The 69,800-nt window shown below is 34.5% G+C and overlaps 8 protein-coding genes and 1 long non-coding RNA gene across 15 annotated transcripts; 6 read left to right on the top strand and 3 right to left on the bottom strand.

The window, feature by feature from the left end:
• Positions 1-3,006: 3,006 nt before the first annotated feature.
• Positions 3,007-5,207, top strand: LOC105959792 (uncharacterized). The gene is made up of 2 exons (XM_012983944.2): positions 3,007-4,407; positions 4,994-5,207. The coding sequence occupies exons 1-2, from the start codon at positions 3,222-3,224 to the stop codon at positions 5,029-5,031; spliced, it is 1,224 nt and encodes a 407-aa protein (XP_012839398.2). The 5' UTR covers positions 3,007-3,221; the 3' UTR covers positions 5,032-5,207.
• Positions 5,208-9,568: 4,361 nt separating this feature from the next.
• Positions 9,569-11,606, bottom strand: LOC105959793 (large ribosomal subunit protein eL24). The gene is made up of 5 exons (XM_012983945.2): positions 11,337-11,606; positions 10,576-10,651; positions 10,368-10,469; positions 10,110-10,258; positions 9,569-9,883 (listed from the first exon to the last, which is right to left on the bottom strand). Exons 1-5 carry the CDS (start codon positions 11,345-11,347, stop codon positions 9,733-9,735), a joined length of 489 nt encoding a protein of 162 aa, XP_012839399.1. The 5' UTR covers positions 11,348-11,606; the 3' UTR covers positions 9,569-9,732.
• A 2,096-nt stretch (positions 11,607-13,702) lies between these two features.
• TRZ1 (tRNAse Z1) lies at positions 13,703-16,731 on the top strand. The gene is made up of 8 exons (XM_088823528.1): positions 13,703-14,056; positions 14,186-14,348; positions 14,438-14,508; positions 14,605-14,700; positions 15,150-15,263; positions 15,953-16,021; positions 16,133-16,207; positions 16,464-16,731. Exons 1-8 carry the CDS (start codon positions 13,799-13,801, stop codon positions 16,536-16,538), a joined length of 921 nt encoding a protein of 306 aa, XP_088679654.1. The 5' UTR covers positions 13,703-13,798; the 3' UTR covers positions 16,539-16,731.
• A 3,615-nt stretch (positions 16,732-20,346) lies between these two features.
• On the top strand, positions 20,347-29,317 carry LOC105959795 (P-loop containing nucleoside triphosphate hydrolases superfamily protein). Of its 4 annotated transcripts, none has more exons than XM_012983950.2 (13): positions 20,347-21,492; positions 22,739-22,916; positions 23,745-23,848; positions 23,954-24,055; positions 24,660-24,729; positions 25,247-25,302; positions 26,656-26,706; positions 27,061-27,165; positions 27,297-27,341; positions 27,633-27,744; positions 28,052-28,231; positions 28,832-28,915; positions 29,003-29,317. In XM_012983950.2, the coding sequence occupies exons 1-13, from the start codon at positions 20,536-20,538 to the stop codon at positions 29,020-29,022; spliced, it is 2,064 nt and encodes a 687-aa protein (XP_012839404.2). In that variant the 5' UTR covers positions 20,347-20,535; the 3' UTR covers positions 29,023-29,317. The 4 variants fall into 4 exon arrangements, with proteins under 4 accessions (XP_012839404.2, XP_012839403.2, XP_088679653.1 ...); XM_012983949.2 differs by having other exon boundaries at positions 28,052-28,257; XM_088823527.1 differs by having other exon boundaries at positions 28,028-28,231.
• Positions 29,318-36,076: 6,759 nt separating this feature from the next.
• Positions 36,077-44,541, top strand: LOC105959796 (isochorismate synthase, chloroplastic). 4 transcript variants are annotated; one of them, XR_016033632.1, is made up of 19 exons: positions 36,077-36,309; positions 36,441-36,647; positions 37,835-38,088; positions 38,502-38,619; positions 38,694-38,810; positions 38,883-39,029; positions 39,284-39,358; positions 39,446-39,514; positions 39,935-40,053; positions 40,157-40,214; positions 40,379-40,489; positions 40,867-40,951; positions 41,051-41,148; positions 41,363-41,455; positions 41,574-41,645; positions 42,288-42,450; positions 43,716-43,759; positions 44,003-44,100; positions 44,227-44,541. XR_016033632.1 is itself a non-coding variant. In XM_088823522.1 (16 exons), the coding sequence occupies exons 1-15, from the start codon at positions 36,172-36,174 to the stop codon at positions 41,634-41,636; spliced, it is 1,752 nt and encodes a 583-aa protein (XP_088679648.1). In that variant the 5' UTR covers positions 36,077-36,171; the 3' UTR covers positions 41,637-41,645; positions 42,288-42,665. The 4 variants fall into 4 exon arrangements, 2 of the variants coding, with proteins under 2 accessions (XP_088679648.1, XP_088679649.1); XR_016033631.1 differs by having other exon boundaries at positions 44,003-44,541; XM_088823522.1 differs by lacking the exons at positions 43,716-43,759; positions 44,003-44,100; positions 44,227-44,541 and having other exon boundaries at positions 42,288-42,665.
• Positions 44,542-48,162: 3,621 nt separating this feature from the next.
• Positions 48,163-55,060, top strand: LOC105959696 (isochorismate synthase, chloroplastic). Its single transcript, XM_088823524.1, has 16 exons — positions 48,163-48,435; positions 48,579-48,776; positions 50,492-50,745; positions 51,936-52,053; positions 52,158-52,274; positions 52,346-52,492; positions 52,619-52,693; positions 52,791-52,859; positions 53,035-53,153; positions 53,257-53,314; positions 53,448-53,558; positions 53,780-53,864; positions 53,944-54,041; positions 54,450-54,542; positions 54,639-54,709; positions 54,847-55,060. The coding sequence occupies exons 1-15, from the start codon at positions 48,310-48,312 to the stop codon at positions 54,699-54,701; spliced, it is 1,731 nt and encodes a 576-aa protein (XP_088679650.1). The 5' UTR covers positions 48,163-48,309; the 3' UTR covers positions 54,702-54,709; positions 54,847-55,060.
• On the bottom strand, positions 48,836-49,876 carry LOC148767864 (uncharacterized). The gene is made up of 2 exons (XR_016033633.1): positions 49,774-49,876; positions 48,836-48,942 (listed from the first exon to the last, which is right to left on the bottom strand). It is a non-coding gene; the product is annotated as an uncharacterized LOC148767864 (long non-coding RNA).
• A 3,204-nt stretch (positions 55,061-58,264) lies between the features above and the next one.
• QKY (C2 calcium/lipid-binding plant phosphoribosyltransferase family protein) lies at positions 58,265-62,076 on the top strand. Its single transcript, XM_012983953.2, has one exon. The coding sequence runs from the start codon at positions 58,659-58,661 to the stop codon at positions 61,800-61,802; it is 3,144 nt and encodes a 1,047-aa protein (XP_012839407.2). The 5' UTR covers positions 58,265-58,658; the 3' UTR covers positions 61,803-62,076.
• A 662-nt stretch (positions 62,077-62,738) lies between these two features.
• Positions 62,739-65,095, bottom strand: HIR1 (SPFH/Band 7/PHB domain-containing membrane-associated protein family). The gene is made up of 6 exons (XM_088823530.1): positions 64,882-65,095; positions 64,169-64,360; positions 63,783-63,903; positions 63,592-63,683; positions 63,402-63,498; positions 62,739-63,314 (listed from the first exon to the last, which is right to left on the bottom strand). Exons 2-6 carry the CDS (start codon positions 64,355-64,357, stop codon positions 62,953-62,955), a joined length of 861 nt encoding a protein of 286 aa, XP_088679656.1. The 5' UTR covers positions 64,358-64,360; positions 64,882-65,095; the 3' UTR covers positions 62,739-62,952.
• Between the last annotated feature and the right edge of the window lie 4,705 nt (positions 65,096-69,800).

The raw sequence follows: 69,800 nt of genomic DNA, 5'->3' as shown, positions 1-69,800 counted from the left end.
CCCTTCAAATTGAGGTAACCCTGAGATCTTTACTCCTTGAGGTAATACCTCGTTGAGAATATCTATGGAGAAGGGACTACGTCTTGTTGGGAGAGGCATTCTCTCACCCATTTGATTATTTGGTTGAGAGAAAAGGTTTTGGCGAGACATTCGGCTGTTTACCTCGCCTTCTCCCTCATTAAAGAGAGGGATTCTCGGTGGTGATGCATTCCCCCGTAGGGGGGAGTGCCGACGTTGTTGTCTGGGCTGTGCCCCTCTGTGATTAGTAGATAGCTGCACTCGGGACCGTGGGTCCGACGTAGAGGAGGAAACACTTATTTGATTCTGGATTGGCGGTGGGGCCACTGGTGGTACTATGGGTGGAGCTTGTGCTGGTATCGCATTGGGAGCGTTTGCTCCCATCGTGGCGATATATTGAGTTACGGCCTCCGTGGCGGCGCGAGTAGAAGCTTCCGCTATCATACGTTGGAGCGCGTCCTCGGTTATTTGAACCGTTCGAGGAGCAGGGAGTGGTGGATCGGCGAGTGGTGGGTCCCGAGGAGGGATCACCTGAACCTCGCGAGGTGGATCTGCATCACGTGTAGGAGCTGGCTCCGTAGCACGTGGAGGAAGTTGTTCCGCGGCGCGTGGAGGAGGTGGTATGCCAGATCCTCCACGGACTGGGAGGTTATTTGCTGTGTCATTTTCTCTCCGAGCTGACGCCTCAGGAGGATCTTGTTGGCTACGTGATCTGGTTTGCATCGTTCCCACAGACGGCGCCAAAATGATGATGCTAAGATTTAGCTCACCTAGGATAATGCAGAAAACGAGCTGGGAGAGCAAAGCTGATCAGTAGCTAGTCAATTCGATGCTCCTGAGGTCCCTGCGAAAATAGCACACGTGAACTAAGCCGGGGGTTGATCCGGCGGAAACCCCTCCGACGCTCAAGTCAGATGTACGGATCGTAGAGATAGTGGAGAGAATAAAACTCGAGATTGATTGTGAATAATTAGAACCTACCTTTACAAATGAGTAAAACACTTATTTATATATCGGTTATTGGGTTGGGCTTACTTTGTTGGGCCCAAGCCTTATTTTTGAAGCTATTTGGGCTTTTGTGTAGTGAGCCTAATTAATAGATAAGTTTGGGGGCCCATTGGGCCGGCCCATTTAGGTATATCAAAACCAAAACGGAAAAAATATGAAGAATTGTTTGGCGATGGTGATGGTAATGTTGGTGATGATTTTCTCACTGGAGAATTAAGTTTTTTTCTTCAGCTTATTTAACTAAGTTGCGTAAGTAAGTTATGTAAATAAGTTTTCTAAGTTGTCTGCTTCATAGTAAAAATTATATGAAAATAAATGTTTTTTTCTAATTTTTTGCTCATTAATATAACTAAAGGTGAAATTCATTTTGCACCCAGGTATTATGCGTAATGTATCATTTACCCCCTGGTGTATAGAAAACATCAAACACCCTTCTATTTTTTACGGTCAATGTTAAAACGGTTAACGGTGTTAAATTTGGGTGTGCAATGACTCTTTTACCCGCTTCAATCCAATGAACTTAGAAGGTTATGGATACGATTTTAAGTAAAAATAAGGTGTATTTTTTTGTGGATTATTGACGAATTTTAGCGTTCGTTCAAATTAAGAGTTTTTTGTCATTTCACTATTTGATTTGGGGTTTTCAATTTTCTTTTTTTGGGGGTTTCGCGATATATATGAAAAGCTTTGATTTTAATTTGTAATTCTTTCAAATTAGTTATGGTTTCATTTCAATTTTAGGTTTTCTTTTAGATTTTAAGGATTTTCAATTTTCTTTATTTTTTTCGTTTTTATGTAGAAAAAAAATAGAAAAGGTTTGAAAATAGTTAAAAATGACTGAAGAAAGTGAGGGGAAAAAACTAGAAAGGATAAAAAATTGGTGAAAATGGTCAAAACTAAGCATATAAATATTTCGGGGTATTTTCGTATCAAAGGTTTGACTAACGAAATCAGGTAAAAAAACTAACTGCATGGGGATGTTTGATGTTTTCTATACATCAGGAGGGTAAATGATACATTTCGCATAGTATAGGGGTGCAAGATGAATTTCACCCTATAACTAATCTCTGCAAATAAGTTTGTTAAGTTGTCTGTGTAAGAGCAACTCCAATGGAGTAATTAAATGGGTTATCAAAACACTTAACCACCATTTTGATATTCCAAATTAAAAAATCCACTCCAATGGAGTTATCAAATAAGTTTTGTATTTTGATAATTCACATCTTGGGATGTAAAAGTACATCCCGGATAAATAATAACAAATGGAAGTTATTAATTTAACCACTAAAATGACCACTTAAAAAATGACACGTGGCAATTAAATATATAATTATTTTTTTATATTTAATTAACATTTTTTTGATTACCTATGGTTAGTGCAAAATAATTCAAAATAAAATATCAAATATCAAAATTAATATTTGATATCTCATTTTGATATTTTGGATTTGAGTTATTCTAAATTGTGTGTGTGCGTGGAATGCATTTATTCTTTGTTTTAGTTTTTGTTTTTTTTTTTTTTCAGCGTGTCTTAACTAAATTGTTGCTTATTAATATAAATAAGTTGTGCAAATCACTGTAACACCGTCACAATTACTGTTAATTTTATTTTAACTAAAATGTTGCTCATTGATATAACTAAATGGTGCAAATCACCGTTATGGTTACTGTTAATTTTTCTAAGCAATTCTTTACACAGACTTCAGATCTAGTATCAGGTCCAAAACAAGAAACGACACAAGAACTTTTAGTAAATAGCATAAAATCGTTTTTCTTTTAATACAATAAAGACTGTAGTTTGTGAAATACAGTATAACCTCAATAAATTAATACTTGATAAATTAATAATCTCACTTAAATAATAGTTTCTTCTGATCCCAACTCGATAAAGACCTACTAAATTATTAGTTTGATAATTTAATATTTCGCTAAGTTAATAGAATTTTACAACAGAGATTTTAGTGCACAATAAATATCAAAGATTATTTATATATTTTAAATTTAGCTTAATTTTATTTTAAATATACAAAGCCCAGCCCAAATCAAATATATACAGTTCTCTCTCTAAACCCTTCTCTCACCGCATAAGCCGCCGCTACCCACCGCCGCCGCCTCCACCGCCGCCGCTTCACCCCGCCTCACCTCGCAGCTCCCACCATAAACTCGCACCCACTACCCTGTTCTCTCTCCAACCAATGACTTTACTGGAGCTTATAACGAAAGCTTCGTCCTCAATCCCAACCCTACCCACCGACGATGAATCCAATTACCCGATTGTGCTCAACCCAGACCCAATTTTTCTGAAGCTCAAGCCCGAATCCGACGACCCGAACCCGGTCAAAAAGCTTACCGGATGGGAAATATCGCAAACGGATCAGGAGCTCATCAAACTAGGGCAAAAATTCAGCCAAACCCTCAGCAGGAAGCTCAAAAACCCAAAAACATTTGGTAAAGTTGAGTTCTTGCAAATGTTCACCGCCTACTTGGAGAACGTAGGTAACAAAATTGGGGTTTCAATTTCTTTCGACAGAACCGAAAAAGGGTACCCTTGTAAATTAGTCGGTTTGCTGGGCATTTTGATGAGCGGTGACGTCAAACCCTCGATTCAAGAAGCTTGCGTCGCTTTGGAAGTTTGGGATGTTTTGGAAACCATGATAATTAACAAATTCGTCGCCCATTCGCTCACCTCGAATTTAGTTTCTAATTTGATCGAAAAACGGATGTCGGATTTGATCGTGTTATGTGTGAAGCATTTGCCCGGTCTCCAAGCGTACGATTTAATGTGCGTATTGAAGTACTTTCTAGCCACGCCGATCGAAGGGTACAAAACCCTCGTTGCCGTGAGGGAGTATTGGACCAGCCAAGCGATGCTAGCGATCGAAAAGGCGATCGAGTCTAAGGGAGTAGGAGTTAGCTCGAAGGAGAAGAGGTTCGCAAAGGAAGCCGCGGTTTTAGTGATGGCGGCCCACGACGGGTTCTCGGTTTCCGAACTGTGCCTGCATTGCTTCTTCGCGTCGCCGAATGTCGACGAGGTGGTTTTATCGGCTTGCGTGGGGAAGTTGAGCGGTGAGGAGATGAAGGGTTTGATCGAGTACTTGGGTAAGTGGCTGAGGAAATACGAGAGGTTCCCGCAGATTGTGCCTTGCCCGAAGGCGTCTTTGCCTCCGTTGGTTTTGAAGGTGTGCGATTGGATTCCGAGTTTTGATTGTGTTGTGAAATGTCTCGGTGTTGTTCTGGACGTGCATTTTTCGTCTTTGGTTTTGAATTCGGAGTTTCGTGAGTTGACGGAGCTTCAAGGAGTTGCTGCCTCGTTGGCTAATGAGGCGAGGCTTTGTGGGAGTTTGGTGAATCTGACTGAACGGTTTAGAGTTGAGCATAAGGGTATGAATTAAAACTTTCTTGTCTTTTTTGGGTTCTTTTTTTTTTATGAATCGATTGAAATCTTGATATGTTTGTTACTACTTAAAAGTTACTGCTTTTTTCTTGAAATTTTTATGTGTTTTTCTATGAAGGGGATTGGGATTAAGTTATTTTTCGTAATGGATATCGGCTATGTATTTCGGTTTTTGTATGCGTACTATTTGGATTTTATGATTGCACTTGCGTATTATGTACTTTGGTCCAACTTTTGATAGTGTGTAAAAGCTATGGAAAACCATCATTGATTTATAAATTATATATTAATTACAATCTTGAAATAGGAGTTAGGTCTTTCTCGTGATTTAGTTCTAGTTCTATAGTTAGGTCAAAATGTTTTATTTTGGCCTATTTTGTTTTGGTGTATGATGAAATGTGAGAAGTGTTTGTCACGAAGAATTAGAATACGACCTGACTTTTAGTTTCGGAGTAATTTGAGGCTTGTCGTATATTTCTGTATCGATCTATCGTGTTCATTACAAGTTGTTATATCGTGTGTGTTAATTGGACTAGCTTTTTGATGAAGTGTATCTTGTGTGTTTTTTTGCAGCCAATGATCGTGAATCTTTAGCAAATTTTGCGATTTGAAGATTAGAACAGTTACTCTGCACAAGGGTTTTGAATTGAAGAGGAGATTTCAGTGGCTTCGTTTTCTGTATGCGGTATTTTACGCAAAATTTTGAAATATTTACTTGGCTTTATTTTTGTTTGCTCCGTGTTCGAACGAACTTTTGACATTATGAATGAAAAACGCACTTTGTTTAGATTCTGAGAGATCGTGATCTTCCAGAAAACAGTTATTCTTTTGGTTGAGTTTAAGGATTAATTAATATGTACTGATTTTGACTTGTTTGTGATGTGCATATATATATATATATATATATATATATATATAAGAGGCAAATTACGCCCACCCATAAGGTAAGATCAAATTACGAAAAAACTTCTCTGGGTAATTACAACCACCCTCCTCAACTATCTAGTGTCTTACACATTTATTTTTTAATAAAATACATAGTTGAAAGAGGTAGTTGTAATTATCCAAATAGGTAGGATTTTTTTAGTAATTTGACATTATCTTGGGTAAAATTCATTTTAATCCCTGAGCTTTGAAGTCAAAATCAAATTCATCCTCAGTTTTTCAATTTGTTTAATGTCATCCCTGAAACATTATTTCACCGCCGAAATCAATCAGTTTTCACTAAATGCCCACATTACCCCTTACAAAACCTGGGGGCCGGAACTGAAATGAAATTCAGCCGTAATTCCACTTTCATCCCTTGTACTTTGGCTCGACTGTACTTGAAAAAAATATCTCAATGTGGCCATCGCCGTTAGTTATCGGACGTTTTACCGACTGGCGTTGTGGACTATGTTTTCTCGTTGTCCTGAATTTATCTATTTATTTATTTTTTAATAATTATTTAAACTGGGAGAGTGACGTTTTTGTAAATATCAGAGCTTAGATCAAACGGTGTTAAGGTCAAATGTCTAACAACTAACAACAAGGAGGTAAATCGATACCGAACCAAAGTACAATGGGGAAGCAGAATTTACCCTTTAAATTATATTTAATAATATTTTCAAGATCTTAAAACGTATTTTCTCTCATTAATCCAAACAATATAAAAAAGGCGGCTGTTATATGCAAGCCCATTTTTTTATTAGTTCAAAACCACATAAAAGAGTTTATTAGTTCAAGCCCGTAAATTAATCAAATTTTATTACATCAAGACCAAAGATGACAAATATACCCTTATCCACAAATAATACTCAAATACAAATAAATCTTATTTTTAATTTGTTCAAGACCAAAAATCACAAAAAAGAAAAAAAAAAAAAAAAATATCACGACTGTCAACCAGTGAGACTTTCACCGCACCGGCGATGACCATCGACCCAGCCACAGCACCATTACCACCACCAACAAGTAAGTCCATTTTACTAAACTTTTGTTTGTAAATTCGAAAACATTAATCGAACATCGATGTTCTTTTTACTAAATTTTTATTTGTAAATTCGAAAACATTAATCGAATATCGATTCTTGATAAATATGTATGAATGAACATTAATCTATGCTTATTTCTTGTTGGGTTGCAATGATTTGGCCGATTTTGGAAAAAAAATTGATATTGAAATTGGTCTTTTTATTTTTTTTCGTTGGTTTCCGAAATCGGTATCCATACCGATTTTGTACACGAAAATCGGCGTCATAATACCGATTTTTGTTAACCAAATCGGCGACACAACGTCGACTTTACAAGTCAAAATCGGTGTTCTAATGTCGATTATTGAGTACAAAATCGATTTTCGAATACCGATAGTTTTTGAATTTTTTTTTTAAATAATACATTATATATTTGGTTAATTGATATTTTTTAAATATTTGAAACAAAAATGTTTATCACCATTCGGTGGCGTCTACCACGCCTTTAACCCAATCGAGTAGAGCTTTTCGTATCTCAAATATTTATTCCTTAGATAATTCACTTGAATAATCCTCCATCAATCCCCTAGGTTGATGCACGAAAGTATGAGAAAACGGTCTTAAAAAAACACAGATAATAAAATCGGTATTTAAAAACCGATTTTTGTAGTACAAGTCGGCATGACAATACCGATAATACAAAAACAAATCGGTGTTGTCATGCCGATTTTTACTAAAAAAAATCGGTTTTTAAGTACCGATTTTTATTAAAATAATCGGAATGTGGTTACCGACTTTAATAACAAAAATCGGTATTTGCAGACCGATTTTTTGTATCGTCGGATTTTTTTCCCAAAAAAAGAAACGACCCAAAAGCAAAAATAAAGGGTTAAAACATATTTCATTGTGTTTTCCACCCTCGTAAACCACCATATCATTGTTTTCTGGTTCCATCGTGAATGTTTGGTATGTATTTGATAATTGGGTAAATTACAAACACCCCCCTGAGGTATGGTCAAATTACAAAAATCCTCCTCTTGTTTGGATAATTACATCTACCCCCCTCAACTACGATTTTTTCTTACACCTCCACCCTTATTGTGCCAAATTCAACATAATCATCTAGATTTTGTGGAATGTGCTCTACTTTGTACTCGTTTTTTGTAAAAATACAGTTTTCGGTGCACCACAAACTGATATATACAAGCTAAAAATCACATATTATGATCATCTTGCTTCATAGTGTAGAGTTTGAATGGGATAAAACGGGTACACAAGTGATAATATTCCATATAATCTCGAAGTTTCCACTAAATTTGAGGAGTTGAGGGGGTGGTTGTAATTATCCAAACAAGAGGGGTGTTTTTGTAATTTGACCATACCTAGGGGTGTTTGTAATTTACCCTTAATAATTTTGGAGTGTAGGATTTCTTTGTGGGTTTGTGAAGAAAAAGGAGAAGAATGAGAGTTTTAAGTCGTGAAATAAGGAAGAGGGGTTTCTGGATTTATGTATTTTATTTGGTCTTGCACAAAGGAAATGATTTTTTTTTTTTAATGTTTTGTGTTTTTTATTTAATTTTAAATTTCATTAAGGGTAAATTAGTATTTTTATGTTAAAGGTCTTGAACTAATAAAAAAATGGGCTTGCATATAACCGCCGCCTATAAAAAAATTCACACAAATATTATTTTATTTTTCAAATTCTTGTTGCAAAGTATTTTTTCCAAATCTTTAAAAATCTACTATTTAAAATACAAGTAAAAATCTATTATTTAAATATTATTCTACTAAAGGATTTTTACAGAACTAAATAAAATCATTTTTTTATGTATAAGATATTGGTACCGTTAAATTTTGACTTGAAAATTTGTTTTTTTTGACAATCTTTAAAAACTCCTCAAATATTAAAAGATGCTCAGTACATCTTTGATATGCGGATTTTTTTTCGATATGAGAAAAATAAAATTAATGCGTACAACTTTACACGACGAAACTCCTTTTTCAATGTAATAATTTTCAGTGTCGGCAAAAACAAAACCAAAAAATAATTGTCAATTTACATCAAAAAAATTTGGCAACAAATTTGACATGAAAAAAAAACATAGAGATTATTTCGTAATATCCATTTATACATAATTATTTTTGGATTTTTGGAATGTTTTTTTCCCATAAGTTCTTGAAAATATTTTTAAATATAATTTTAGGTCGATATGTTTTGTAGAGAAAAAAGGGACCCTTGGGGCTGAATTTCATTTAAGTCCCCCAGATTTTAAGAGGGTAATGTAGGTATTTTTTTTTTGGAGGGGTGGGGGGGAATGAATTTTGACGGTGAAATTGTTTTCGAATGATGACATTGAACTCAATTAAAACCACATGAATGAATTTGATTTCGATTGTAAAACTCAGGGACTAAAATGAATTTTACCCCATTATCTTAAGATTTCGGCTGTAATTTGCCATATGTATATTTATACATCTTTGATTTCTAGTTGCTCTTCATAAAATACATCGTTAAGGTAAAGCTTTATAATTATAAAATCACCCACTCTTCATTAATCACTTTCTTCATTCATCACCAAATCAAAATCTTAAAGAAAATCTCACTTCCCACTCCAAGTACATGATATTAAACAAAAAGACAATCACTTTATGATTATAATTGTCCGAAATGTGAACTACGATAACCCATCTTGCGAAATGAATCAAATAATATTGAAACGATATGGAACTGATCCTTGCTTCAATAGGGACTTCTTAACAACCACCGATTGCAACCATTTTTTCCCGACGAAGAGGGCCAGAAGTCGCATTGGTGGCTGCAATGAAGTGTGGGCAGAGCTAAAGAACAATTCTTTTACACATCTTTTCAGCATCTTTTGCTTCAATTTTCGAGAAAATTTGTGTTTGTTTTGGAAGTAGAATAATTTTGGAATAGGAATATGAGGTGTTTAGTAACGGGATTTACTAGACGAAGAACTAAAGAAAATACGAAAACAGTTAATGAGATTAAATTTGTCATTTCAAGTGCATGGGGGAATGAAGTTTAACAAAACTGAAGGGGACTGAAACCTATTTTAAAAAGGGCAAAGGTATCTAATTGCAATTCCCCTAAAGATGCAATTTGCTAAGATACCCCAAATAATGTTTAAAGATGTGTAATGTGTTAAATAAAAGAGTTAGTTCTGAAAGCTACATCTAATCAAAGCAAAAGTCTCACAGTAATCACTTGAAACAAAGAACAATAGTGCCTCAACAACCAAATCAGTACAAAAAACATAATGGAATGAGACCAAAGTCGATTCCAATATATGCATGTTCGATATAAAATACGAGACAATAATATAAAAAAAAAACGAGAAATTAACGCTTGCCACCACCGCCTCCAATCTTGGGACCCTTTGGACCGGCACCCTTCGGCACGCTACTCTTTGAAGTCTTTTGCTTTGAGATCACTTCAGCCTTTTTAGCTTTCTTCTCATCCTTTGTCTTCTTGATTCTCTCCTTGATTTCACTGACATAGAACAAAACCAAAACACATCAATAAAGGGTTCACCTAAGGCCTCTGTTTGGTTATCAAGATAGGATTAGCCATGACAAGATCAAAATCCCAATAGCACCCAAGTTCAATTATTTAGTTAATCATGTGCTTAATCTACTCAACCAAACAAGGCCTAAACATTTTGATCTATAGTTAGCAAATTATGATTTAATTTGAAGATCTTGATTTATGCACGTACCGTAAAGCGGCTTCACGAGCAGCATCACGGACCTCTGGCTTTTCGGCTCTTCTCTTCTGAATAACTTCCAAAGTGGCACCGACAATGGACCTTGAGTATGGCTTCTTGGTAGCCCTGCGCCTCTTCTTCACTGCTTCAGCAGCAGCATCCTATTATTGGATGATCAAAGGCAAACAAAACAATCATTATTTGGGAAATGGGATCATAAAAAAGAATTTAGATAAATGAGAGCAAATTATTAAGATTTAAATTGTTAACCTTCTTGTGCTGTTTACGGTACATGGTAGTCCAGGTAAGCTTCGCCGGCCTCAGGCGGTTGTGGAAATACCTCTTACATTTGGAGTTAACGAAGAGGAAAACCTAAAAATACATAGAAAAATAAACATTCTTAGAAACATAGAGCAAAAAAATACTGTTAACAAAAACTGTGTCTTGATCCATTTTCGCCATTTTCGATAAAACATACCTGAGAGTCGGAGCGAATAAATCTGATGCCTCTTCCGGGGTAAATTTTGTGGCCGCTAAAACGGCAAAGCTCTGTCCTGATAACAAAAGATCAATACTCAGCAAATAATCATCGTTGCAATTGACATAAACAAGAAATGAAATTCAACTACCACCCTAAGTTCACTACCGGTAGAGGGTGAAATATATAAACAAGTCATTGAGTAAAACAAGTCAGGCCATTAAAAAAAAACCGATAATAGACGCAAATTGTTTGAAACAGAGTAAACACAGTTCTGATACTGACATTACAGCCTTCTCTAAAGATATCGAAGGTTTCTTCCTATACAGTAATGGAGGAAACAACACATTAACCTAGACCAAAACAAAAGGCTGAGGCAAACTCCTAATGAATCCACAAATTCTTTCAGAACACACATCAATTAAAAACAGCAAAAAGCCCCAAAACTATTCGTTTAAAATTAACAAGAACGCCATTTTCATTTCAAAGCCAAAATCATTAGAAATAACAATATAACAGCTCGTCAATTCCAAACTCCCAACCCCAAAAAAACAAATCTAAAAACAAAGAACAAAAAAATTGACCGATACAGCTATCGTAATTTAAAATGAACGCCTTAGTGAAAATGAATCACATAAACTCAGATAAACATCATCGGTGAATCGAATTAAATAAAAAAAATAATAATAATAAAGCAAATTCGTCGAAATCATAAACATTTGAGAAATGGATCTGAAGGAAAAAAAGAGTGCGGAACTTACTTGAGAACCATGGTGGATTGTTGTCGTCGTCTTCTTCTTCTTCTCCTCTTCGCCGCGGTTGCAGTTTACCCCCAAACCCTAATTCCCAACAATATCAGCAGAGTGTGGTTTAGCAGACACGTTTTTATAACCTTTTAATTAAGAGCCCATTGGATTTGCACTCAGTTTTTACTTTCACCCAATTAAACTAGCCCAGCCAAATAAGCCCAACAAGACCAAATTTTTTTTTTTTTTTTTTAAATAATAATAATCAACCAAATAATGTAAAAATTTTATTAAATAGTGGTCTGGCATTTTTTGATTCACATTTAAAATGGTTAAGTAATTATATTTTATATTTTGATTGTGTAATGATTGGGGTAATGATTTTATAAGTGTAACTAGCAATTGATCCCACTCCCATTGCAACAAAGAAGAAAATTTATATGAAAATTAAATTATATTATAAAAAAAAAGTACATTATCTTAAAATAATTAGGTGTGAAATTTAAATTATTAAAACATTGTTAATATTTCTACAAATATGAGCATACAAATCCCAACAACACACATAAATTAATCAAGTCATCTAACTTCCTTTTTTAGTTGTTATTTGTAAGAAATATTAACCACAAAATAAGATTAGGATTTTGGTAGCCGATTTGCAATAAAAGTTATTAGAGAAAAAATGATGGAAAATAAGAGATGTAATTAGTTTATTAAAATTTACGTAATTCAAAGTTGCACCAAAAGACGAAATCCCTCGCGCCCCAAGGCCCCTATCCCTTGACCCGACAAGGATTGATGAAGGAATGTAAATCATGGTAACTCAACGGCCCGTTAAAATAACGGACCCGGACCTGAACTTAATTTAATTAACACATGCTCATTTGCTCCAACCGCTAGACCATTCGTTCCTTACGGCACATCACATATATCTTTCAATTCATATCCAGTATTATGGAAATTTAAAATTCCTAGAGTTCGAGGAATTTATGACAACAAAATTTAAATTTGTAATAACAAACTCAGGAAAGTTTCGAAATAAATTTATTTTATTAAATATTTTTATTTTTATGTTTTATTTTGATACAATTTTTATTTAATCTTATATATAAAAGAAAGAAACGTTAGGGTAACCTAAGAAATTCTAATGTCATATTTATAAAAATAAATTAATTTATGTCTAAATATATTTTTTTATCTCTTATTTTGCAGCTATTTTTTTCTAATTATTTTAACATCAAATCTCGGCTAGCACAATCATAATCCACTACATCTATATTTTTTTTAATTATTATTATTATTATTATTTTCCAGCCTATTTTTCTAATAAAAAATATGCTTCATTTATTTAATGATTGACAATTGAGTTTTTATAATATGAGTTTGTATTATTAAATTCGTATAAATGTTGACGTTGTTATCTATATCACTAATTAATTTTATTATAATTATAATTATCATGTATTAAACTAATCATCATTCTCATAAAGAAAGAAACGCTAGGGTAACCTAAGAAACTCTAACGGCATATTTGTAAAAATAAATTAATTTATGTCTAAATATATATTTTTTATCTCCAATTTTGCATTTATTTTTTTCTAATTATCTTAACATCAAATCTCGGCTAGCACAATCATAATTACATCTATATTTTTTTTTAATTATTATTATTATTATTTTCTAGCCTATTTCTCTAATAAAATATGCTTCATTTATTTAATGATTGACAATTATTTTTTTATAAATTTTTTAATGACTTTGTATTATTAAATCCGTATAAATGTTGACGTTGCTATCGATATCACTAATAAATTTTATTATAATTGTAATTATCATGTATTAAACTAATCATCATTTTCATTTGAAATGCTATCCCGTGCATCGCACGGGGGAAAATGCTAGTAAATTATAAAAGGGACTTGCTTTTTACGGTTTGAAAATTGCTATTTACCGTTCAAAACACTAAATTAAACGCCCAAACCGGGCGGCTACACCTTAATTGAACGCCCAAGTCGGACGTTCTACCATGTATGTGCGAAAAAAAAAGCCCTACAAATCGATTTGTAGGGCTTTTTAACATGAAATTGGTTCGGTAATCGACCTACCCAATGCATATTACACATAAATGAGTCGAAATTACCTCAAAAATTCGAAGCCCAAACTTTCTTCAAGCTTGATTTCGAATTTTCGAATTTTTTTTTCTTTTTTACTATTTGCAGTTTGGAGGGTTTTGGGGTTTTTTGGGGAGGTTTTGGAATTTTAGATATAAATGGTTTTTTGTTATGAACGGTAAATACTAAATAGCAATTTTTAAAAAGTAAAAACCATTTCACTTTTAAAATCATCATATCCATGTGGATTTAAAATATAATTTTAAATTCTCACAGAGAAACCCCCATTTCTCTCTTCTGTTCTCTGATTGAACTCAAATTGTTCAAAATAATTAGAAAGAAAAAAAATCACAATCTCGGATTTCAATGGCGTCCAGTGATGAACGTGCTTACGAATCAACGAATTCGGAAATAGAGAAGCCGAAAGCGAAGAAGAAGAAGAAGAAAGCCAGTGAAGAAGAGTTGAGAATAGAAGGCTACTCAATCGACGGATTGTCAATCGCCGGGCACGAAACCTGCGTTATTTTGCCCACTCTCAACCTAGCTTTCGACATCGGCAAGTGCCCTCAACGCGCCGTCTCGCAGCAGTTTCTGTTCATCTCCCACGGCCACATGGACCATATTGTAATTTTCTCAATTGGAGAGGAAAAAAAAAAAGAAGCAATTCTTTTTTTTTTTGGCGTGAAATAAAGTTGCATACGAAGTGTTTGTATAAATGTGCAAACGAATTAATTTTTTTTTTCTGGTTTATAGGGAGGACTGCCTATGTATGTTGCTACACGGGGCTTATACCGAATGGCGCCTCCGACTATTTTTGTGCCGAAAGTGATCAAAGAAAATGTGGAGAAGATATTTGAAGCACACAGAGCAATGGATCAATCCGAGCTAAACCACACTCTTATCGGACTCGATGTAGGTAATGTAGACAACGAATAATTGCATTTTGTTCGTTTTTTTGGGAACTTTTTCTCGAAGGCTATAATTTAACTTTGTGATTTGTATTAGGTGAAGAGTTTTATTTAAGAAGAGATCTTAAAGTGAGAGCATTTAGAACTTATCATGTCATTCCGAGTCAGGTTTATCATCTCAAGCTGCTGCTTTTTGTTCGATAACATTTTTTCGGTAGTGCTTTTGTGTTTCGAGTAATGAATTTTTTTTATTTTTTTTTGTAGGGATATATAGTTTATTCGGTGAGGCAGAAACTTAAGCAGGAATATGTTGGCCTAACGGGAGCCGAGATAAAGAATCTGAAGCAATCAGGTGTGGAGGTACATTCGGATAGTTTTTGCAGTTGAATTTTATGAATTTCTGTGTAACATTGTTAATATTGTTCGGGAAAGAAATCGATGTGCATATTTGTAGTTTCGTACTAACGAAAAAAGAATGATCGTATAGTGTTTGTATCGTAAAATAGATCGCAAATCTCATGATATATTTGTTAGTTTTGACTAGGTTTTGCCAACCGCAGAAAATTTCGGAATATCTTGACATTGAACTTACTTTCATCATTTCATGTGTTTTAAATATCGAAAGAAGTTCTTGTTAAAATCATTGTTGAAAGACGATATACTCTATGGTTAATATATTTGAGAATGGACCATTCGGTTTGCAAATTTTTATTTCTTTTTTATGCACTCTATTGGGGCTACTATTTTTATATTAATTTGTGCTTTTCCGACTGGAGCAACTGATATCGTAAAGTTTATACTGCTGGCAGATTACAGATACATATACATCACCCGAAGTTGCTTTTACTGGAGATACTATGTCAGATTTCATTGTCGATCCGGAAAATGTTGATGCTTTGAAGGCAAAGATTCTCATAATGGAGGTATCAATTTTTTAACTACGACATACATTTTTTTCTTGTTTCATTCAAGACTCAGGGCCCCATGTTAAAGCTACTTTTTATTTTCGTAGTTGTAAATTATCCTCAAAAGCTGTTTTGTTTCTAGTCAAATTGTTCTGTAAATTACCATGTAGCAGCATTGACAATCAACTGAAGAGTAAGAAAGCAAAACGATAACTTTTTGTTAGGTATATTAGATAAATATATATAGTGAAATTGAAGGCAACCTTTTAGGTACCGTAGAAATTACCTACGATGTCACGAGTGCTTTGTTACTGTGATAAGCTTGAAGAAATTGTTAGCAAATGGGCATTTTTTATTTTATCGTAATAAATATACTGATTTTGCCATACATAGGTGGGTCTGTTCACTATAATACATATTTTACATCCTCACATGTTCTAAATAAAATTAGGAGTCGGAAATTAAAGAAAATCTTTAATATGAGGTTTATTAAATATATGGTATTTCAAAGTAAATAAACTCGTATACCGTTTATTTTATATATTTTTATCCGTCTACGAGGCATATTATAATTTTTTTATAATATACACATGTGATTGAATAAATTGCCATCGTGAAGGGGACAATATCTGAAAATTCAAAATGTATATACGTCGATTTATTATTTGGTAAAACAAGAATGTTTCTGTTTCTTCTCGATTTTGTAGAGCACCTTTGTTGAGGATTCAAGTAAGGTTGAGGATGCAAGAGAATACGGGCACACTCATTTATCTGAGGTCGATATTCAAACGCCTTTGTCGTTAAATTTTATTCCATTCCTATGTTATCTACTACTTTACCAAATACTGACAACAGTTTCATCTGTACATCGTTTATCGAATCACCAGATTATCGGTTATGCAGACATGTTTCAGAACAAAGCAATTCTTCTTATTCACTTTTCGGCCCGCTATCAATTAGATGTAAGAAAGCTTTCCTTCCCCACATTGTATCTCCATATTCGTGCGCTTATACATTATAATGTTCGATTTATCGTCGTGTGTGTATGCGATCTTGGCAGCTGATTGTTCGACGTGTTAATCCTAATAGTTTTCTGTTTATATATATATATATATATATATATATATATATATATATATATATATATATATATATATATATATATATATATATATATATATATATATATATATATATATATATATATATATATATCAGGTTATTGAGAAAGCTATTTCCGGTTTGCCGCCTCCATTGGCGGGACGAGTTTTTGCACTGACGAAAGGTTTTTGAAGTGCAGCTACAGCAAAGCAAGTTCGTTCACATTATTAGTGAAAATTTATTATCTGAAATAGATATTAGAATTAATTCTTTCTTTTTTGTTTTTTAAATTTCCATGAACTGGTTTTGAACAATTTTATCTCACATCATAAAAGTTGGAAGAATGATTTATTTGGTAGAGCAGAAAAGAACCGGTTACCCGTATCGCGTAAAGAATATGCTCGATAGAACAATGTTAGTCAATAATATTACCCTAATAATCTAAACATAAGTGATATTGCCGCATATATGGTTAGCTGCGGATTCATTTATTACCGAAAAGAAAAGTTGTTAGTTGTTGAATCCTTTATTACTACAAAGATAGTTGTGTTATTTAATTTTTTTATGTAATTAATTATTAATAATTAAAATTAATATTATTAGTATTAGATTGGCATTGGCATAGTATTAACATTAATATATTATTAATATAAACATTAACATTGATATTAGCATATTCGTAGTGCCACTAAAATTAACATTAACTATAGCATCATCTATTCGTTCATAGGGGTTCTCGATTTACATAATCCACGTATTTAATTCGTTGATTTTTTACATTAATCATTAATGTATATTGATCTTAGAATTGAATCCCTTGCATCGCACGTGCGAGGTACCGGTTACCACAATAATCTAAACATGATTTTATTATTTAACTTTTTATGTAAACTAATTATTACTAACCGAAATTAATTACAATTTTTTTTTGTTGTAAAAAACATTTTGGTTGCCTTGATTAATTATGATGGATTTTCAATGTCACAACACGTTCTGTGTCTACACGACTGCACGTATAATTTATATTTTTGTGCAATACTTTACAAATTATACGAGAGATGACGAGATTATACTATAAACCAAATGTAACAAACTCGAGATTAACATTAAAAGTATGAGAAGTTTATGTATAAGATCTAATTATAGATAAGTACAAATATGTTGTCGGAACCGGACCCGACCGGCTGGTCCGACCGGTTCAACCGGGACCCGTGATGGCGCGGTCCGGTTCGACACAAAGAACCGGAAAAGTAAAAAACCGGGGTCAGTTAATTTGGACCCGGAAAGGAGCCGGTTGAACCGCGAAAACCCGCCGATTAAACCGCGAAAACCGCCGGTTGAATCAGTTGAAAACCGGGTTAAACCGGATCCAATATCAAAACATAAAGGGAACAGATGAAACAGAGGGGGAATAATGTTTGGTTTTCCGATTTGCTACAAATTTAGTGAAAGATTTGATTATGTGTATTTAGTTGGGAAGTGGAAGCACCATTGTTGAATTGAATGAAAAAGAGGCAAAAGATGAAGAGACAGCACAAATAACTAAATTAGGGTTTGAGTTAGTAATTTATATTGGTTTTATTATTAAATAATCAATTATCATTTATATTGTAGAATTAATTTTCTTTGTGTTTCAAATATGATTATATAATTAATAAATAAAATAAATAATTAATTTTATGTTGATAGTTAAGGATCAAAATATGTTTTAATTTATATTAAGATAATCAATTTAAAATTATAAATAAATAATTTAAATTAAAAAATCCGGGTCGATCCCGGTTGAACCGGTCCAACCGTGACCGGAATATATAGCCGATTTCGTGTCCGGTCCGGTTCTGAACATTAACAATATAATTTACTCAAATTTTGATGGGAATTGCTTTTTGCGGTTTGAAAATTGCTATTTGCGGTTTCTAATAAAACCCCCCAAAAAAATACTTTATTTCACTAAAACCCCAAAATTTTCGAAAAAAATCCAAAAACCCCCCCAAAACGCGTAAAAGCCCAACTTGGGCGCCCATTCATGGAGTGCACGCCCAAGTTGGGCGTGCAAGCTGCAATTGGGCGCCCGAGTTGGGCGTCCAGTGCAATTTTTTTTTATTTTTTATTTTTTTTAATGTCCGAACGCCCAAGATGGGCGCCCAAGGCGTGTACGAAGCCCAACCTAGACCTGATCACCGGTTCGGTTAGAACCGGAACCGGAACCGGAACCGAACCGGGATCAACGGTTTTAGAACCGAACCGGAACCGGTTTGACCGGAACCGGAACCGGAACCGAAAAAACCGGTTCGGTTCCGGTTCCTCATTTTTGGAACCGGGAACCGACGGTTAGAACCGCGGTTCTAACCGTTTGAACCGGTTTTAAAAAAAAAAAAAATTTAATTTCCTATATCTCTCTCTCTCTCTCTCTCTCTCTCTCTCTCTCTCTCTCTCTCTCTCTCTCTCTCTCTCTCTATATATATATATATATATATATATATATATATATATATATATATATATATATAAATATATATACAGATATATATATATATATATGATATATCTATCTCTGTATGTATATATATATATATATATATATCTATATATATATATATCTACATATATATCTGGATGCATATATATATATATATATATATATATATATATATATATATATATATATATATATATATAAATAAGTATTAAGAAAAAAATTTACGTATTTAAAAAAACATTGAGTTTTTTAAATATACTTTCCACTTAAAAAAAAAAACTATTTTTAAAAGTGTTTTTTTTTAAGTTTTTTAAAGTATATATATATATATATATATATATATATATATATATAAAATAAAAAAGGACAAAATGCACTTCACCCCCTTAAAAAATCAACTTTTTGCACTTTCCCCCCTGAAAATATACAAAAGAGACACTGCCCCTTCAAAATCCAAAATAGTGAGCACATTGCCCCAGAATCAACTTTTGTCCATAATTTAATAATTCAAACTACCTAAAACATACAGTACACACAAATTCAAACATTATCAATTGAATAATTCAAACTAATTACCCACTAAAGCTTTAGTAAATGTTCGAAAAATAAATAAAGACAAATAATAATCATCAACAATCGATGGAGAAGAGCTAGTCTGATTCGCGAATCCAGTTTCGCGTAGAAATGGATAAAAATATTACCTTTAATGAATCTTTTGACCGGTCGATGAAGAAGAGATGGCCGCTGATTCGATTTGATTTTGAAAAGAAGAACCCTAAGTTGGCGGATTCAATTTGGAGAGATTGTCGCTGCTGGATTTGAGTTTTGGGTAAAAGAAAACTCTAGGTTTCCCTAATTCGATTTGAGGAGAAAGGCGTTGATAAAAAATGGAATATAAGTGGGAAAATAAAAATTAAAAAAATAAAAAATAAAAAATAAATATAAAATGACATTTAAATGTAAATGACGAAATTACCCTGCCGCATTATTGAAATCCGGCGAAATTCTGAACGGAATACATTTTCGGGGCAAACTGCTCCTAGTTTTATATTTTGAAGGGGGAAAGTCTCTTTTATATATTTTCAGGGGGGAAAGTGCAAAAAGTTGATTTTTTAAGGGGGTGAAGTGCATTTTGTCCAATAAAAAAAATTATTATGAAGAACCGGCGGTTTTACCGGTTCTAACCGGGAACCGAACTGGAACCGAACCGGAACCGGTTAGGAACCGAACCGCAAGGAACCGGATTTTTTCGGTTTGGTTCCGGTTCCTCCATCGGAACCGGAACCGGCGGTTTGGAACCGGAACCGGAACCGAACCGAACCGTGGTCAGGTCTAGCCCAACCCTTCTTCAAGCTTGATTTCGAATTTTCGATTTTTTTTTTTTTTTTTGCTATTTGCAGTTTTGGGGTTTTTTTTGATATTTTTAAAAGTTTTGGGGGTTCTGTTATAAACCGCGAATAGCAATTTTGTGACCGCAAATAGCATTTCCGATTTTGATAAATATTAAAAATAAATTTCAAAAAGTGGTACATGCATTATATTACAAATAAAACGGGGTCAAACTTTAATTATATAACTTTATGGGGAGGTATGTAAGAATAAATTATTTTCCTAAACGCCCCCGTCGTTCGATTGAAATTTGTTGTTCTTCGTCTCGCTTTGAAACCCCCGACTACCTCTGCAGATTCTTCGAGTTTTCAAGCTCAACACATGGAATATCCATGGCGGCCTAGGCCATCGTCGACTAGTAACTTCTGTCCAGTCTGCTCAAACCCTCACTTCCCATTCTGCCCTCCCCCTCATCCACAATACTTCAGACCTCCACCACCACCTCCCGATCAACTCTTCCACACTCCCCAACCACCGCCGCCGCCGCCGTCTTATGACCCGTTCCTCGACCACCAAGGCGTTTCCACTATTAATCCTTATCCACCGCCGCAGCCGGGTCAGATTCCGCCTCGGCTGTGGAACGGCAACCCTAATTTCAGCAACCATGGAAATCCGGTTCCCGTGTTCGATTACGACAACAATTGTCAGGTTGGTGCCAAGAGAATGCGGTTCAATAATGCGAACGAGGGTTACGCGAGTTCGGGGATGGCGGAAGAGGAGAGGAGATTGAAATTGATACGCGATCATGGAGCCATGAATCTAGGTTTCGGTAGGAGCTCCAATGGAGGATATTTGCCGTCGAATCATTCACATGAAATTAATTCACACAGGGAGCAAAGTTACGGAGAGCGGCAATTTGTGCACCAGCATGCTGTAAATAACACGAATTCGGAGTTGGGGAGATCACTTCACAATCAAATTGAGAATAATCATGGCTATGGGAACTTTAAACGGCATGGTAATCACGAAATTCTGGGTTATAATGCAACACAGAAACACACAGTGGAGCCAAAATCGGCCTATTACGGTTTACCCAATCAGGATCCTCAAAGGTTTAATGTTCAGCCACCACTCCCCACTTCCCCACCACCGCCACTTCCCGTGGAGCCACCAAGATTTCGTTTCGCAGAGTCTTTTGTTCCCTCCTTATTTCCAGTTGCTGTTGATTCTTCATCCTCTTTTCAGTCACCAAATAAAATGGTTTCTGAAGCAATGTCATCTGTTCCTACTCACTTCACAAGTAAAGCAAATGGATATTCAAGTGGTTATTATCGAGAGGTATGCTCTACTTATTTGCTATATATTTTTTTTATGCGTATCGAATTGGTTGCTGCATTGAAATGTATAAGTATTATTCTTATTGATAGGCTAGATTTCAGAATTGATTGGATGACGGTAAGTGTGTGTTTATGTATCTGTGTAGTGAAGACAGCTAAAGATTTTTCTAAGCACACTAATAAATTAAAGTTGTGCTAGTCATCCTTGGTACGAACAGTAAATAAGAGGAAACACTTTTGGCTTGCATATTCTTAACTAACTAAGATCAAATAAGCACAAGAAGTATTTTAATCAATGATTCGAACCAGGTTGATTTGACGTTAAAACATTAAACCTCACCTCCACTCCTCCAAAAAATATCTTCGATTATGCAAACGACTTGATTCAAGACTTTAATCTTTCCAAACTAGTTGAACCTGGTCATTTTGTTGAGTTTTGCTCAAGAACCCTTTTGAATCCTGTGTGCGTGTGCATTACCGGATGATACAAAAACATGGGTTTAGAGAGGGCTATTCATTCTGAAAAGCAATTAAGCAACTTCACCTTTTATCCAAACTTGGACCAAGACAGAACTTTGACTTGTTCAGTCATTTATTTTGATGAGATACAAATGCTGCAAGCAAGATCTATTTGCAGTTTGTATTATTTTGTTCACTGCTCTACTCTTTGTATTCCATAATTATGTACAATCCATTGCTGCGATATCATATTTTGGTAGTAATTTGACAAAAGTTTAATCACTGACGACGACCACAATTTTTGCTGTATGTTGATCAAATTAAACCCCGCATTTAGATTATGTATGTCGAATGAGCGACTTATGCATGCTTTTGCTCTGTGTGTGTGTGACTATGTAGAGCTTTTCCGAGTGAGCATTCAAACCTTTATTCTGGCAATTTTAGCAGCCGTCAATATGAATTTTACTGAGGTGAAATGAAAAACAGTCCCTTTGAGAAGTTCGATGATTTTTGAGAGAAAATGTTTGTCTTTTCTGGTCATGTAATAAACTGGAGTGATTCCCTTATGTCTAATTTAACAGATAGGAGTGGGAAGTTTGATGTTGTGGAATGTGATATGTATTTTTACTTTCTTGAGTTAGTAGCTGCAAATATGTCATTCCGATTGTCTGCATTTTCTTGGCTTCAAGTATTAAATCAGTTATTCCTACACTGCATTTAACATGATTACCTTTTTTATTTGGAGAGTACTTCGAATTTCTTAAGGATTCTGATAATTTGATTTTCAGGAAACTCAAGCCGTAAAGATGGCTTCATCCAAAACATTTAATGGAGTAAGTGAAGAGTTGCCTCCTAGGCATCTCTCATTCGATAAGCCAAAAGTTATTGATGCCTCTCACATCTTAAAGCATCCACATCGTGCTAACCGCCCAGATCATATTGTCGTAGTTCTGAGAGGACTTCCAGGTTGTTATTATTCGATAAAATACTGAATCATCGAATTTTATGTATTATTAATTTATTATCTCATCACTCAGCAACATCTCTTTGTTGGCCAGAAATCTCCGTCTTTCTCTATCCTATTCAGTACACCTGGTTCTTGAGTATGCATGAAAAATAACCTTAGAACATTCTGAAATATTTGATTTATTCATTTTTCCATGTGCTGAAGTTTTACTTTCTTTTGAAATTTAATTGGCCATTTAGGATAGACAGGTTTAAAGTTCATGATGATATCATCACGGTGGTCTCATATATATATGAGCTGTGACAATGTCATCAGAAAATTTGGAAAGTGCATTGTCAGACTCTCAATGTGTTATATCTGGTAAAAGAATGGAGGATGGTGTCTGCCTGAGGTTAATATCTCAGGTTAACAAGTATCAGTTTTAGTTAATTTTGCTTAAGTATGCACTATAGGAGTTGGTGCCTAAGTAATACATCTCAGACAGACTTCTTGGCAGATTTATTTGATGAGGCAGACGTAGTATTGTTCAGTACTGAGAGATATTTAAATTCATTATGCAAAAGGGATAACTTTGTCCCTTCATGAATAACTTAATGAATGGGAAAATTATGAATCCTGTTCCCAGTTCCACGACACTGAGTCATATATGCTTGCTTCCTGTTAGTGTGATTACCCTGTTTATGTAAAGTTGGTTTATGTATACTGTCCAAATAATATTTGAACTCTTTAATGCAAGAATGAAGATTTAAGGTGTTATAACAGATGTTTAATTCTTAAGACACTTATTACGTTGATTATTTACGTGGAACATCGCCTTGCTCTTTCAGGGAGTGGTAAGAGCTACTTGGCAAAAATTTTGCGCGACATTGAGATTGAAAATGGTGGCACTGCTCCACGTATTCATTCTATGGATGAATATTTCATGACTGAGGTGAGAAGATGTTTTATTTCCTTTTGTATTTGTTATGACTTCCCTCATTCAATTGGGAAAGATTTGCATGAATCAAATGTAAACACTGTCTTTACTAATTTACAGGTTGAGGAGAGTGAGAGTTCAAGATCTTCTGGTTCAGTTAGAGGGAAAAAACCTCTTATGAAGAAGGTCATGGAGTACTGTTACGAACCTGAGATGGAAGAGGTGACTAAAACCATTTCTCTGTTGCATATCTTAGTTTATGATATCCCCGGTGCATAATTAGATAGCTTTCTATTTAAGGGTGAGGAAGATGACTTTTTTTTCCCTTCAGTACTAAAAGCAACGTTTCTAAGAATGATATATCTTAGTAAAATACTTTCTTGCGGGGAGTGGTTCTGTTTTAGTTCCAATATTTTCACGGAAATTAATGGTAAGGTCGGGAATATATATTGTGTGCAAATATATGGGGATTGTGATGGTATGTTTCAGAATGGTTCAGAGGGAGAATCCTAACGGTAGATATCTTGTCTTCTTTGGTTCGTTGTGTCACATCATTATTTTATTTAATTATTTATTAGTTTTAATAGAATAATAGTCAAATGACGTAAATTTATATTTATTGATAATTGTGTAAGATATATATGGATTAATGTATACTACTGTGTGTGCGTGCGCATATATATCTGTATACTATTCATAATAACGATCAGGATTTGTTTTCTTATGTTTTCGAAATATATGATTTTTATCGGTTCATTTTTCTTCCTTTATTTCAGTATTCATTTATGTTTATTGGTTCTACACTGATATGATTTTTATCTTTCAGGCTTACCGGTCAAGCATGTTGAAGGCATTTAAAAAGACCCTTGATGAAGGGGCCTTCCCCTTTGTAATTGGTATGATTCTTCTATGGAGGAAACACGGTTAAAATTTGAAATATCAATTTTATTGTTTTTGTCTTTTGAAAGCCTGACTGTCACTTCCAAAACATTGTTTGGCTAATGAAATTATTGGTGTCATCAATTTCCTTGAGATGCAATTATGTGCTTTTGTTTAGGCTATTTCTAACGAACTGTTATTCAAGCTTCTTTATTCACAGAAGTCATCTTGACATTTCTTATGTTGCTAGTTGTAGCTCTGACATGGTGGCATATGCCAGATTAGCTTGTACGCCTATGCACAAGCTAGTGTCATTTCTCTTGGAAATTATTTTCGAATCTTCTTAGATGGTCTAAAAGGCTAATTCTCTAATAAATATAGAGTCTAAATTACACAGAGATGTAGTCACAAGATGTAGTATCATTATAAATTAAGTGGTGCGGTGCATTTGCACTGCCTTCAGTTTAACTAACTACAGATGCAGTTTATTTGGAAATTGACCCATTTCTTGCTGGTATTTGTTCCTCGTCTTAGTGGATGACCGCAATCTGCGGGTAGAGGATTTTGCTCAGTTTTGGGCAATTGCAAAGGTATACCCTCAATTCTCTCTTTAAGGCGGCCAATTGGTTTGTAACGTGTTCTCTTTTCGAGATGCTTTAGAGGTCTTTGGTTTTTTGTCTTACTTGTAGATTTTCAGACTGCAGAAGAGGTGGGTTGTTTTACCTGTTTGCAGCATTTTTACATACAAAGCCAAATCAAAATAGCGTATCATACGTATGATAGAAGTAAACAGTGAATTTGGTCCATCATACCATTATAATTATTTTGTTTGAGGTGTTTAATGCTTCACGGTTTTCTAATTGCTTTCTGATTATATTTTTTGAAATTTAATGAACCTTTCAAAATCCATTCTCTTATAGATTCTGTATTTAACATTTTCATGGTCAATTTCTATGACTTTACTTTTTTCTAATTTCAGATGGAAGATTTTACGGATCGTTAATGTGTATCTTGTAACTTGGTTTCATAAATTAAAAAAAAAACATGTGTCATGTGTGCCATCACACACAGCAATAACGTGCATAAACATTCTGTCAGTTTTCTGAAACAAATTTACATTAGTTTTGAAAGATTTGAGATTTAGACTGAGGGATGAATTTCAGATTTTTCTTCAATTGATTATTGCACAAAAGTTAGCCAACTGTTCTCTTTTTTAGGAGATTTAGGCTGTGTGATGATATTTATTTCCTTGATGATGAGGTGTACTGTTCTGTTTCTTTATGTGCCGTTATATCATGTTGCCCTCAATTTGTGATTGATAAAACTGAGATTCTTAATATGATTACTTGTGATCATTTGATTGTCATATCTTACACAGTTGACTGGATGGCTTCATCATTTGGTATATTGGCTTAGTCATTTGTCTATGCTTATAAGCTGATTTCTTGTTGTTGAGAACTATCACTTTCTATTTCTAGTAAAAGGCTATCACAATGTAATCCATTGCTGTTACGTCATCATACGCTTCTCGTTGATAGTAACTTTTAATGCAATTTTTAGATTTACGCTGTGTTACTTTTCATGGATATATTTGAGAGTTTTCCAAAGCTATGCCCTATAAGACCTGGAGCATATGCCAGTTGAAAGCCCCTTTCCTCTTCTCCTTGTGTTTTATTATGATTCCGTGTTTTATATGAAATTTTGGAGAGTTAGGCATATTTATTGTAGTCGTTATCTAGCTCCGTCCAGCCTGACGTAAATATGATGTATGTTTACAATTACATTCAAAGCCTTTCTGAACTAAGATAGTTGCTTTGAGTTTCTAAAATTCTTGATGTTTAATATTTTGTTTCCCAGTTAACATCTAAAGTCATAGTTGGGTATTTGGTTCCGTCTCCTGTTTCATGCTTAATTCACTTATCCCTTGTTTTTTTTTTTTGCAGAGGTCGGGGTATGAAGTTTATTTACTAGAAGCCACATACAAGGACCCAGCGGTGAGTTTCTTTCTAGATTGGCAATGATACTCTTTCAGATACAAACTAGATCACGTAGCTGTCAATGAGGGTAATTGATGAATTAAAATATAAGTGGTGAAAAACTTAAAGAAGAAAGGTTTAATCTAAAATGAGATGTTATACCGGTGGTTTAACTTCGAAGATAAACAACGATGAAGTGGAGTTGCAGAAGATCATGTATCATATCCTAGATAAGTTTCAATAAGTCGTCGTTTATTTGAGTGTGTATATCTGTTTTGGTTATAAGTTGTATCCATCCACCCTTTCTTAACAGCGAAAATATTTTCAATGTGGAATGTTCCTTACGATATTCTTCTTCCTTGTGGATTTCAGGGCTGCGCTGCAAGGAATGTTCATGGTTTCACTCAGAATGACATACACAAGATGGCTAATCGATGGGAGGAAGCCCCGTCCCTTTATATGAAGCTAGATGCCAAGGTACTCATATTTTAGTTCTCTCTCTTTTCACTGCTTAATATATTTTAGCTTGATAATTCTTAAAAATTGATTACCGATTTCCTGACGTCAATACTGACTTCTAACATTCATACACTTAATTATGATGGCAGTCATTACTCCATGGAGATCAGTTGGAGGAAAATGGGATTCAAGAGGTAATTTGACTTGGTACATGGACGTTGTTATATTCCTTATTTTACTTATATTATCAGGAATAATTGGTTAACTACAAGAATCCATTAAGGATAAGGAAGAGTGGGAGAAACTTGAGAATTTAATTCAAGATTAATGCAATCATTATTTCTCTGTTTCCAAAGTCCTATGAGTACATATCTAATTGATATGTTGCCCTTGTGTTATTGATATAGTCTCTCGAGGTTTGAAATCTTGGCATATTTTGCTGCATTAGAGTGAACAACATGATCATTTAGTGATTAATCCTGCAGGTCGACATGGATACAGAAGATACCAATTGTATTAGTGATCCCTCTCGTTCTGAAGATACAACTATCGAAAAGTTTTCAAGACCTTTTGAAGGTTATACTGCCAGTGACAGTGGTATGTTTTTCAGTTTCCCTTTGCTCTTTTCAGATGAAAAGCCATATCTTCCTCCTTGCACATGATATATGTAAAATTTTGTGTTGATATACAATTATTTAACAGTGCAATTTTTGTCGCATCTGGATTGCACTGGCCAAATATAAGCTCTATGTTGACAAATACGTCATCTTACCTACCGACAAGAATTACTTAAATATATGCATTAGCAGGCACTGGCACTGCTTTTCTCTGTAATTCTTGACTTTAAATGGTTAGGACTTAATAATTCTGTTTTATTAAGGTTCACTTGTTACGAAAATTCCAGGTCCGTCGACAAATGAAGAGAAAGGGGATGCTGAAGAAGAGCATCCAGTGGAGATGGTGAAGGAACTGGGGAAGAGCAAGTGGTCAAATGATTTGGACGAGGATGATGTCCACAAGTCTAAAGAAACGAAGGGAAAATCAATTGCCTTCTCTAGTTTAATTAAATCATACGGCAAGAAAGGTAAATCTGTGCGTTGGGCTGATCAGGTATGTTATTATCTATTTTCTTCCCGTTCAGTTGAGTATATCACTTTAACATTTTCCGAAGTACCACTGTATCAGTATAATACAGAGAATTATTTGCTTCCAAGAATGGAAATATAATATCATTTATATATCATATAAATTATCGAAAGCATGTAAAACATGTGTGTTAGTGTTGTTATCTCACTTGATTACGGCGCATGTGGACTATTCTATTATATACTTTTGTGAAGTTATTGTTATCATGTGATAGTGGCATAACTGAAGTTCCAAAAGGTACTTCCGATATTGCATTTCAATTGAAAAGATTTGAATTTGAGGTTAGGATTACAATGGACTATATAAGATGGATCTGAAAGTATAATGAATTTCTATGTGATTACGCAAAGAGTTGAGAGTCTATTGTTACTGGAGAAATTGAATATTTTGTACGTTCAAGAACATGTTATCTACTTTGACGTCATATCTCAATTCATACTGATTTAGAAATTTGAGATTACTCTAATTGCGTTTCTGACTATATCTTCTGCCTTTTTTTTTAAGTTGGTATTTGTGGATTATGTTTTTCTTTTTTCAGATTGGGAGAGTTGGTTTTTCAATCGGGCCTGCGAAAACAGCAAATGTATCTCTAGTCATTGGTCCTGGTTTTGGATACAACTTGGTGAGATGCTAAAAAGTCCTTTCAAGAACAATTTAACTTGCAGAAATCGAATCATATGTCTAATCTGTTGTTTTACAATGATTGCAGAAATCGAACCCCCTACCTGAAGAAGAGAAACTCAACCGAAGAAGTGGAGAACTCAGACGGCGAAATATATTTCAAGATCAATTACGCGCTGAGCATGAGTCGTTCCGTGCTGTTTTCGACAAGAGAAAACATCGAATTGGCGGGCTTGGTTTGGATGAGGATTAACATTCTTTTGTTCCGTCTTTTTTTTTTCTTTCTTTTTTGTGCCCATTTTTTATCTAATTATTTTGGCTCTTGCAATTGTTTTGCTTTGTTGTTGTAAATGTAATACAATGTTGTTATAATAACAAATGAGAATGTGGCTGTAGTCGAAAAGTGACCGTTGTTCGAATTTTGTAACACCCACATTCCGTCTCTTGAATAAACTCGCATATGTTATAGGACGACAGAATTCCAATTTTTCTTTCGGTGTTTATTTTATCGAGTGTAACATAGATTTTGACATTTTTCTCTCTTAATATTCTGACGTCTGAGAAATTATGTATATGTAATGAAATCGTGTGTACACCATTTTTTTGAAGCAATGTTTTATTACCTTTTATTTTTGCTGTTGGGTTGTTTTATGAGATTATTTTATGTTTAGATTAGCTCTCTGTTGACTAATCTATTTATAGTTAGTTAAATGTTCGGTTTATGTTGTAGATTTAGTATTAGAATTGTTCAAATTTGGTATGAAATATATCTTTCTAATAACACTCTTAATTTAGGAAAAGGTTAAAACTTTCTTAAAAATAATTTGTACGGCTCACAGTTCGTTCGGATATTTTGAATTTGTTAAAAGTCCATCGGGGTAGCTCACTTGGACAACCTAGATTGAAAATAGACAGCTTAAATTGAAAATGGGAGGTGCTATTCGCGATAGCAAAATTACGAATGTCGTTTTAAAAAATCCACTATCTATCTTTCTTTCTCTCTCTACAATTTTAGCTTTTATATTAGAAATCGTTTCAAAACCCATGTTATTGTAGCAATTTGCAAAGAAAAATGAATGTATCGAATGAGGATCGAGAAACGGAACCCAATGAGGTAAATTTTGTTCGTTTTTGTTCTTTAAATCGCGAAAACGCGACTCACGACCAAACTAGGCGCAAAAAAGATCGATTCACGCCCGGTTTGGGCGCGGAAAAGCACTTCCGGCGCCCGGTTTGGGCGCCCAACACAGCTATCCGCGCCCGGTTTGGGCGCGCGTGCTGAATGAGTTTAAATAAAAAAAAAAAATCATATATTTGTGCTACTATAAGCATTCAAACACGAGCTCCTTCTGTTGAAGTTCTAACATGATTAATCAGGTAGGCTACAGTCATTTTAGTGATAAATTCTTATTTAACTATAATTATCTATTGTATTATACTGGGCAAAAAATAATGAAATACGCGCTGCTACCATGACTCGAAGACGGGTCTATTTGTTGGAATTATTTCAATAATTATGTGTGCTCACATATGTGACGTAAATGTGTATGGCTATCTAAAAGAAAGTCCAAACTAATAAAGATTATTGGGTTGGACTTATGGGTATTAGACTATAATTATGGGCCTAATGTGTAGAGACAATTAGGGTTTAATTGTGATTTATTGATGGGGCAGAATCACAGTTGTAAGATAACTGGACTCTACAGTTATATAAAGGGTCGTGGTCCCCAAAGAAACGTAACCATTCCGTCTCTTCTAAAATCCATCGTTAGAGAGATAATCAAGGAACTGCGGATTCTTTGGAAGACTTGTCCCAAATCCAGTGGAGATCCGGAGATCCGTCTCTTCTAAAATCCATCGTTAGAGAGATAATTAAGGAACTGCGGATTCTTTGGAAGACCTGTCCCAAATCCAGTGGAGATCCGGAGATTCGATTCCATGATGTAAGGTACGCTTTCGTGTTTATGTTTATGTTTAATTCTCGTTGATTCAAGCATGTTGGTTCTTGGGAATTCGTATACATGTACGATATAATTTCTAACACTATTGTGTACTAGATAAAACGCTTGACCAACTAGGCTGCAGAAAGTTTGTAAACTTAGACTTATTTAATTATACTCATTCAATTCAGTTATACTGGGCAAAAAAAAAAATGAACCGGACGACCGGTCCAGAACCGGCGTCTGGACCGGACGCCCGAAGTAATTTTCCACGCCCAAAATGGACGTGGGAAAGCAGTTTCCACGCCTGAACCAGACGTGGAAACTTCTTTCCCACGCCCATTTTGGGCGTGGAAAATTCGAAAACCCAACACTAAAAACAGCTCGAAATCGTGATTTTCATGGGATTTTCATATGATTAACCACAAATTCAATATATATAACTACTTTAGATGATTAATTACGTTTCAAATTGACGAGATTTTCAGATCTGGGAGGATTTGTGAGAAAGGTTGAGGATTTTTGTGAATTTTGGGGCTTTTGGGGATTTTGGGTTTTGCGTGGATTTGAGGATTTTTAGAGAGAGAAAGAGAAAACTATTATGAACGACATTCGTAATTTTGCTGCCGCGTAAATCATTTCAGATTGAAAATATACACCTTAACTGGAGCGCTTAGCTAGAAAATAGATTACTTAATTGGATAGTTTAAACTGAAAATGGACAGCCCATACAAAGAAATAGTCAGATTGATTGGAGAATTTGGACCGGAATAATTAGACTGAAAATGAGAACTAAAACCATGATAATAATATTTACCGGTGATGTTGTTGGCAGAAATCAGGTGGTCGGCGGCATGAAACTGGTAGGGAGAGACGGATAAGTGAGTAGTTTGTATTAGGGGTAAGCAAGTCGGACCCATCAACTCGTTGAACCCGTTAAATCGGTAAAAACCGTTCCGCTAGAACTGGACGGATGGATCCATCAATAGGATAGGGTCCTTAAGTAGAGAGGATCCGCGGGTTTGGGTCTAAGACGGGTTTAAATATTTTTAATACCCGTGAAACCCGTCCCGTCCAGCCATACAAAACAACGTTGTTTCTTTATATTATGTAGTATAATAAATTAATAATATATAATACATGAATAAAACATCTCCTACATATCAAAACTTATATCTATAACGACGACATCGTCTCGTTTAATATATAGTTACCTATTTTATTTTAAATTTTGTCTTATAAAGCTTTGGTTTTAGTTAATTTTTTTAATGGATTTATGATTAAAATATATTATTTTGATTTGCCCTTGATATTTATTATTGATGTTATTCACATAGGTTTAAATTTAGATTTTACGTAAAGTCATTCATTTCAATTTTTAAATAATTTTGCTTAAAACTATAAATTATTAAAAAAAATAACATATTTAAATTATGACGGGTTTCGACCCGTGAAGCTAAGGTTGGGTCCTACTATAAACCCGCCATGGACCCGTCTAACCTAAACCCGTCGAAAATCCACAAGTTTGGTTTCTTAAAATCAAGAACCGTTGGTTGACGGGACGAGGACTGATTTTACTAGAACCTGCGGGTTTATAACCCGCACATAAATTCAGAGCAATTTGGTATAAAATTCAGAGCAAAAGACGGTATATTCGAGCAATAGGCTTCGCCTTCCGTTCAAATTCATTTGCACTACTAAAGTTTTTATTCCAAAAAAAAAAAGAAAGAGAGAAAAAAACATTTAGTACAATCTCGACTTGTAGAATTGTCTTGAGATATTCTGATCCATAGAATGAAAAACAAATTTAAAAGATAAAAATTGATCTTAAAAATATATGTAAAAGCATGCGAGATGTGTCTGGTTCAAGCGCGGATAATAGCATGATGCGTCGAACCATATGCCGTTGCTGGCTTTTCACCGCCCGAGTTAGGCGCACAAACACATCAACTACGCGTGAATCAGACACAATTATGGATGTCCGCAGATGGTTAATTCGCGCGCAAAAAACGAATGACGAAAAATCCAATATTTTTATTCCAGATTTCAAATGTTTATAAGATCACTTCCATGGCATTATATTCCGAATCCGACAATTTAATAACATTGTAGATGAATAATAATGTTGAATTCGGATAAAATAATATCGTTAAAGTTACAGAAAATGAACGAATTTAAAAGAGTAATTATGTTTTCGATTCTTAGGTTCTAATTTTTGTTTTTTTTCAATTAAATCGTCTCCAATTGATTTTTTATATAATTTTGAGAAGAAGACAATAATTCATAAATGCTTACCATGCTTCATGACATTTATGTTCAATTTGGTAAGTTCTTTAATTGTTGAATTGCAATGTTTATTTTAAGTGTCCTATGGCCTCTACCAAATTCGGCCTACCTACTTACTTATAATGCTATGTTGCTAATAATAATAAATATAAATAATAAAATAATAATAATAATAATAATAATAATAATAATAATATATGACATGATTCTTTCCTTTTCATAACAGAAAATCTCAAGTTGATGTGATTAATTAAGGCAATTTTTGTCCCTATATCTCTACGTAAGCTCTAGCAATAGTTTTTATTTTGGTATGTTTGGTCAACGAGACTGGTTCGATTCTTGCCGATTCGCTTAGTTAGACAGCTTCGTATGCCTTCCGTTTCCTTTTTAAGTATTGTTTAAGGCTAATGCACATCGATTAAGAAAATTAGGCGTTTTCAGTACAGTTATCGAATATTTAATACATATGTATATATTATATATTCTTTTCTTTTTCTTTTTTAGGAATTAAGAATTAATTTATTAATGCTAAATCATGCTGCATGAGTGAGTAGTACATGGAATGTAATATAAAAAAAGTACAATTGTAATTTATCTTGCTCTATTGCATTCTTAATACTTGTAGGAATGTCTCATTTTTTGATAACCAATATTATTGAAACAAAATTGATTTAATTAAAAAAATAATAATTAGTTTTGAAATATTTTCTTCACCCAATAAGCATACTTTTTGTAATCGAAATAATCAAATTATATATATATATATATATATATATATATATATATATATATATATATATATATATATATATATATATATATATATATATATATATATATATATATATATATTTGAAAGTTGAAACATCATTGATAGTTTATATAATTTATGAGTTGACTTGGGTACTAATATTCGTAGGAACTACTACGCAATATAATAATTATTTTATTAAACGAAATATACTTTTGTAAAATGATGGGATGATTATAAAACAATGTTTCGAAAACCGAATCGGATATTGACCTGGATAAGATATTGGATTATTGACTGGTCAACTAGGATCCAGTTAGGTTTTTTATTTTTTATTTTTTATTTTATAATTATTTATACATAATTTTTATAGTAAATAAAACATATTTTTTTTCACAAATTAATTCGTTACACATTTCCAACTAAGATGTAAATCAAAATTATTTTTGTTTTACATACGTAACATATCTAACACACACATATCACGCTGAATCATTTCAAATATTATAGAAATTATAATAAATTATAACATATCTTAGAAAAAAATCTTATGAATTTTTTTTTCTTTTCAGCTAAGCAGCAAAAATACGTTATTTTGGCCATATTATTTGTTTAACACCATTTTGGGCAAAAAGAAAAACCTATTTTTACTGAGATTACGGTATTACTGCTCAACCAGTCAAACTCAATCGGACAAGGCAATGATTCAGGCCGGCTAGTCCGATCGAGGTCTGAAAAAGTTTAAACTCATTTTTTTACTTAAAATCATGAAGATACGAAAGTGTGGGTTTGTGTTTTTTTTTTTTCAAATTATTTTCCCAATATTCCTCGTCTTTTAAAGTAAAATGAAAATTGATTTCCTAAATACTTTCAAGCAAGAAATAAAAATAAAAATAAAATTGTAATACATTGTCAAAATGTCAATCCAACTTGTAAACTTTGAATACATGGAGATTGGTGTTACTTGGACTCCGAGTTTTGTGCAATTAAATTGAATATTAACTAGGGATGCAAACTTTAAAAAAATATCTTTATGTAATAATAATAATCTTAAAAAAGTTCATTTTCATTTATTTTTTCCTTTTTGTACTGTATCCTATTTTTAAATGTAAATTTTTATTTATAACAAACTTATTTAAAGGCTTATGCATGAATTGAAACAATTTGTTGACTGTTGATTCACAATGATTTAATTTTATTTTCCATTGTTTACATTTTCCTTTGGAATTAAAAAAGTACTGGAGATAAATTTGGCGTTACTCATGGTGTTGCAATAACTCTAAGAGAGAGAAAAAAAAAATATCTCGATTTTGTAGTTACTACGGTTACTTAATAGTTGAAGCCATTTTTTTTCGACCAGATCGCAAGATTATCAACATATACCAAGAAATAAAATTTATTGTATTTTTTTTTAAAAAAAATAAATAAATTAATAAGGAAGAATAGTTCTCGAATTTTGAGAACCAACCTCAAGTAATGCATTTTTTAGTGCCGTGTACCAAGCTCGAGGGGCTTGTTTAATATGATTGGATTTAGTATATTCATAACTATTACAACTTTTAATAAAGAATGATTCAATTACTATTTATTTTGTGAATTTTTATGACTCCTTGTGTTGCTTTCTCACAATCCAACAACAAAAATATATTCAATATCATTGTTGTTTTAAGAATTTCGAGAAAAAAAAAAAAACACTTCAAATTTAGAAGTCGGATCGGTTTAAAATAAAAAAACGAAACACGCAATATTTTCGTAAATAAATTTTCATATTCTAGAACATCGTGTAACACGATGCTCTCTTGAAAAATAATCACATCTCAAAGATTCTCCATATTTTGTGATCCACGATGTTCCATTATTCCAATAATAATAAACTCATTTATGATGGAGTATACTTAAAAAAATATTAAAAATACTAAAAAAAAAAATAAAAAAAAAAATCAAGTTGGTCTGCAAAATCTATTGACTTGAATAATGGATGCATTAATTAATTAGTAATTACTAATTGTTAATTATTAAACATTAAAAATATACACACATCTATTGCTGGCGATCTCAATTTTATAATAATTATAATAAACAAACTCAAATTGCAGTCATAATAATTAATAAATGTCATATTCAATTCAAGGTGTAGCACTACTTTTATCTATATAAATACAACACAAACTTCTTCATATGTTTTATTGCACACACCCAATTTCTAATATTTACACACACACACACACACACACACAAACACACACACACACTAGAATAGATACATACATAGATACATACATGGCTGCAGGTGTTATTACAAGGCATCAATATTATTGCATTACTCATTTCATGAACAATGAGCCCATGAAATTTTCTCTCTCATCACCAAATGCAGTTGCTAGACAATATTCAGTCCAATTCCCCAATAATAATCATGTAAGAATTAATTCATGTCACATTTTTTTTTTGTCTTCTAGTGCTTATTTACTACAAAAAAAAAAAAAATTAAAAAAAAAAGTACATATATATTAGAAATTAATTATACATTGATATAATTAATATTGTAGAAATTTCAAGAACTCAACTTGTCTTCAATGAATGGGTGTGGAGGTGGTGGTGATTATCCAGTTAGAACCCCACTCGGTGTAATCGAAACTCGAACTCTCCCCGCCGCTCCGACTCCGTTACTGGCGGCCGACAGCCTCAACTCCGCCATCTACCGCCTCAAGTCGTCCGATTCTCCGGCGGAGGATTCCGGGATTATTCGTATTGAGGTGAGTGTTTCTTGACTTGAACTTGTCCAAGATTATATTCCAACTTTCTATATATTATATGTACATGTTGGGCATGTTCATGTTTTTGAGAGTGTGTGTGTGTGTGTGTATATATATATATATATATATATATATATATATGCCACGTGGTTGGTTGAGAGAGGATTGTTGATTATCCAATCTTGTTCTTTATCCTACACTGATTTTAATTTATTACATTAAGAAATTTTTAAGATTATGGGATTGGTGATATATATAAAGTGTGTTCATTGGAGGGCCAAAAAAAAATGTGCCCAGAAAAATGCTCACTGAGAATTATAGTATTTTTTATTTATTTATTTATAATTATTAATGTGTTATAATTATTTATTACTAAGTATATATTTTAAGAAATATTTTAATTCATTTTGGCGGGATTTTGTTCGGTGTTTTTCGGTCTCCTAGATGCTACATCTGGTAAATGGTCACTTTAATTTACACACGATCACATATATATGCATGAACCATGCGCGTTCGCCTGTGTATATATATACATATGAGATAATTTAATCTATTTTAATTGTTTTTTTTCAAAATTTAAAATTAAAATGAAAATAGTTGAGGACAAGATTTTGATTTCATGAATATTTTTTATTCTGATGATCAGGGTCAGGTATCAAATAATTATTATTAAATTGTAATTAACAGTCCAACAGCATAGCATTAATTAAGGTGTTCATTCAATAATATTATCCCTTTCTTTACGGGGACAATATATAAATTAGTAAATATATTGAATTTAATTCAATTTTTAACTCAAAGGAGCACTAATTAATTTAGGTAACGTGACCGTAACATGGGCATCTGACAGCTGAATAAAATGAATCTGATGAGTTTGAATAAAATGAAATTAATTACATATATAAAAAAAAAAGAATAAAATGAACTAAGTTTTTGAAGACACATGGAAGTAAGACATGCAACAGGTGACTTCAAGTGTGACAATTATTTAAGTCAAATGTTATTTTTTTTTCATCGATTTCATTAAAAATGGATCATATATTTACTAAACCGGTTAACGGTTTTTAATTTTTGTTTCTGTTTCTTTATAACAATTTTAATTAGTTTTATAATTTTTCGTGAAAAGAGTTTGAAAAATGGGCGGGAACCAAAGGGTTAAAAGTTTGATCGGCTATGGGTTTGTGAAGGTACCAATACAGGAGAAGGTAGAAGCCCTAGATTGGCTGCGTTCACAGAGCGACACTCTTCTTCCCCGCTGTTACTTCTCCGGCAGGGATTCCGGCGACACCGCCCTTATTCAAAATCGCAATGGGGATGATCACGCTTCTTCCAACCGCCACGATTCTCATCAAAAGCTTCTCAGTGTTGCCGGGCTTGGATCCGCCGTCTCCTTCCGCCATCTCCATCCATTCTCTTTGGACGATTGGCATTCCATCAAAAGGTAATTACAGTATTCATTCCCCCATCCCATCAATTTCTTCTTTTATGTGTTGTATTTTTCAGATTCTTAATTAATCGTTTTGCAGGTTTTAATTTGATGATTTTTTTTTTTTTTAATTTAGTCAGAGGTTGTGGTATAGGAATTGGGATTTATTAGAAATTTTACTGTTGTAGCTGTTATTGTGTCTCAATATTAACATATTCACAACACTCATAATTAGAGTTTGGTTAAACGAGAAAATCGAGTTCATGTTCTTTCGAGGAGCCAAAGTACTAAACAGTTTACCTTGTTGGGAAGTTGAATATAGCAATCAATTGGATGAAATGGAGCTAAAGATGAAACAATTGTCAGCATTACATTGCAATACTACACAGTAACTTCTTAATTTTAATTGTGCGTGTATTTAATTGAAGGTTCTTATCAAATAAGTGTCCACTGATTCGTGCGTATGGTGCAATGCGCTTCGATCCGAGATCCGATATAGCCCCTGAGTGGAAGGGCTTTGGTTCTTTTTATTTCATGGTCCCTCAGGTAAATATATATTTTTTTATTAGTTGCAGTTTTTGCTTTTGAACAAATGACATATGTCAAGACACTAATTGCAGGTTGAATTTGATGAGTTTAAAGGAAGTTCAATGCTTGCTGCAACTATTGCGTGGGACAAACGCTTGTCGCGAACCTACGAGCAGGCAATTGCTTCACTTGAGGCTACAATGTGGCAGGTCTGACGTTTATTCTTGTCCTTTACATTTGATCTTACTATTGTGGCTCAATCTGTAAATTTGTGTTTGCAGGTTTCATCAGTTGTTCAGAGATTAAATGGTAATACTACTCGTGCTGCTGTACTCCACCAGACTCACGTTCCTAACAAAGTATCATGGGATTCTGCCGTTAACCGAGCTCTTGGCTTGATAAGTAGCAAAAATTCGACGCTTGTTAAGGTTGAAACTTAATAACACTACTAGCTTACTGCACCCCCCATAAATAAATTCCTAACAGTCCTTTGTGCAGTTATGGTAGCGATTATAAATCAGGGTTAGATGATAAAAATGGGACGTGAATCTATTTTTTTTTCTTTTTTTTTCTAGTAGTCTTTTGTTTTCTTTTTCTTTTTCCTTTTTTGCTATATATGTTGCAGTCAATTATTATAAACAACACATCTCTGAGTGAATGCATTTGGTCATTAAAAATACAGGTTGTTCTTGCACGTAGCAGCAGACTACTAACCATGGTAGAGATTGACCCTTTACAGTGGTTGGCAAGTTTACAGGTTGGTTTTTTACTTCAGATGGACTTTTCATCGACCGATATGTGAAGATTATAGTGAATCATAACGCTTAGCTGTTGATCCTTGTAGGTTGAAGGAGATAACGCTTACCAGTTTTGTCTTCAGCCTCCTGAATCGCCTGCATTCATTGGGAATACTGTAAGTTATTTACCTCATTATTTATTGCGAGCAAGTGAAACCCCTTTTCTCTTTCAATCTTACGTCTCTCTGACAATATCAATAGTAAGCTCTATACGAAATATGCGATTTAACTGAAATGTAGTATTATACTCATTTGCTAAGTTGCACATGTCAGTCTTCACGGTTGGATTTAGGAGTTAATTCAGGTGGTGATAGTGGCACAATCATCAACTTCATGCATCAATAGTAGAAACACATAATATGCTAGAGCTTGTATTTTCATGTTAAAAGGTTCTTCTCAGCTTTTAAATATTTAAAACTCTAATCACTTTGGAACTTAATATTCAAGTCCTATTTCATCCTTTTTTTGCTGGAGTTTATGACTTTACATAACAGTTTATGAGTAAATGATTTGCTTATTATTCAATTTGTGAACAGCCAGAGCGATTATTCTACCGAAACCGACTTAACGTTTACAGTGAGGCTTTGGCTGCAACACGAGCTAGAGGAAGAACCGAGTCTCTAGATTTACAGATCGGAAATGATTTACTTTCCAGGTTAATCTCCATTTTTTAGTCTAGAATGAATCAAATGTACGTTTGTTACTCGGTGCTTTGAGTGTCTTGAACTTATTGTCAACCATATTTACTTCATTTGCAGTGCTAAAGACCATCATGAATTTGCTGTAGTAAGAGAAAATATAAGAAGAAAGTTTGAGGCTAGTGAAGCTTACACCTTTAGCAGATTTCAATATTGTATCTCTTCGTAATGACATCTTACATATAGTACATCAACACCGTGAAGCAATTTCAATCTTTCTCTTGGATTTTCCTTTTTTGAGTTACATCATTGTTTTCTTTTCTCCTCTATTTTGCAATTTAGACTGTATGTTCCAGCACAGTAGTGGAGCCAAGCAAAGTTCTAAGGAAACTTCCTCGTGTTCAACACCTTTATGCTAAACTTACAGGCACATTGGAGAAAGAAGATGATGAGGTATTTCTTTTATTGGAGTTCCATATTTCCTGATCAGCTGTTACTTTACCATCAAAACTAGTGAATTTTTACAATAATAATTATAAACAAAAGCAAAATATAAACTACAAAAAGGTAAGGGCTTTGATGATTAATAGATGAAAAAAAAGAAAAGCAGAAGTGAAGGAATTTATTTCGCACTAAGATAAAGCATCACAAATTTATATCACTTGCTCTCTTATTACTTCAAATAATTATACATATTTGGGGAGTAGTAGCTATGTGACCCTCAAACTACTTTGGATCCTACACGATTTCTCATTCTTCTATACCATACATCAATATGTTCATAAAGTTACTTTTTAATTGCTGATTGGATATAATATTTCTTTTTCCAGTTTAAGATTTTATCTTCCCTTCATCCAACTCCTGCTGTTTGTGGGCTTCCTGCGGAAGAGGCGAGGATTTTAATATCAGAAATTGGTATGCACATTCTTACACGCTCAGTAATTTTCAGCCATCTTACTTCCTTGCTAAATAATCATGAAGGTATTTTTGATATTATTCTGCTTTATTATTCAGAGAAGTTTGACCGTGGAATGTATGCTGGCCCTGTTGGGTGGTTTGGAGGTGCAGAGAGTGAGTTTGCTGTGGGAATAAGGTCCGCACTCGTTGGGAAGGTGAGGATGCTAAAATATGTTTAACTATGTACCAGATAGTATTTTCTGAGTTCTCTACTTGGTCCCACTTCTATAATCTATAAAACTAATATAACACAGTGTTCAAGTAAAGTAGAATGTAAATTACTTTTTTCTTTCAGTTGAAATATCTGTCCTATTAACAGTTATTATCTTATATAACTTAGTAATAAAATATCTTGATTTGAATCACAAGGGTGTTGGTGCACTGTTGTATGCTGGAACTGGGATAGTAGAAGGAAGCAATTCAGACCTGGAATGGCAGGAACTGGAACTGAAGACGTCACAGGTTTGTGCTTCGACTGCAGTCTACATGCATGTGCAGTATTAATGCCATGGTTTTTATACATAAAAACATTTGCAACCACTTTAACAAGAAATTTCTTTGTTTATTTCCTGTTCCGTAGTTCAAAAAACTGATGAAAAACGAGGCACCTCTTTCGGCGATGATGGAGAAAATTGAACTGTAACTTAAAAAGGTCAGTGGTTCTGAACTACTACTCCGTTCATTACGTGCTTCTAGAAGTTTCATTCAACTGAACTTCTGTTAGCTCTTGGTTTCTGAACACTTTGATAAACATTTTTTGGTGATAGATGTCCAAAGGAAAGATATGCATATGATGGAGGACCATATTGGTTTTCCTTCAATGGTCATTATTTAAGTGGCCCAAATATATTTACTCACTTATGATGAAAATCAGCATCTATTTTTATATCCTGTAAATAACTGATTTGTATATAAGCATATAGAGAGAACAATCAAGAAAGTTGCCAAGGGGATGATTTCTTGAGATGGAACGATTTGTATATATTTGTCGTCAATGATATAAGATGTAGAAAATAACACAAAATAATGTAATTACACTTAGCAAGCTTTCCTGTTTTTTCTCCCTTTGATTCTGCAATTTGGTTACTTTCCACTGGCTTAAGTCAACAGACAATTAGTTCTGGAAGTCCTATCCTTTTCATTTGTCTGAAGAAGTACAAAGAAATCGTCCATGTTAAGTCTTAACTAAGGAGAATCGTGTCTTGCTAATATATCCTTTTCATTTTTGGATCTTTTGTGCAATCTAAAGGTCAAAGTCTTCAGGTATTGGTCTGACATGTCAGGGCTTCTGCAGATTTGTGCTTAGGATCTTCGGGTTGTTTGATAAATCTCTCTCCGTGATCGCCACAGGCTGGCTAGGCAACAATCTCTCTTCGCCATTCAATAATACAAGGAAAAATAACACGTACTCAGCACCTTTGTTTTGGGAATAAATATCATGTACAAGGCATAATAGTGTAGGTTTCTGGATCTCAACGTGAATTATGTTGCAAATACGTGGAGTTAGTCCCACTTTGCATGTGTACTATGTGTGTTGCAAATAGGTGGTTTGGTGAAATAACGTGAGCATTTGTATATATAGATATATATGTGCATAAACTTGTGGAATAAATAGTTGTTCACTGTTCAGCGCTTTGCAAAATCCATTCACTTCTTTTACCACCCATTTCAACATACAGAGTTCTTATATTTTGTTATTAAGATTTAAGTTCGTCTATATGATTTGCTTACTTTTATGAATTACTTGGGATGCTCGTTTACGAATCTGCGTGTAGAGGATTTTGCTCAGTTTTGTGCAACTTATCACTCGGTCCCGTTAATTAAAACATGCGTGCCACCACACAAAGTAATAGGGTGCGGAAAGATTCCGTCACGAAGTTTAATGAAGCTAATGTAACATTAGTTTGGATTTTGAATGATTTGAGGGTTAGGCTGTTTGGATTTTCTACAATTGTTGGACAAAAGTTAGCCACCTCCCTTTCCTATTTACGAGAGCCTGCTCAGAAGGCAATTGATGAGATTTATTTCCTTGATGCGGAGGTGTATTGATGTGTTTCTTCATGTGCCATTATATATCACATTTTCCTCAATTTTTGTGATGATAACCGATATTCTTAATTTTAATATTTGTGCTCATTTAATTGTCATATCTTACACATTTGACTCGATGGCTTCACGGTTTGGTGTACTGGCTTAGTCATTTGTCTATTCTTATAAGTTGATTTCTTCTTGTTGAGAACTGTCGCTTTTCATTTTACTAAAAGGCGATCACAATGTAATCCATTGTTCTTTCGATTTCTTCATCAGGGGCTTCTCACTGACAGTAACTTTTGATTTCTTCTGTATATTTCTGTTACTGGTTCTTTTCTTAGATAGATTTGAGAAGTTTTGGATAACCATTTGCCCGATAAAAGAGCTTTGAGCATATCCCAGCTGAAGGCCTCAATCCTTTTTAGTCCTTGTATTTTATTATGATTCCTTGTTTTATTTGAAACTTCAGAAAGCTATGTGTGTTAGTTGCATAAATGATTTACGTTCACAATCGCATGCATAGCTTTCCTGAACTAAGATAGTTGCATTAAATTTCTAGAAATCTTGGTGTTTTAATATTTCGTTTTCCCAGTTAGCATCTAAAACTCGTAGTTGGGTAATGTGGTTATATGTCTATTGTTTTCTGCTTAATTCAACTTTCCTTAGATTTTTGTTTTTTGACAAAGATCAGGGTACGGCGTGTGTTTGCTAGAAGCCACATACAAGGACCCAATGGTGAGTTCTTTTCTAAAATTTCGTTTTGTTTTTTTGGGTAATGATACTCGTTCAGATGCAACTGCTTAGCTGTCAATGAGGGCAGCTTGTTGGGCCATTTTTGTAATTTCTGAAAAATAGAAGCACATTTCGATAGCAAATCTCGAAAAAAAAATTGTCGTTTCCTAAATTATTTACATGGTTTGACAATCGGTGACGAATCGATAAATGATCACAATATTTATTTATATGAATATATTTCAGAGCTGTGCTGCTGCAAGGAATATGTCATGGTTCGACTCAGAAATCAGAACCACATACAAAAAGATGGCTAATCCATGCACATGAAGCTAGATGTCAAGGTACTCGTACTTTTTATTTTATTTCCCACTGCATAATAACTTTGAACTTGATTATAAATCTTGAAACCTAATCACCTGTTTGGTGACGTCGAATTATAATGGTTCAAACCACTGATTGCACGGCAGTGGTTACTCCATAGAGACGAGCTGGAGGAAAATGGGATTGAAGAGGTATTACTTGACACGGTATATATGGATGTTATATTCAATATCCGACTCGTATTGTCGAGAAGAATCGGTTTACTGCAAGAACCCATCATCATATGGATAAAGCAAGAGTCCATATAGTGACAGTGGTATATATGCATGTTTCTTCCTTGCTCTTTTCATATGAAAAGAGGCAGTTGGCAAAATCATTATCAAATTGAATTAAATTATAGTAATTTATTTTTGAGGGAATTATACTAATTTCATTGATATTGCAATTTGACTTCATTATTATTACAGTAGTGTCTACAATGGTTTATTTACTTTTTCAAACGTCAGCTATAGCTGACTTGAATGTTGGCGCCAATTTTGGGCGAATTTCATCGAACTAAAAAACATTATTGATTTTGACACTATAAATATTAGCTTGAATTATTTTAAATATTTATTGAGTTTCATTTTACACACTACTACGTGTGTTTATTTAGAATTAAAAAAAGCATTATGCAAATATTTAGTTTAAGAGGTCGTTAATTGTGATCTTTTGGGTGCATGTTTGACCATCTTACTGATGTAAGCTAAATTTTCACAACTTTTTTATTTTTATTTTTATTTATTACATCTCCCTTGGTCATTTATTGTTTGGGTAAATTACAACCACTCCTGAGGTATAGTTAAATAACGAAAAAAACTCCTCACGGTTGGATAATTACATCTACGCCTCAACTATGAATCTTCTTACATCTCCACCCTTCTGGTGTCAAATTAAACATAATCATCTAGATTCCGTGTAATTTTTTCGAGTTTGTACTCGTTTTGTTTGAAAATACAGTTTCTGATGATACACCACAATCTTATGATCATCTAGCTTCAAAATGTGGAGCTCGAATGAAATAAAATATATACAAAATTGAGAATATTCCATATAATCTAGAAGATTCCATTAAATTTGAAACCACAAGAGTGGACGTGTAAGAACATTTATAATTGAGGGGTAGTTGTAATTACCTAAACAAGAAAGAGACTTTTATAATTCGACCATACCTCAGGGTTGGTTGTAATTTACCCTCTTTTATTTTTTTTTCCTTTTCTATTTCTACGGCTTCTCCAAAGAGCAATTACTAAATCACTAGGTTAAAATAGGGGACAATTATTATTTTTAAAAAAAATATCAATATTGTCGAAAGTCGATAATAATTCGAACTCCATTACAAAAAAAAAAATTGAAAAAATCGAACATCGAAACTTTGAAAAGTTTGTCCAAGAGAAAAAATAAATTGGAATCATAATTAGCGAAATTCAAAAAGTTATCTTATGATTCTTTGTAACTTTAAAATATATATTACGTCGGAGTTTGCTGAAAATTTACCATTTGACCCCGCGGCCATCGACCGTTGTCGTCGAAATCTGCAAGGAGTAGCTGGATTCTTCAACACATTAAAGACATTCGTAAATTTCTCTTCAAAATTAACCTTATAAGTCAATATTGTTAGGTGGAAACAAACATCAGGGATTTTAGTATGGGATTTTAGTATAGTTATGTGACAGTTTACGCAATCGACTATAGTCAATTAATAAATCAACTATGTTTTTCTAGAACTGATTTATTGCTTTTACGTCTAATATGCGCTTTAATATTTTAATCAACTTTAGTCAATTAATAATTTAACTACGCAAACAACGTAATCGATTTACGTCCAGTTTAATCCAGAATTTCAAGAAAAACATAAAGTAAACTAAAATTTCGCGACAAAATATAAGGAAGAGATTTTCACTAATTATTTTAAAAAATGAGACCTATCTCAATGCAATTTCAATACGAAGGGTAATTTTAGTAATTTTCCCTTTTCCATAATGGGGCTCTTTGAGAAAACCCCTCACCACTTTTTTAATGGAGGAAGGCCCAAAATATTTTAGTCCATTTGAGAAAAGCCCACACCCATTTTCAACCATTATGTTTTCCAGCTTTACCCCCGTCCGCCACATCATCACTGGGTCACGCGCTCAGCGATTTTTTTTTCCCGTTTTTTTTTCCTGTCATTTATGTATCAGTTTCCTTAATCGACTATGAAGCATAGTCGATTAGCCTTAATCGACTATGCTTCATAGTCGATTAATGAAATTATTTATTTTTAATTTTTTTTTTAATTTTTTTTCTATATCAGGTATATTAATCGACTATGATGGGAAGCATAGTCGATTAAGAATCTGCTACTAAAAATAACAAATCACAACTGCGAAAAAATGAAAAATCAATTATATTATATGTTATAAAAACAAAAAAATATACAAACATTATAAATGATTTATACAACTGGAATCAATAAACAACAAATTCAAAAAAAAAATAAAAAAATTAGAGACGATCAACCATAATCGACTACCAGAGTATAGTCGATTAGCTTAATCGACTATGAACATGTACATAGTCGAATAAGGTTTCAGCCTGCGCGAAATTCTATACACACGCCGTCCTCCGCCTAATCCACCAAAAACCCCAAAATCTGTCTCTTATCACCACACCGCCGCCGCACCACACCATCACAGACTAAATTCTTATCTCTGTTTTTTCTTCTTATATAAAACTAAATAAAAACATGAAATTTGTAAGTTTCTCAAAATCCAAAATACAGATACGAAGAAAACTCAAAAATTCCCAATGCTTCCACACTATTCACACAATCCTTAACAATAATAAAATAAATAAATAAATGAAATAGATAAAATAGATAAAATAAATAATTCATACAAGCAGATACAAGCATGATCCTTTAGAATTGGAATCGTTGAGCTCTTGTGTGAACTGCTTCATTCATTTGTTTGAACACTGATCTCCAATTCATACCACAACAATTAATTAAATAAAATCAATAAAAAAATAGGGTAAATTACAAACACCCCCCTAGGTATGGTCAAATTACAAAACACCCCTCTTGTTTGGATAATTACAACCACCCACTCAACTCCTCAAATTTAGTGGAATCTTCGAGATTATATGGAATATTATCACTTTTGTACCCGTTTTATCATATTCAATCTCTACATTATGAAGCAAGATGATCATAATATGTGATTTTTAGCTTGTATATATCAGTTTGTGGTGCATCGGAAACTGTATTTTTTACACAAAACGAGTACAAACTAGAGCACATTTCACGGAATCTAGATGAATATGTTGAATTTGGCACCATAAAGGTGGAGGTCTAAGAAAAAATCATAGTTAAGAGGGGTAGATGTAATTATTCAAACAAGAGGGGGGTTTTGTAATTTGACCATACCTCAGGGGGTGTTTGTAATTTACCCTAAAAAATATAACAAGCATGGGAGAGAGAGAGTGTCAATTTATCATTCATATATTTTCATCGGTAAAAAGTTGAGATCATTAATAACTTGCAAAATCATGAGTGTGTGATAGAATCAAAAATCAAAGGCGGCGGTGGTGGAGGCAAAGGGCTTCTACTTCCACCGCCAACAACCGCCACACAAAGTGAAGGAGAGGACGATGGAGAAGAAGATGACGATGATGAATTGGTAGAAAAATTAGTGAACCGAGTTGTTCTTAAGTTTCTTCTTGTCTTGCATTTTGCGGAAGAAAGAGAAAGCGTGAAACAGAGAGGATAGAAAGAAATAATAGAATTAGGGATGAAAGGGTATACTGGGCAATTTAAATATGTGAAAATATTATATATAAGGTAAATGAGTTTTCTCTAATTATTTTATGAATGGGGTGTCTTCTTAACTACATTTCCTAGATGAGGGGTCTTGCTAATAATCCCTTTTAAGAAAATTCGGTCTGCACTAATAATTGACCCCAAGTTTGAACAATAAGATATTGAAATTCAATTAACATAGACACCTACATGTAACAGACTTGCAGCCTAATTTAATAAATAAAACCAAATTGTAGTCACAATCTCACATATTTGAATTCATGGTGCATAATACTTTGTCTATATAAATAGAACACAAATTCCCATGTTTATTTCACTTATCCTTTTGAAAGCCAATCCAATACAAAACCAAAATTTACACACACAAAACACACACTAATAAATATATTAAATGGCTACAAGAAATTTGTATTATTGTTATTGCAATAGGCTTTACATGGAAATTGAGCCAATGAAATCCTCTTTCTCACCACCAACTGCAATTGCTAGACAATATTCACTCAATTTCCCCAATCATGTAAGAATGTGACTTTTATTTGTCCTCTATTGCTTATTTACTACAAATAATTAAAACATGTACATAATATATATATATATATATATATTATATATATATATATACCTCATTTCTATTCATATAATTTAATTTTGTGATGATAGAAATTTCAAGAACTTAACTTGTCTTCTATGAATGGGTGTGGAGGTGGTAATTATCCGAGAACCCCACTCGGAATCATCGAAACTCGAACTCTCCCCACCGCTCCAACTCCACTACTGGCGGCTGACCGCCTCAACTCCGCCATCTTCCACCTCAAGTCCGATTCTCCGGCCGGTGATTCCGGGATTATCCGCATTGAGGTAAGTGTTTCTCGACTTCAACTAATTGCACAATTAACAATTTTTTTTTTTAATATATAGTTTCTTCATGGGATTGGATAAATTGGTAAATGTTATTATGAGCATGGTTCATGTTCATGTTTTTGTGAATATATATGCCACGTGGTTGGTTGAGAGAGGGCTGTACCTGGCGGCCTCGATGCTACACCCGGTTATAATCACCGGGTGTGGCTAATTGTGACACGTGTCCCACTTTATAAGTTAATTGTTTATTTTTTATTTTTATTATAATTATTAATTGAATTTTTAATTATTTTCAAAAGAACCCCACCCACATCCGTAATTTTCTCTCTCCTTCCATACCCATCTTCTTTTTTTCACTAATTCATTCTCTAACAATAATCCATCGAAATTGCAGCAACCCATGTAATTGAAAGAATTTTTATTCACTTCAAAGCTGGATTTAATTTTGGGTCTCTGTAAGACCACCGAAAGTATTAAACAAATATAACAAATGTTTGATTTAAACTTGTTGTGGAGTGAAGAGAGAAAAAAAAAGAAGGAATAGCCATCAATGTTTTTCAGAGAAAGCTGCAATATTATTTGTGAACATCCAGTTAAATGTTTGAAGTCCATCAGAATCTGGGCATTTGATTTTCCAGTCTTACTTTCAAAATTTGGATTTTATAATTTTAATGAAAGTTTTTTTTTTTACCAAAAGGGTTTGTTAGAAAAATAAAAATCAACTGTATAGGCATAGAGATTCTTTCAATTGCAGCAATGGTTACTCTAATTTTGACGAGAGGAAGAAACGTGCATCAAGAGGAGGATGAAGATGATAGTTAAAATGGAGAGAGAAAATATTTAAATAATTAAAGTTAAAATTCTGATTTACTTTTAAAAGAAAATTATTATTAAAAATAAAAAATAAACAATTAACTCATAAAGTGGGACACGTGTCGCAAGTAGCCTCACCCGGTGATTATAACCGGGTGTAGCATCGAGGCCGCCGCTGTACCTTGATTGTCCAATCTTGTTCCTTATCCTAGATTGTGGGATTTTTTTATTCGACAATTAATTGATTTCAGTTGATAATATAATCAGTGTTGTCTTTTCTTGGCTGATGAAAATCTTGATTGCTTGTGTGCATGTTTTTTATAAGTGATAAACTCCTTGATTTTTTTAAATTTCTTTTTTGTGGGCGTGAAAAACTCAATGTAACGTACGATTAATGGGGCTACTCGAAAAAATTCACGACGTTATATTTTACTATACACATGTATAGATCTGTATATATTTTACATACATGCATATATTCAAGAAAAAAATATTTAATTTAATCAATCCAGGAGTATATGTTATAATTATGTGTTACTTATTTATCGGGAAATATGCGGCTTAATCCCACCCTCTAAAAGTTGTTTTTTTGGCATTTTTCACCATCAAAAAATGTTTATAGCACATTACACTCTTAAAATACAATAAATTATGTATAGCGCATCCAAAAGAATTTTTAAAGTAAATGAAACTAATTTAATAAAGTCAATAAAAAATAAGAAATAAAAATGAAATTACCCCCATTAAATTAGAAATATACAATTATGAATGATTTAGTGTGTTGTTTGAATGTGCAAACTGCAAAGTACTATTAATACTTTGTAAATAATTGTTTAATAATAAATAAATAATTAAATTTGAAATTATCTGATGGGAGGATCGGCTATGGGTTTGTGAAGGTACCAATACAGGAGAAGGTAGAAGCCCTAGATTGGCTGCGTTCACAGAGCGACACTCTTCTTCCTCGCTGTTATTTCTCCGGCAGAGATTCCGGCGACACCGCGCTTATTCAAAATCGCAATGGCGATGATCACGCTTCTTCTAACGGCCACGATTCTCAGCAAAAACTTCTCGGTGTTGCCGGGCTTGGATCCGCCGTCTCCTTCCGCCATCTCCATCCATTCTCGTCGGACGATTGGCATTCCATCAAAAGGTAACTACAGTATTCATTCCCCCCATCAATTTCTTCTTTTATGTGCTTAATTTAGAAGCTGTGCTACAGAAATTAGGGTTTTGATATGAATTCTTACTGTTGTAGCCGCTATTGTGTTTCTGAAATTTCTATAGCTTGTATGAAGACTGCCTTATTTTTTCTGGGATTTTTTGATAGTATTTGGCTGATCATTGCGATTTACCTTTTATAGGGTTATGATCTTTATGCTGAGGGTTTGAGTTATTAGCATTAGGGGTGCAAGTTGGAACATAATTCTCATTTCCGCCGGTTCCGATCTAAAATGTTCCGATTTTGAAACAACTTTTTTCATTCCGATTTCCGATTTTTTTTTGGATTGGAATTTGAATTACTAATTTTTTTTGGAATTTCCGATCCGATTTAAATTTGCAAAATTAATTACGAAAAAATCCGATTTTTTTTTCTTCTAAATATACACCTATAAATAATATATATATATGATATAATACTTATTTTAAGTTTTTTTATGTTTTCTGAAACAGTAATTTGAGTGAGGTTTTGTTTTAGGATTTTGACATATTGAATTGTATTTAGAAGTTTTATTGGATATTATGATGTGGTTTCTTTTTATTGATTTATTTTTTACTGAAATTTAGTGTGTTACTAGTTTTACTTATATCGACGTGGATATTCTTATTTCTGGATAAGTACGATTTTTTCTGAAAATTTCCGCTAAGTTTGAAATTTTAAAACTTATATGATTTCCAAAAGAATTCGGAAATTCTGATCCAATCCAATCCGAAAATTGGAATTTTGGAATGGAATGAATTTTTAAATTCCGAAAATTCGGATGCGATCCAATCCGACTTTCGCCCCTAATTAGCATCTACATTTACACCTAAACTTGTAGATATTCGCTGAAGTGAATCATTATATGCTCAAATGTTGTTGGAAAACTTAAGAAGAAATGAGTATCTTTTAACACGAGTATACTAATCGAGAGCATTCACATGTTTTAGACATTCATAATGAGAGTTTGCTTAAATCAAGAAAATCAAGTTTTATATCGTTCACCTGGTTCAAGAGTTGAATATAGCAGTCAGCTTATTGGAAAGGAGCGGAGCATGGCTAAAAAGGAATTGCTTGCAATTATACTGCAATGTCAGAAATGTTAACTTGTCTAATTCTAATTTTGCTGTATTTGATTAAAGGTTCTTATCCAAAAAGTGTCCACTGATTCGTGCGTATGGTGCAATGCGCTTTGATGCGAGATCCGATATAGCCCCTGAATGGAAAGGCTTTGGTTCTTTTTATTTCATGGTCCCCCAGGTAAATATTTTAGTTTTTTTCGCTTTTTTTTTTTTTTTTTGTGTGTGTGTGTGTGTGTGTGTGTGCGTGCGCGCAAGTGAAACGTGTCAAGACACTAATTGCAGGTTGAATTTGACGAATTTAAAGGAAATTCAATGCTTGCTGCAACTATTGCATGGGACAAACGCTTGTCACGGACCTACGAACAGGCAATTGCTTCACTTGAGGCTACAATGTTGCAGGTTTGACTTTATACTTGTCCGTTATATTTGATCTCACTCGCACGACTCAATCTGTAATTTTGTGTTTGCAGGTTTCGTCAGTTGTTCGGAGATTAAACGGTAATATTTCTCGTGCTAAAGTTTTCCACCAAACTCATTTTCCCAACAAACTATCATGGGATGAATCTGTTAAGCGAGCTCTGGACTTGATAAGTAGCAAAAACTCAACGCTTGTTAAGGTTTAAGTGATCGATCGCATTATTTGTTTTTTTTTTTTAAATTGTTATTATTATTATTTTTCTCTTTGTCAATTGTTTCTATTTACAACTGACTTCGAGTGCATGAATTTGGTCATGAAAATACAGGTTGTTCTTGCACGTAGCAGCAGAGTACTGACCATAGTAGAGATTGACCCTTTAGAATGGTTGACAAGTTTACAGGTTGGTTTGTTCTTCGGATGTACTTTTCATCGATTAAATATATAAATATTATATAAATGAATTACGATACTTATTACTTAGCCATTGATTCTTGTAGGTTGAAGGGGATAACGCTTACCAGTTTTGTCTTCAGCCACCCGAATCCCCTGCATTCATTGGGAATACTGTAAGTAATTTACCTCGTTATTTATCGAGAGAAAGTGAAACCCCTTTCGCTTTCAATCTTTACGTCGGGTTTACTTTATTTGTTTTCTTTACGGCATTGGATATATAGGTTTTGTATATACCATCATCTGATTAAATGATTTTTTTTTTTATAAATTTGTTCAACTCGTGAATAGCCAGAGCGACTATTCTACCGAAACCGACTTAACGTTTACAGTGAGGCTTTGGCTGGAACACGAGCTAGAGGTGGAACCGAGTCTTTGGATTTACAGATAGGAAATGATTTACTTTCCAGGTTAATCTCCGTTCGAGTCTAGAATGAATTCAAATTTTAATTTGTTGCTTCGGTGCTTTGAGTTTCTTGAACTTATTCTCGACCATAAATACTTCATTTGCAGTGCTAAAGACCACCATGAATTTGCCGTAGTAAGAGAAAGTATAAGACGAAAATTTGAGGCAAGTAAAGCTTAGTAGATCTCAATATTATTTCTCTTCGTAATGGTATTGTACATATATTATAGCAACAATGTCAAGCATTTCGTTTATGGAGTAACATAATTTTTTTCTTTTCTCAAATTTTTCAATTTAGACCGTATGTTCCAGCACAGTAGTGGAACCAAGCAAAGTTCTAAGGAAGCTTCCTCGTGTTCAACATCTTTATGCTAAACTGACAGGCACTTTGCGGAAAGAAGACGATGAAGTATGTCCTTTACTGCTTTACTTTAGATCCGATTTTTCTACTATTCTGTTACTTTACCATCAAAACTAGTGAAATTTTACCATAATAATTATATATGAAGAAAAAAAAGCAAAAGAGATACCTCTCAAACTACTTTGGTTCGTACACGACTTCTTGTTTATTACACACCATACATCAAATATGTTCGTATAATGACTTTTTCAACTGCTGATCGGATGCAGTTTAAGATTTTGTCTTCCCTTCATCCAACTCCTGCTGTTTGTGGGCTTCCTACAGAAGAGGCACGCATTTTAATATCAGAAACGGGTATGCTGTTTTCCTTCTTATTCGCACTTTCATCCGATGTTCGTTTACCATCATCTCCTAATAAACAATGTATATTCAGAGAAGTTTGACCGAGGAATGTATGCTGGCCCCGTTGGGTGGTTTGGAGGTGCAGAGAGTGAGTTTGCAGTCGGAATAAGGTCAGCACTGGTTGGAAAGGTGAGGGAACTAGAATGTTTAACTACAAATAGGCCTCGTTTATTTGGTAAGATAAGCCGTGATTAATTAAATAATTATGTATTATTTGATGTTTGGTTCGTACAATTTTTGGGCTGGTCCGCAATCATGGGAAAACGGGGATTGTGTGTTGGGTGGATCTCTCTAGTTTAATTATACAATTCGGTTTTCATAAGATTTCATAATCTTATCTTGGCTAATCTTATATTGGGAACCAAACAAGGGCATAGTATTTTCTATAAAATATAAAACTAAGCCATTGAATAGAAGTGAAGTATAAGTAGAGCTAATTTTTCTTTCAGCTGAAATGTCGTCTATTTTCTCGATAATTCCGAACTATCTTAGATAATTTAATGATGAAAAGAATATCTTGATTCTGGGAATCACAAGGGAGTTGGCGCATTACTCTATGCTGGAACGGGGATTGTAGAAGGAAGCAATTCATCCTTGGAATGGCAGGAACTCGAGCTTAAAACATCACAGGTTTGTGCTACAAAAAATAAAATAAAAATAAAAAAATAAAAAATAATTTCGACCACTTTAACGAGAAATTTCCTTCATTTATGTCCATTTTTTTAGTTCACAAAATTGATGGAATTTGAGGCACCTCTTTTGGCGACAAGGGAGAGAATTGAACTGTAAAATAAAAGGTCAGTGGTTCTGCATTAATCTTCCGTTCTTTTCTTGCTTGTAGAAGTTTCCGTCAAACGTAACTTCGGTTCAATCTTGGTTCTGAACGAATACTAATGTTTTTTTTTTTCTTTTTCTTAAAACTTTTTGGTGACAGATTGCGAAAGAAGATGTATAAGGGAGGAACATATTGGTTATCTTAATTTTTATTTTCTGTATTCAACTGTATAGAGAGAGAGAGAGAAGAAAGCGCGCCACGAAGACCGATTTTCTTGAGATGGAATGTTTTGTATATAATAACTGAAAACAATATAATGAAGAAATGTTTCTTACAGTAACGTGTTCTTAAATAAATGTGTGTTTAGAAGAAAGCCGACTGTATTTTCAATTTTACGAGGTTTGGAGGATCCAGAAATCGATTTATTCTTATATACATGCGTAAAAATCGTGTTCTTCATACATCTTCTGATAAGGAATATGTTCTATTCCAAAACATTGAAAAGAAGAGAACAATTTTAGTTAACTTTCCAGGATTCTTTACAACAAATTAAAAAGTCATCTTACTCTGAATGTGAAAACAGCACTTCTAAATTTTCTTTTCTTTTTTTCGAAAAATTGGGATCCGTAAGAAACCAAATAGATTGCATTTGGGACGAAGAAATTTCAATTTTTGTGGCAAGGAATTCGGAGTTGATGATCTCAAATGAGTTATGCTTCAAAGAACACAGATGAATCGAAGGAAATTCGTTAGTACTCGAAGCTTTCCTATCGACTTCTTGGGCCGAGACGAGAGTGAAAATGAACACGTAAATAAAAAAAATAAAAAAAAAATTTGAGAGTAGTTACAGAAATACTAGTAATACACCCGTGCGATGCACGGTTATTACATATTGTTAAATATTTTTTAGGAAAAAATACATATTTCGATTAGTTGTACCAAAATGGACCATCTCTTGGCCCGACAAGTATTTGATGGAAGAATGTAAATCATGGTACCATACTTATTAGCGACTTTATAGCAACATATTTCTAACACAGCATATACTACTTTTTAGCATTATCAACCTTGATATAAATTGAACATGTTGATATAAATTGAACCTTGATATAGTTACAGAAATATTTCACAGACAAGAGAATATCCCAATCAAAGTAAAAGTATTAGGACCAAAGGAACTTTTGTTTTTTTTTTTATCTTGGAAGGATCAGATTCCAAAAAAAAAAAACAAGTCCACTAATTCAAAAAAGATGGAAAAATACTTGGTGAATTATCATGAATTGCTTCTTCGTGTATGCTTCAAGCTAGAGAAGAATCAAAGAATATTAAACCCATTACAGTATATGTACATGTATATGTCTCAATTATATGCACATCTGAATTTACTTGTAGGTTGATCAATCAGGGAGAAATATGTCATTTCCCAAAATTTGTGAGGCGAAACTCGAACTTTTGGGGAAAAAAAATCAGTACACATTTATTTTAGGGTAAATTACGGCCACCCTTCCGAGGTAAGGTGAAATTCCGAAAAATCTCTCATGTTTGGGTAATTAGAACCACCCCTCATATATGAATCTTCTTACACGTCCACCCTTATGGTGTCAAATTCAACAGAATTTTCTAGATTCCGTGGAATGTTCTCTAGATTGTACTCGTTTTGTGCAAAAATGCAGTTTCAGATGCACCACAATATGATATTTACAAGCCAAGAGACACATTTTATGATCATCTTGTTTTAAAATATGGAGCTCGAATGGGATAGAATGGCTACAAACTGCAGAATATTCCACATAATCTGAAAGATTCCACTAAATTTGACACCGCAAACGTAAATATGTAAGAAAATTCATAGTTAAAAGGTGGTTGTAATTACCCAAATATGAGGGTGCTTTTTCACAATTTGACCTTATCTTAGGGGTGGCCGTAATTTACCCTTTATTTTGTACAAGATTTTTTTCCCCTTTTAAATAAGGGAATCAATTTTCAATTCTACATAGCCTGATGAAAAAAAATGAAGTGACAAAGCATAGAAAACATTCTTGTTTCAAAGCTGCAGCTGTGTGTTGACAATGGATTTCAAGAATAAGAACCTTAATCAATAAAGAAGATGCCTTTTTTGCTGGAAACTTTTTACAACAAAAAAAAAAAAGAAGCATCTTATTTATTGCTGAATGATTTAAAAAGGGTAAATTTCACTCCGAAAAATAAGCTATTTCGGAAGAATATATGCTCTTCTTTGAGACGATAGGGCAATGTAATCTGTTCGAAAAAAACGAAAAAACGAAAAAGCATGATGGTAAATGCAAGAAAGCAGAAGAATTAAATGGTGGAAAAAAAAAGAGTTTAATTTTGTCGAAACGAATCGTAAGATTAAAATCTTTACGTGGCTCGAAGAAAGAATGGCATTGAAAATTCGAACATGATATATATAAGAACTTAACACAAGGAGGTACAAAAGAATTTATGTCTATATTCTTCACTTAGTACAAATATTCATACTTTGCAGTTTTCTTAATCAAAGAATAAGTTCAAAAATACTATTGAATGGAGTAGATCTAGACATCTAGTACATATTATATTACTATTTTAATACTAATTAAGAAATAATTATAACTAATTATCCAAGGGAGTAGATCTAGATAATTTGTTTTTTTTTTTTTTTCAAGAGTATAACTTGAGACAAAATCCAACTCCGTAACTGCAGCCTCTCTCATTTCAAGTGTAAACAAATTGAATCGAGCCGAACACATGTTTGTTAGAAATTTTTATCGAACTTCTGAAACTGTGCTCGAACACAAATTGATTTTCTCGACATATTTTGTCGTTTTTAATGTTCGAGCCGAGCTTCATAACTTAACGATCTCAAATCTATTATACAATAGTATGGCTCGAAAAAATTTAGTGTTTTTAAATTTGTAAAATGCAATTGTAGTGTAAACATGAAGTTATAGTAAATAAGTTGTGTGGAGGACCCAAAACCAAGAGGTAAATCACATGCACCCATGAGTTAAGGTGAAATTACGTAAAATGATAAAATGCACTTCACCTCCTATAAATTTTCTATTTTCAGACTTTCCCCTCTAAAAAAAAAAAAAAAAAAGAATATTTTCCTTTCGAAATATTATTTTGCTTGGACTTTGCCCCAGAAGCCAATTTTTGGTAGGCAATGTGCAACAATTATAATAACATTTTGAATGAGGCATTCACTTTTAAAAAAGTTGAGGAGTAAAGTGCAAAAATTAGAAATTTAGAGGGGGTGGTGTGCAATTTGCCGCTACGAAAAATCCCCACATATTTGGTTAATTATAACCACCACCTCAACTATGAATCTTTCTACACGTCTACTGTTGCAGTATCAAATTTAGTGAAATCTTCTAGATTATGTGGAATATTTTTCAGTTTGTAGCCGTTTTAACTCATTCTAGCTCCATATTTTGAAACAAGATGATCCTAAGATGTGTTTATTGGCTTGTAAATATCAGATTGTGGTATATTAAAAAATTACATTTTTGCACAAAACGAATACAAACTAGTGAACATTCCACGGGATCTAGAAGATTCTGCTGAATTTGACGGCATAAGAATGAACGTGTAAGAAAATTCATAGTTTAGAAATGATTGTAATTACTAAAATAAAATGGATTTTTTCGTAATTTAACTACTTCTGTTTGTTTAAGTAATTTACAATTTGCAAAATAAAAAGTGGGATGATAATAATAAAATATGAAGAAATAAAATAAACAAAAACCAGAAAACTTGAGCAGAGAGAATGGAATCCAGCTTCTCTCTCTCTCTCTCTTCTCTCTCTCTCTCTCACACACACACACAGTGCAGAGTGCAGAATAACAGATTAACAACAACAACATTCCACATCTAAAAAAACCCACATCCCCAAAAAACATTCCCCCACCATTTTCTCTTTCCAATCGCAGAAATCCCCAAATCGAAGCAGTTACCTCCATTATGAGACGATGACGATGTCTTCCGACCATCCTCCGCCGCCGCCGACGACCACCACCGTCCGGAAGCTTATCGTCGAGGTGATTGAGGCGCGTGAGCTTCTCCCGAAAGATGGGCAGGGCAGCTCCAGCCCGTACGTGGTGGCGGATTTCGACGGCCAGAAACGGCGGACCTCCACCGTGGTGAAGAATCTGAATCCGGTGTGGAATGAAGGGTTGGAGTTCGTTGTTACAGACCCGAAAACAATGGAGTTCGAGGAGCTGAATGTTGAGGTTTTCAATGATAAGAAGCTGAGCAATGGCAACGCGAGAAAGAATCATTTTCTGGGGAGGGTGAAATTGTACGGTTCTCAGTTTGTTAGAAGAGGGGAGGAAGGGTTGGTTTATTTTACTTTGGAGAAGAAGAGTGTGTTCAGTTGGATTAAAGGTGATTTGGGTTTGAAGATTTATTACTACGATGAGATCGCCGAGGAGCCGCCGCTGGAGGAGGCGCCGCCGCCGCCGCAGGAGGGGGAGCAGGCGCCGGAGGAGGTGATGAAGAAGCCGGTGTTGGTGGTTTTGGAAGAGCCGCCCCCACCACCGTCGATGCAGTTTCCGACGACGCATCATGTAGCGATGGACCCGCGGCAGCATTCGCCACCTATGGTTGTCAGGTTTCACGAGGCTCCGCCGCAGGAGAATGGTCATGGTCATGGTCCTCCGCCGGAGAATGGTCCGCCGCCGCCGCCGCCTGGATTCTCGCCGGATTTGAGAAAAATGCAGATGGGGAGCAATGGTGTGCCTGTCCCACCCCCGACCATGGACGGAGAGAGGGTGAAGGTGATGCGGCGCCCGTCGAACGGGGATTACTCGCCCAGGATAATCGCCGGGAAATCCGCCGGAGATACGTCGGAGAAATTTCAGGCGTTCGATTTGGTCGAGCCGATGCAGTACTTGTTCGTGAGAATAGTGAAAGCCCGTGGTCTATCCCAGAACGAAAACCCACACGTGAAAATCCGCACTTCCGGCCATTTCCTCCGGTCAAAGACGGCGGTCATTCCGCCGGGAACCGATTCGCCGGCCAACCCCGAGTGGCAGCAAGTGTTCGCCCTGGGCTACAACAAGGAAACCGCCGCCAACTCCACGCTCGAAATATCCGTCTGGGACGGCGGCACGTCGGAGAAATTCCTCGGCGGCGTCTGCTTCGATCTCTCCGACGTGCCCGTGCGTGACCCGCCGGACAGCCCCCTGGCCCCACAGTGGTACCACCTGGAAGGCGGCGCCGCCGCCGAAGACCAGAACAGAATCTCCGGCGATCTGCAGCTGTCAGTGTGGATCGGAACGCAGGCCGACGACGCGTTCCCGGAATCGTCAAGCGCAGACGCGCCGCAGCCGTACGTGTCGTACACGCGCCCGAAAGTGTACCAGGCCCCGAAACTATGGTACCTCAGGGTAACCATCCTCGAAGCACAGGATCTCCACATAATCCCCAATCTACCCCCGTTGACCGCCCCAGAGATTCGGGTCAAAGGTCAACTCGGGTTTCAATCTGCCCGTACCCGGAGAGGATCCATGACCCACCACACCTCCGCATTCCACTGGAACGAAGACCTCTTCTTCGTCGCCGGCGAGCCACTCGAAGACAGCCTCATCTTACTAGTCGAAGACCGCACCGGAAAAGATCCAGTGCTCCTCGGCCACATCCTAATACCCGTGGGGTCTATCGAGCAGCGAATCGACGATCGCCACGTGGCACCGAAGTGGCACGGCCTTGAAGGCGGCCCCGGAGGTGGAGGCGGCTCGTACTGCGGTAGGGTCCACTTGAGAATGTGCTTGGAGGGTGGGTACCACGTGCTTGACGAAGCAGCCCATCTTTGCAGCGATTTCAGACCAACCGCAAAGCAGCTGTGGAAGCCTGCTGTTGGTGTATTGGAGCTCGGAATTCTCGGCTGTAGGGGATTGCTGCCCATGAAGTCGAAGGGCAACGGAAAAGGGTCCACGGATTCTTACTGTGTGGCCAAGTACGGCAAGAAGTGGGTCCGCACCCGCACTGTGACCGACACCTTCGACCCGAGGTGGAACGAGCAGTACACGTGGCAGGTCTACGACCCGTGCACCGTTCTGACGATAGGCGTTTTCGACAACTGGCGCATGTTCGCCGAACCCGGCGGCGGCGGAGGAGAGGAGAAGCCGGACTGCCGGGTCGGAAAAGTCCGGATCCGGGTATCCACATTGGAGAGCAACAAGGTGTACATGAACTCGTACCCGTTGATGGTCCTGTCGCGGAGCGGGTTGAAGAAGATGGGCGAGGTCGAGCTGGCCGTCCGGTTCGCCTGCCCGTCCATGCTGCCCGACACGTGCGGGGTCTACGGGCAGCCGCTGCTGCCCCGCATGCACCACCTCCGCCCCCTGGGGGTTGCCCACCAGGAGGCGCTGCGTGGTGCGGCCGCCAGGATAGTGGCGGCCTGGCTGGCCAGGTCCGAGCCGCCGCTGGGCCCGGAGGTGGTCCGGTACATGCTGGACTCGGACTCGCAGAGCTGGAGCATGAGGAAGAGCAAGGCGAACTGGTTCCGGATCGTGGCCGTTTTGGCGTGGGCCGTAGGGTTGGCCAAGTGGTTGGACCATATCCGGAGATGGAAGAATCCGGTTACGACGGTATTGGTGCACGTTTTGTACTTGGTCCTTGTTTGGTACCCGGATTTGATTGTGCCGACGGGTTTTCTCTACGTGTTCTTGATTGGGGTTTGGTACTACCGTTTCAAACCGAAAATACCCGCGGGCATGGATGTGAAGCTCTCGCAAGTGGATAGGATCGACCCGGATGAATTGGACGAGGAGTTCGATACTTTCCCAAGTTCGAGGCCGCCCGAGATTGTGCGGGTCCGGTACGATAGGTTAAGGGTGTTGGCGGCTAGGGTGCAGATGGTTTTGGGTGATATTGCGACGCAGGGTGAGAGAATCCAGGCACTAGTTAGTTGGAGGGACCCGAGGGCGACAAAATTGTTTATAGGGGTGTGTCTTGCAATAACAATAATAATGTACATTGTGCCGGCGAAAATGGTGGCGGTGGCACTAGGGTTCTACTTTCTACGGCACCCGATGTTTAGGGATCCGATGCCGCCGGCGAGTTTGAGTTTTTTCAGGAGGCTTCCGGGTTTGGCTGATAGGTTACTGTAGACTACTACTAGTGCTGTAATAGTGTAGTGTGTTTAGAAAAAGAACAAAAAAAAAAACACCAGAAATTGTGGGAGTGGTGGGGAAGGACTTTTTTGAGGTATTTCAAGAACCCTTTTTTCAAGAAAGGGGATTTGATTTGATTATTATTAATGCCTTTTGATTTGTTGGCAATTGAGTTTTATTGACCAACTGTTGAAATAAGGGGTAACGAAAATGGTGGTGGAGATAATTTGTAATTTTTGTCGTCCAAAGTGCAGACATTGATTTTCCATTAGATCATGCTCTCTCTCTCTCTCTCTCTCTCTCTCTCTCTCTCTCTCTCTCTCTCTCTCTCTCTCTCTCTCTCTCTCTCTCTCTCTCTCTCTCTCTCTCTCTCTCTCTCTCTCTCAAATTAACAATCCTCTGTGTAATTAGTGGTAATGAACGAAAATGGGAAAGGATACCAAAAAAATGTTAATGAGAATGCAGAAATATAGGATTTAATGTACAAAGAATCACCAACTAATTTGGAGGTTGGATCATTCTATATTAAATGCATTTCAAGACGATAAATTATTACTTCTTGAAATTAAAAAAGAAAAAAAAAAGAGAGGATAAATTACGAAAATCAGAGAAACAAAAATGGCATTGCAGCCAAAGCCAAATAGGAAGAAAACAAGCATGAGAAGAACGAGACGAATACGCACGGCAACGAGAGTGACAAACAAGAGAAAGAACAATCGAATCCTACGAATGACAAGAAGACGAACTATCCAGATTCAGAAGAAACGAACAAGACGACGAAGAAGAACACAACTATTACGATTCATCAGAAGAAGAAAAAGAAGTTTTGATCACAAACGTACATAGTCGTGTAGGTTAAAAATTTTGTATAGTCAGCCACAAAAAATCAAATCTCTAGCATGTCAAAAAAAAAAAGCAGATTAAAAATCCACGTCATCGAAATAAAACTTCACTATACTCAGACCGAGAAAACAGTTTCGAAGTTCAAACTTTCAACACAGTAACCCCCCATGTACAAATTCTTCAAACCACACAACACTAATATATTTTTCGTGCAACGAAATATAATTCCAAACAACATTAAGAGAACATCAACATTAGTAAAAATTTAAACCTCCAATTCGAAAATCGGGAAGGGGGGCATTTTTCAATGAAGGGCGTTGGAGCCCTGAAGAAGCCCATCACGAATCTGGGCCGCCACATCACGAACCGCACCGGGCCCATGTGGGATAAAGATAGCAGACGATTTTGAAGAAGCACCGATTTCCTTCATTGTGTCAAAGTATTGGGTGACAAGAACCATGTCCATTACATCCTTAGCAGTTGTACCAGGCACATTCACCGAGAAACCTAGGACACTGTCTCTCAATCCGTCGACAATAGCCTGCCTCTGACGGGCAATACCCAAACCCGAGAGATATTTCGACTCTGCTTCACCTTCAGCTCTCTTGATTTGCAGTATCTTCTCGGCTTCGGCTTTCTCTGTGGCAGCCAGCCTCATCCTTGCAGCTGTAATGTACAAAAAAATTGTAAATTATAAATTTTAAAAAAAAATAAAAAAAATGGTTTAATAAACAGATAAATTCTATAAATTACCAGCATTAATTTCATTCATGGCTCTCTTGACATGCTCGTCTGGTTCGATGTCAACAATCAGTGTCTGAACGATTTCGTACCCGTAGGCAGACATAGCCTGCAAACAACAACGAATACCATATAATTAGTATTTCACTATTTCTCGAAACTTTTAACTATAATCAGTGTAAGAAAAATGTTTTGCTTTTACCTTTTCGAGTTCATCTTCCACAGCCTTAGCAATGTCGTTTTTCTGCTCAAAAGTGTCGTCAAGATTCAGTTTCGGTACAGTGGCTCTTATCACTGGATAAGAGGAAACGCAAAACGATGTTAAAGTTACCAATTCAGTATCTATGTAATGAAACATAATTTGTCAAAGTGTAAAAAAAAAAAAAAATGTACCGTCAAAGACGTAGGCCTGAATTTGACTCCTCGTGTTACTGAGCTTGTAGAAAGCATCGTTCGCCTTGTCAGCAAGAGCACGGTACTGGATCGAAGCCACCACATTGACAAACACGTTGTCCTGGAGCCAATAATTAATTATATAGGTTGATTAGTATTGCCAATTATACTTTCCAACGCATTAATTACTATAATTTTTCGAATTTTACTCTTATTACTCGTTCAACGCGACTATTAAAATTCATCATGAACCACTAAAACGTATTCAGCGACATCAAAGATCCAAATAAACTGAAATTTTAGCAATTTTGAAGTGGAAAGAAAATCGAAAAATCGCTCGACACTAAACTACTAAAAAATAAAATTGAGGAGAAAACGAACGTTACCTTAGTCTTGGTCTCGCATTTAACATCCAATTGCTGCAGACGCAGAGAAAGATGGCCTGCCAGCTGGCTTCCAAGAAACCAAGGCAAGCAGTGACACCCTGGTTCTAGAACATCCTCGAATTTCCCAAATCGTTCCTTAATAGCAACGGTCGACTGGTCCACTTGAATACAGCAAAACAAATTTCCCATTTCCTACACGAATTCGAGGAAAAAAACATTTAGTATTCACTACTAATCATCCCAGAAAAAAAAAAAAAAAAACTCCCCATAATTTTATTTATCAAAATTATCGCACTCTTAATAAAGATAAATCCTCGCTTACACACGAAACAACGAAAAGGGCAATTTAGTAAATCACACGATTCACAAACACCACTGGCTCCAAAAGCCCTCAAAATTAAGCTCATCGGAGATGTATGTAATGAATTCAGTAGAGAAAAAAGGCAGCGGCAGAAAACATAGTTACAAATATACACAATACATAACATAACTAAACATACGTTGATTGTAAGAGTAAAATTTGAACAATTAAACAAGTATAACTGTACAGCGAAGAATTTGAGTTCGTAGAAATAGGGTTTTTTTTTTTTTTTCATTCCAAAAACCCTTTCACAATTTAGGGCCACCCTAGAATCATTTAAAAGCGCATACGACCAATAATTCACGAATCAAGAAGATTCATCGTTCTAGAGAGAGAGAGAGAGAAGACTTACAATTTGTCAATGAAGGTATGAAATTGATTCAGGATTAGGTTGAGAAAATTGGAATAATGGATTTGGATTAAATGTGATTTGGGGGTGACTTATATATAGGGCCACCAAACACAGCGCAGCGCCAGCTTGCTTCACAAGAAACCCCCCTAGTTAATTACGAATTTTTTTTGCAATTAAAATATTTAATTTCCATTTTTATCTATTTGTCTTCAATAAATTGTTATACGGCTACAATATATTTAAATAATATTATTTAGGGTAATCTGCACATACACCCCTGAGGTATGCAAAAATAACTTTAAGGTCCTTGTAGTAATATTAATTACTTGAAACATTGTTCGAAATTCTAAGGACTGTTAGGTTCAGGCAGTGTTGAAGACAACATAGAGCTAGGGGGTGATTGACTTGGTTCAATTAACATTTCTTAAATACTTATTATTTTATATAAGATTTATACTTTTTCGTCTATGGTAGCATTAACGGCCCAGCGATAAAAAAATATAGTGCACACCGGTCCCTAGAACACGAAATCTTGGTTCTGGTAATTGTTTCAGAAGCGTGACTGTTATTACCAAAATCATAAGGACCTTAAAATTATTTTAACATACATCAAGGGTGTAGATGTAATTTACCATATTATTCATTACTATTATTTAATTTGGGTTGTAGGATTTGTTTCATTCTAATGTGACAATAATTTTGTTCTATCAAACTAATTGAAAACGTACGCTGTTTTATTTTAGTATGTCGTAATCAAGATGTAAGCTTGCAAGCACAATTGCAATTTCCCTTATTTTTGTTTTTTTGTCAAACGGAATATTCAACACTATTTGATTATAAGATTAATACTTATGGAACGAATTCGCTTTCTGCCGATTTATTCAATTTTGGAATAATATTTTTCAATAAGAATTTTAAAATTCTGACTTCCGATTTTTCCGAAATTATTTGCATCGGAATTGGAACATATATATGAGATTCCGATTTCTGCTCCGATTAAAGTTCCAAAAATAATTTCAAAAATTTCCTAGTATTAGAATTAAATATTAATATTATTATGTATTTTATATTTTAGGTGAGCAAAAATTGAGAATTTCTGAATTTCGCCAATTCCGTTCCAAAATTTTATAATTTTGAAACAAGTTTTTTTTTCGTTCCAATTTCCGAATTTCCAATTTTTTCTGATTTTTTTTTAAACGGAATTGGAATTGATTTTTTGTAAAGGGATTATTTTGCAGACCCCTCATTTCCAAATTATATAGAACTAACTACCAAGTGGGTTACACTCTAGGGGAAACCCCATTTTGAAAATATTTTGACATACCCCCAGCCACCCTGAAGTACATATAATACCCTTTTAAAATCAGTTTTAAGCTCTAGCCACTCACAGTCGTCTATCTCTTCCTCTCTCAAATCTCAGATTCAAATCCAGCCTCCATAGATCTCTAACCGGCGAATTTGCTTCGCGGAGTCATAGCTCTCTCTCCGGTGTTAGGAATTCGATGGTTAACTACCGTTGGATTACTCTCGCCGACCTCTTTCTTTGGTGGTGAATTCATTCAGTTTGGAGCGCTGGATATGTTTCTGCAATTTGTTTTCAATCGACGCCATATTTCGACGACGCTGGGGTCTTGCCGGATGTGTATTTTGTGTTCCACAAGTCGAAATTTGACGGGCTACCCACCGTTGGATTTCTCTCGTCGAGATCTATATTTTGATGGTAATTTGGTTCATTTTTATAATGTCAAATTTATTTCTATAAATTTTTTTTCATTTGTGGGCGCGGAAGCATGGGTGGTTATAGCGGCGGCTAGGGTTTTGGTAGGAGACGATTGGGGTGAGGTGTCACTGGCTGTTTAGTTTAAAATTTGTACCATTTCCCAACTATATCCTCTCTCTTTATCTCTCAATCTCCTAGTGTGTATTGATTTTTGAGTGTTTTGATGTTTCTTCAAATTTTGTTGATTTGCACTAAAATAATTTTTTTTGTTTTGATTTTGCAATTGCAGCTTAGTGAAAGTCATTGATCAACTCTTTGAAGGTGTCAAAAATTTGGTTGAAGTTACATCTGCTTCAAGTTACAATGTACATTAATAGTTACATATAGTAACATGTAGTTACATATGCATATATTTGTGTATTTTCGATCTGTATTTTCTTGGTTTTGAGGTGATTTATAATAAAAATATTGAAATTTGTAAATTTTTGTTGTTGGGATTTATGAATTTCTTTTGTTTAAGCCAGTATTCGTGTGTGTATACAATTGATCGACTAAAAATATGGGGTAAAAAAAAGGAGCATAACTACGAATTACTATAGTTTACTACAGTTACATGTAGTTAGTTACATTAAATTATTTTCAATACAGTAAACATATTGATTTAGAAAAAAAAATTTAAAAATTAATATATATATATATATATATATATATATATATATATATATATATATATATATATATATATATATATAACAAACAGGTTTATTAAAAAAAAATCAATGAACATGCTAAATGTAGGACAAGAAAATGTTGAATACGTTTGGTCGAAAATTGCATATAAGGGTAATACAGTACTTTCGCCTATCCAATAGTATACTAAATGATGATTTTAGCTTTGGGTTTATCTTTAATTTATTTGGTTACAGAGGTATGTAAAATAAACACTTTTGTAAATTGCCTTTGTGTAATCTTATCCCTAAGATCGTGGAAAATTGGTGAAAGCGTGGAGAAAGCGCGTGAAGACATTTATCTTAATGATTGTCCCTATCTTTAATATTTGTCCTATGGGAATATTAAATTTCATATTTATTATCATTGACTAAAAGGAATTACTATGTAATTTCATTGCATTTGTTGCAAATATTGAGACAATGACCTTCTCTTGGAAGTTATGTTTGGCCCAATAAAAGAAATATTATACTCGAATAAATTTATTCGAATAAATTCAATCAATTTATGATCGTGGAAAAAAATGATCGTCGATTGTTTTTTTTTAAGTATCGCCAAGACATTGTTAGTCCGATCATGACAGTGTTTGATATTTCATTATAATTGTTTGTATTATTTATACTTTTAAATTTTGATCAATTATTTATATTTTATCAATCTTATTTCGGATATATGAGTGGTATATGGTGTCTCAGAATTCGAAAGCATCTGTGTACGGCTATCCTTAAAAGGATATATATTTTATTTATCTACGTTATGACTTGATCAATTCATATGATATGTAGAAATTACATAGAGTTTAAGTTCAATCATTTAAAAAGAAAATGTATGTGATTTGCAAGATCAAGCTACAATTGAGGTATAATCTAATGTATGTAGTTAAAATCTATTCGGCAATTTATGGTGGAGCGCATACAGAAAATAGTTATTATCCTCCAACTAATATGTTCTCAAAATCATATTCACTTATAAAAAATAAAAAATAAAAGACATTTCTTCCACTATTTCGCCTCTCCCTACTAGTCTTATGCCGCCGACCGCTTAATTTACGCCACAACATCATTGGAAAAAAGGTTATTTTCAATTAAAATGTCTATTTCTAGTAAAATTCTCCAACTAAATTGTCCATTTTTAGTCTAAATTTGTCTGTTTTTACTTTTCAGTCTAAACTCTCTAACTAAGCTGTCTATTTTTTTCAGTTTAAGTTGTCCAACTAAACTGTCCGACGGACTTTTATCAAATTTAAATATCCGAAAAGACTGTTAGCTGTACAAAATATATTTAAGGTAGATTTAACCAAATTTTCCAATAATTAATTACTACATATATATTATTGATGGATGAAATTTTGGCAATTGAGAAATGAGTGAGAATTTCAGTATTTATCCCCAAATAAGGGAGATTAGCATTAGCTGTCATATATTGGAAGAATTCTTCAAAGTGTCACAGGCTAGCTGGACCTGTTATTACTGCATGACTTACTATTATTATTATTTATTTATTTATGGAGAATGATGTATTATTAAGTTGACATTAAAGGTAATGTTTATTTAATGGGATATTCCAAATATATTCTCAATTGAATTAATTGCAATCTTTTGGAATTTATACTACTTTTAAGGCCAATTACAATATAGATCAAGAAATTGCATGTTCTGGTGTTTAGTGGAGAAATGAACAACTAGGATAAGTTGTATATATATATATATAATTCTTTTATTTTTTATTTATTTAATGAATGAATTCGCAGCCAATTATATAGGTGCATTGGGTAATCTTTCACTTTCGTATAATAGCTTGTAAACCATACGAAAGACGTAAACAACGATAGATTAACAATGTGTGACAAACTCGAACTATATGATTGACACACGAGATTCGAACTTGTGTCAACTGATACATGCTCACTTCCTCCGACCACTGGTCAATTTATTATTGATTTTGTGCATTGGTAAATAAATATAAAGGGGAAGAAACAATATTACACGCATGCACACGTATTAAGAAACATATTAAAATGTCTTTATATATTGACCCCCAAAAAAAGAAAAAAGAGTAAAACTTAAAATTGCTCCTATTTTAACAAAATCCATTCATTATAAATTGACATCATACTTATCTCTTTCGGCCTTAATTGAGAATTGTGATTAGGTTTGATTTTGATGGCTAGTATAGTTATTATTTTTTTATTTATTTTTTGTGTCAAATATATTTAATTAGATTTTAAGTTCATGATAAATAATGTGAAAGGAATTTTTATTAAGCATATGAAAGAAAAAAATAAAAAAACTAGTCTAAACTTAACTTATACTAGCATTTTTTTTTCCGGGATAGCATTTCGAAAGTGAAAATAATAATTAGTTTAATACATTACAATAACAATTATAATAAAATTTATATGTGATGTCGGTAACAATGTTAATATTTATACAAATTTAATAATTCAAACTCATTTCAAAAAAAAATATAT

The sequence above is a fragment of the Erythranthe guttata genome, chromosome 9, assembly GCF_056151865.1.
Source record: "Erythranthe guttata isolate IM_541 chromosome 9, IM_541, whole genome shotgun sequence".
NCBI lineage: Eukaryota > Viridiplantae > Streptophyta > Magnoliopsida > Lamiales > Phrymaceae > Erythranthe > Erythranthe guttata.
This window is presented reverse-complemented; position numbering and strand designations above follow the sequence as displayed.

What these genes read in the sequence shown, in the direction of transcription:
- LOC105959792 (XM_012983944.2), top strand. Translation starts at nt 3,222, where the DNA reads ATGACTTTACTGGAGCTTATAACGAAAGCTTCGTCCTCAATCCCAACC. An exon ending in GTTTAGAGTTGAGCATAAGG is followed by an intron (nt 4,408 to 4,993) that starts GTATGAATTAAA and finishes GTTTTTTTGCAG; the next exon opens with CCAATGATCGTGAATCTTTA.
- LOC105959793 (XM_012983945.2), bottom strand. An exon ending in ACCGTAAACAGCACAAGAAG is followed by an intron (nt 10,259 to 10,367) that starts GTTAACAATTTA and finishes ATCCAATAATAG; the next exon opens with GATGCTGCTGCTGAAGCAGT. An exon ending in GCTCGTGAAGCCGCTTTACG is followed by an intron (nt 9,884 to 10,109) that starts GTACGTGCATAA and finishes GTTCTATGTCAG; the next exon opens with TGAAATCAAGGAGAGAATCA.
- TRZ1 (XM_088823528.1), top strand. Translation starts at nt 13,799, where the DNA reads ATGGCGTCCAGTGATGAACGTGCTTACGAATCAACGAATTCGGAAATA. An exon ending in CAAAGATTCTCATAATGGAG is followed by an intron (nt 15,264 to 15,952) that starts GTATCAATTTTT and finishes TCGATTTTGTAG; the next exon opens with AGCACCTTTGTTGAGGATTC. An exon ending in GGCACACTCATTTATCTGAG is followed by an intron (nt 16,022 to 16,132) that starts GTCGATATTCAA and finishes TCGAATCACCAG; the next exon opens with ATTATCGGTTATGCAGACAT.
- LOC105959795 (XM_088823526.1), top strand. Translation starts at nt 20,536, where the DNA reads ATGGAATATCCATGGCGGCCTAGGCCATCGTCGACTAGTAACTTCTGT. An exon ending in ACGAACCTGAGATGGAAGAG is followed by an intron (nt 24,056 to 24,659) that starts GTGACTAAAACC and finishes TTTATCTTTCAG; the next exon opens with GCTTACCGGTCAAGCATGTT. An exon ending in AGGAAAATGGGATTCAAGAG is followed by an intron (nt 27,342 to 27,632) that starts GTAATTTGACTT and finishes TTAATCCTGCAG; the next exon opens with GTCGACATGGATACAGAAGA.
- LOC105959796 (XM_088823522.1), top strand. Translation starts at nt 36,172, where the DNA reads ATGGCTGCAGGTGTTATTACAAGGCATCAATATTATTGCATTACTCAT. An exon ending in GGAAATGATTTACTTTCCAG is followed by an intron (nt 40,054 to 40,156) that starts GTTAATCTCCAT and finishes CTTCATTTGCAG; the next exon opens with TGCTAAAGACCATCATGAAT. An exon ending in TGGAACTGAAGACGTCACAG is followed by an intron (nt 41,456 to 41,573) that starts GTTTGTGCTTCG and finishes CCTGTTCCGTAG; the next exon opens with TTCAAAAAACTGATGAAAAA.
- LOC105959696 (XM_088823524.1), top strand. Translation starts at nt 48,310, where the DNA reads ATGGCTACAAGAAATTTGTATTATTGTTATTGCAATAGGCTTTACATG. An exon ending in AATGGTTGACAAGTTTACAG is followed by an intron (nt 52,694 to 52,790) that starts GTTGGTTTGTTC and finishes TGATTCTTGTAG; the next exon opens with GTTGAAGGGGATAACGCTTA. An exon ending in GGTCAGCACTGGTTGGAAAG is followed by an intron (nt 54,042 to 54,449) that starts GTGAGGGAACTA and finishes GGGAATCACAAG; the next exon opens with GGAGTTGGCGCATTACTCTA.
- QKY (XM_012983953.2), top strand. Translation starts at nt 58,659, where the DNA reads ATGACGATGTCTTCCGACCATCCTCCGCCGCCGCCGACGACCACCACC.
- HIR1 (XM_088823530.1), bottom strand. Translation starts at nt 64,357, where the DNA reads ATGGGAAATTTGTTTTGCTGTATTCAAGTGGACCAGTCGACCGTTGCT. An exon ending in TCAGGCCTACGTCTTTGACG is followed by an intron (nt 63,684 to 63,782) that starts GTACATTTTTTT and finishes CCTCTTATCCAG; the next exon opens with TGATAAGAGCCACTGTACCG. An exon ending in CATGAATGAAATTAATGCTG is followed by an intron (nt 63,315 to 63,401) that starts GTAATTTATAGA and finishes TGTACATTACAG; the next exon opens with CTGCAAGGATGAGGCTGGCT.